Below are 72,089 nucleotides of genomic sequence, written 5' to 3' on the forward strand. Positions count from 1 at the left end.
TGCTCTGCAACGGGACCTGACTTAGCATGTTTAAATAATACATTTTCACGAATTAAAGTATAAAGCGCAGTGATCTTACCTTCAGTTCCTGATCCTCAGTGTGACGAGTAGCACTCACGTGCCTTCACTTTCCCATCCAGGGAAAGCTGGCGCCACGGAGGTGGGGAAGGGGTGAACTCTGCACTCTAATGGGTGGGGGGTAGGGGTGAACTCTGCACTCTGATGGGTAAGGGGTAGGGGTGAACTCTGCACTCTGATGGGCTGGGGGTCAGGGGAAGGGGTGAACTCTGCACTTTGTTGAACTGTCTGCAGGGCTGGCAGCCTTTAAAAAAGGCACCATTACCTGCGTCGCTAATGCCGCCCCCGCCACATGATTGGGGGGAGGGAGGGGGCTGTCCCATGAATATGTAAAGTGGCCGTCTGCCACTGAATCGCATCAATGCGGCGGCACGGGTCCCATGGGGGACGCTGCCATTTCTGCACCCGCCGCTGCTCCTGGCAGCAGGACTACAAAATCCAGCCCACCGTCTCTGTATAAATGGTGAGGGTCCAAAGCCCCTTACAAAATTCCATATGCCCCATAAAATTTTAGTCAATTGGCTGCTTAACAGGTTTAATTACCTTGCTGCCGTTTCGAAGCGGCTGTTCCTCCCAACATGCCAGCTGACCACGGAAAATCTGGAACTGGCATCAAGATATTGGACTTCCATTCTGACATTATTTTACCGGATGTCCTACCCCCTGTGCTGCGTCCCACTCGCTTGGAAAATTCAGCCCAAATGGATAGGGTGAAAATTGATAGGAAGGATGTACTGGAAAGGTTGGCTGTGCTTAGAGTGGATAAGTTGCCTGGTCCAAATGGCTTGCATCCCAGGTTGCTAAAGGAAGTGGGGGTGGAGATAGCAGAAGGGCTTGCCATAATCGTCCATAGATATGGGGAGGTGCCAGGGGATTGGAGAGTGGCAAATGTGACACCCTTATTCAAGAAAGCGTGTAAGCACAATTCTAATTACTACAGGCTGGTCAGTTTAACATCAGTGGGGTTAGGTTATTAAAAACAATAATCATGGAAAAAGATAACAGGCATGTGGAGAGGTTTGAGTTAAGTAAGGATAGCCAGCACCGATTTGTAAAAGGCAGATAATTCTTGACTAATCCAATTGAATTTTTTGATGAAGTAACAGAGAAGGTTGATGGAGGGGATGTAGTGGATGTTGTCTATATGGATTTTAAGAAAGCATTTGACAAAGAACCACATAAAAGGCTGGTTAACAAAATTGTGGCTCATGGAACAGGAGGGTCAGTGTCAGTTTGGATAAAAAATGTGGCTTACCTCAAGTCATGGTAAATGGTTCTTTTTTAAACTGGAGGATGATAGACAATGGTGTTCCACAAGGTTCAGTGCCAAGAGCATTGCTTTTTTGCTATATATAATTGGCTTAGATATTGAAATACAGAGCTAAATTTCAAAATTTGCCAATGATAGCAAACATTGTAGGTGTGGCAAACAGTGAGGACGATATCAATCAACTGCGACTGGACATAAATAGGCTAGCAGAATGGGAAGACAAGTGGCAGATGGAATTTAATACAGAGAAGTGTGAGGTGATGCATTTTGGCAGAAGGGATACAGAGAGGAAATATATACTTAATGGCACAGTTGTAAAGAATGTACAGGGACAGAGGGACCTGAGGGTCCACATGCATAGATCTTTGAAGGTGGCAGGACATATTGAGAGAGTAGTTAGCAAAGCATGTGGGATTTTGAACTTCATAAATAGTGTACAAAAGTAGGGAAGTTTTGCTGAGCCTTTATAAAGCTCTTGTTGGCCACAACCAGAGTATTGTGTCCAGTTCTAGTCACCACACTTTAGGAAGGATGTGAAGATCCTTCAGATGGTGCAGAGGAGATTTACCAGAATGGTTCCAGGGATGAGGGAATTTAACAACAAGGTTAGGTTGGAGAAGCTGGGATTGTTCTCCTTGGAGCAAAGAAGATTGAGGGATATCTGGTAGAAGTGTATAAGATTATGGCAGGTTTACATGGACTTCAGTAAGGCGTTTGATAAGGCTCCCCATGGCAGGCTGATGGAGAAAGTGAAGGCGCTTGGGGTCCAAGGTGTACTAGCTAGATGGATAAAGAACTGGCTGGGCAACAGGAGACAGAGAGTAGCAGTAGAAGGGAGTTTCTCAAAATGGAGACGTGTGACCAGTGGTGTTCCACAGGGATCCGTGCTGGGACCACTGTTGTTTGTGATATACATTAATGATTTGGAGGAAAGTATAGGTGGACTGATTAGCAAGTTTGCAGACGACACTAAGATTGGTGGAGTAGCAGATAGTGAAGGGGACTGTCAGAGAATACAGCAGAATATAGATAGATTGGAGAGTTGGGCAGAGAAATGGCAGATGGAGTTCAATCAGGGCAAATGCGAGGTGATGCATTTTGGAAGATCCAATTCAAGAGTGAACTATACAGTAAATGGAAAAGTCCTGGGGAAAATTGATGTCCAGAGAGATTTGGGTGTTCAGGTCCACTGTTCCCTGAAGGTGGCAACGCAGGTAAATAGAGTGGTCAAGAAGGCATATGGCATGCTTTCCTTCATCGGACGGGGTAGTGAGTACAAGAGTTGGCAGGTCATGTTACAGTTGTATAGGACTTTGGTTCGGCCACATTTGGAATACTGCGTACAGTTCTGGTCGCCACATTATCAAAAGGATGTGGATGCTTTGGAGAGGGTGCAGAGGAGGTTCACCAGGATGTTGCCTGGTATGGAGAGCGCTAGCTATGAAGAGAGGTTGAGTAGATGAGGATTATTTTCATTAGAAAGACGGAGGTTGAGGGGGGACCTGATTGAGGTGTACAAAATCATGACAGGTATAGACAGGGTGGATAGCAAGAGGCTTTTTCCCAGAGTGGGGGATTCAATTACTAGAGGACACGAGTTCAAAGTGAAAGGGGAAAAGTTTAGGGGGGATATGCGTGGAAAGTTCTTTACGCAGAGGGTGGTGGGTGCCTGGAACGCGTTGCCAGCGGAGGTGGTGGATGCGGGCACGATGGAGTCTTTTAAGATGTATCTAGACAGATACATGAATGGGCAGGAAGAAAAGAGATACAGAACCTTAGAAAATAGGCAACATGTTTAGAGAGAGGATCTGGATCGGCGCAGGCTTGGAGGGCCGAAGGGCCTGTTCCTGTGCTGTAATTATCTTTGTTCTTTGTTCTTTTTTCTTGTTTAGATAAGATAGAGAAAAAAAAGTTGTTCCCATTCGCTGATGGTACAAGGACAAGGGGACACAGATTGAAGATTTTGGACAAGAGGTATGGGGGGGATGTGAGGAAAATCTTTTTTACGCAGAGAGTGATAAAGACCTGGAACTCGCTGCTTACGAGGGTGGTGGAAGCGGAGACAATGAATGATTTCAAAAGGAAATTGAAGGAAATAAACTTGCAGGACTACGGGGATAGTGCAGGGGAATGAGACTAACTGGATTGCTTTACAGAGAGCTGGCATGGATTCGATGGGCTGAATGGCTTCCTTCTGTGCCGTAATGACTTTACGGGCAGAATTTTCTTGTTTGCTTCAGGATTCTGATGTCGGGACCAAATGGGGATCCCAAGCCCACACTTGGCGAGAGCCAGCCCGAGGGAGCTATTTTCCTGGAGGTGGCCTCATAGGCTGCCACCATGCTCACCATAGTATTAAGGACGGTGTGCAGGCTCCCGATGCTGCTGGCCCAATCATAGAGCCAGCAGTGCTGAAGCCTGTGTAGCCCAACCGGGAGAGTTGGACGCAGCTGAAGCAGCAAAGAGAACACAAGGGCACGTCAAAATGGAGGTGGCTTTGAAGCCATAAAAATAACGAATTATTTAATCAGGGGAAAATGGTAGGCCCCTTGGATCGGAGGGGTAACCCCTCCTCTTCTATCGTTGGGGCCATGGGGTCAGCCTTTGGTGCCCGCGGTCCCTCATAGGAGATGAAGCCTCTGGCTCTCATGTTCCCAGCCTGCTGCAGGAAGTGCACGTCCATTAGGCTGGTGGTCTCTACACGCGGCCGGATGCCACTCCACCACCAGAAACATGCAATCAGGCCCTCTAACTGCACCTAATTGGGGCCTTAATTAAATAAATTGGTTGCCCACCTTTGTGCTGCGGGCAGCCGATCCAGCACAGGCCATCCCCCTTCCTGAAGCTATCCTCTTGCCCTAGACTCTGATCCACCTCATCCACCTCGCCAGGGCCTAGCCAACTGTTCCTGGTGAGACCCCACACACCTACCTCTATTCTGGGGCCTCCTCCATTGTTGCTCGTACTGTTCCGTTGCAGTCCCACAGGTGGCCACTGTTCCCGATGGCGCTCCTAGGACTGAAGAGCTGTCGGCCCTCTGATTGGCCAGCAGCTCTTGGAGGTAGAACAACCTGCCTCATAGGGCGGAAGCTCCGACTACAGCCAATCAAGGGCCTGAGCCACGCAAAATAGCAGTGTAGCTTTCAGGCATGGCAAAGGTGAACTTGCCCCCGGCTTTCCAGCCGATGGGTGGGGCCACCGCCTCACCGTTAAATTCCAGCCTTAATCACTGTTGCTTCACTGTTGCTAGGTCAAGATCCCTCCCGAACAGCACTGTGGATGTATCCACATCACACAGACTGCAGCAGTTCAAGAAGACAGCTCACCACCATCTTCTCAAGGGCAATTAAGGATGGGCAATAAATGCTGGTCTTGCCAGTGACGCTCACATCCCATGAATGAATAAAAAAAATTGAATAAATATGACTGCTGTTTCAAAAGTACAAACCATCTGGTAGCCATTACGTGATCTTGAAATACCTATAAAGCAATTCTTCAGACATCACCTCCTTTTATACCACATGCTCCAATAGTCTTCTTTAAGTGGAATACCTGTACAATTCTTTTCAGGGTTATTAAGTTTGTACAGGCCAATGAAAGCAAAATTATTCTTAAAGAAAAGTATTTCCATCTCCATCAAGATAAAAATGCTGCCTCAGATAAAGATCTTCTAAATGTTGCAATGCCCAAGCAGACAGGCCTTTAAGAAAATCATCAGTTATCAATCCTTTAGCTATTATGCAACTTTGGCAGCAAGGAAACAAAGTTCTGATTCATTCAACATATGTATGGATGTAGAATTCCTTATCAGAGGGACCTGGAGAATATTTCAATGTTCAGATGTAAAATAGCTTTAATCATTGCAACATTATCTTTCTCAGACTGATGGTATCATTATTTTTGTCATGTATTCATGCTCAGGGCAGAACTCCAATCTAGATAAAAGAATGAAAAAATAAATAAAGTTCATCTACTTTCCAATACATTTCCCCAACACTCCTAATTTCCAGGGTACTCTGAAGGTCACATCTGGACAGATGTGATTAATTAATTTCAGTGTTAGTGTATCATAGTACCTGTCATTTTGCTGTTTCTTTTTGGCTAAAGTAACAGAATTCTAAAATGTGCCAAGTAATCTTTACTTTCCCTTTGCAATAAATATGATGCATTAAGCTTACAATGTTTCTTTTTCTTGGCACTTTACTAATGGAGAAATTTATAAATGTTTCAAGTGCTCCATTTCCACTTGAGTCTGCAATTATGCTATTCTGATCATGCTGTCTATGTGACAAATATTACAGTGGCATGTTGAACAGTGTTGCTTTCTGAGTAGGTAATAAAATGGGACACAATATTATGATAATGGCAATCCAAGCACCTATAACTAAATTTAAAGATTAGAACCACAGTTCTGTCTAAGATTTAACACTAAAAACATGTCCCTTTTTCACACTCTTGATGTAACATATACATTTCTGGCTAAAACACTAACGGAGTTCTCTAGCTTTAAATATTTGATGGCTATTTTACAGAACCACCCTTAACTGAATAAAAGTCATTATGGAAAGTAAGCTTTAAAGTCTAATTTGTACCTATACTTATTATATGTTTTAAGTATAAGGTGAATGATCAGTGACCACTGAAAAGTTGCAATGGGTCTTCTGACATATGTCAGAATATGTGTGTTAATTTTTCATGGGAAGAAAATCATTGTTTAATTATTTGATTGTAGAAATAAACAGGAGATCATAAACAGAGCATATTGTAATATTTGCAAACAAGCCTTTTCTCATTCACTCCATTCTCCAGTTCATTATCATTACCTCCGATTAATTAAAATAATTAAATAAAATCTCTAACAATAGCAACGCATTCACAAGTTATTAATAAATGTATTGATCTCAGGAGAGGTACAAAGGCAGAAATGTACATTAACATCTTCATGATGTTGCATTTGAAAAAAAAACTACAGGAAGAACTGTCTCATTTATAATGTGCTCTAATGTTCCTCACTTGCATCTACTCTGGAGTAGCACAAGCCCTTTGAGTCAGAAAACAAATATTTGATATTTGCACATTTTTTTTTATTCATTCATGAGATGTGGGCATCGGTGGCTAGGCCACTATTTATTGCCCATCCCTAATTGCTCTTGAGAAGGTGGTAGTGAGCTGTCTTCTTAAACCGCTGCAGTCCATGTAAGGTAGATATACCCACAGTGCTGTTAGGAAGGGAGTTCCAGGATTTTGACCCAGTGACAGTGAAGGAACAGCGATATATTTCCAAGTCAGGATGGTGTATGACTTGGAGGTGAACTTACAAGTGGTGGTGGTGTTCCCATGCATTTACTGCCCTTGTCCTTCTAGTTGGTAGAGGTCGCGGATTTGGAAGGTGCTGTCTAAGGAGCCTTGGTGCGTTGCTGCAGTGCATTTTGTAGATGGTACACACTACTGCCACTGTGCGTCCGTAGTGCAGGGAGTGAATGTTTGTGGATGGGGTACCAATCAAGAGGGCTGCTTTATCCTGGATGGTGTCGAGCTTCTTGAGTGTTGTTGGAGCTGCACCCATCCAAGCAAGTGGAGAGTATTCCATCACACTCCTGACTTATGCCTTGTAGATGGTGGACAGGCTTTGGGGAGTCAGGAGATGAGTTACTCGCCACAGGATTCTGAGCCTCTGACCTGCTCTTGTAGCCACTGTATTTATATGGCTACTCCAGTTCAGTTTCTGGTCAATGGTAGCCCCTAGGATATTGATAGTGTGGGAATCAGCGATGGTAATGCCATTGAATTTCAAGGGGAGATGGTTAGATTCTCTCTTGTTGAAGATGGTCATTGCCTGGCACTTGTGTGGCACGAATGTTACTTGCCACTTATTAGCCCAAGCCTGGACATTGTCCAGTTCTTGTTGCATTTCTACACGGACTGCTTCAGTATCTGAGGAGTCGCGAATGGTACTGAACATTGTGCAATCATCAGCGAACACTCCACTTCTGACTTTATGATTGAAGGAAGGTCATTGATGAAATAGCTGAAGATGGTTGGGCCTAAGACACGACCCTGAGGAACTCCTGCAGTGATGTCCTGGAGCTCAGAAGATTGATCTCCAACAACCACAACCATCTTCCTTTGTGCTCGGTATGACTCCAACCAGCAGAGAGTTTTCCCCCTGATTCCCATTGACCTCAGTTTTGCTAGGGCTCCTTGATGCCATACTTGGTCAAATGCTGCCTTGATGTCAAGGGCAGTCACTCTCACCTCACCACTTGAGTTCAGCTCTTTTGTCCATGTTTGAACCAAGGCTGTAATGAGGTCAGGAGCTGAGTGGCCCTGGCGGAACCCAAACTGAACGTCACTGAGCAGGTTAATGCTAAGCAAGTGCTGCTTGATGGCACTGTTGATGACACCTTCCATCACTTTACTGATGATTGAGAGTAGACTGATGGGGTGGTAATTGGCCAGGTTGGACTTGTCTTGCTTTTTGTGTGCAGGACATACCTGGGCAATTTTTCACATTGCCGGGTAGATGCCAGTGTTGTAGTCGTACTGGGACAGCTTGGCTAGGGTTGCGGCAAGTTCTGGAGTACTATTGCCGGAATATTGCCAGGGCCCATAGCCTTTGCAGTATCCAGTGCCTTCAGTTGTTTCTTGATATCACGCGGAGTGAATCGAATTGGCTGAAGTCTGGCATCTGTGATGCTGGGGACTTCAGGACGAGGCCGAGATGAATCATCCAGTTGGCACTTTTGGCTCAAGATTGTTGCAAATGCTTCTGCCTTATCTTTCGTACTGATGTGCTGGGCTCCCCCATCATTGAGGATGGGGATATTTGTGGAGCCACCTCCTCCAGTTAGTTGTTTAATTGTCCACCACCATTCATGGCTGGATGTGACAGGACTACAGAGCTTAGATCCTTCCGTTGGTTATGAGATCACTTAGCTCTGTCTATTGCATGCTGCTTACGCAGTTTGGCACGCAAATAGTCCTCTGTTGTAGCTTCATCAGGTTAACACCTCATTTTGAGGTATGCCTGGTGCTGCTCCTGGCATGGCCGTCCTGCACTCTTCATTGAGCCAGGGTTGGTCTCCTGGCTTGATGGTAATGGTAGAGTGGGGGAACATGCCGAGCCATGAGGTCACAGATTGTGGTTGAGTACAATTCTGCTGCTGCTGATGGCCCACAGCGCCTCATGGATGCCCAGTTTTGCATTGCTAGATCTGCTCGAAATCTATCCCATTTAGCACGGTGATAGTGCCACACAACACGATGGACTGTATCCTCAATGTGAAGGCGATACATCGTCTCTCCTACCAATACTGTCATGGACGGATGCATCTGCGGCAGGCAGATTGGTGAAGACGAGGTCAAGTATGTTTTTCCCTCGTGTTGGTTCCCTCACCAACTGCCGCAGACCCAATATAGCAGCTATGTCCTTTAGGACTTGGCCAGCTTGGTCAGTAGTGGTGCTACCAAGCCACTCTTGGTGATGGATGTTGAAGTCTCCCGCCCAGATCACATTCTGCGCCCTTGCCACCCTCAGTGCCTCCTCCAAGTCGTGTTCAACATGGAGGAGTACTGATTCATCAGCTGAGGGAGGACCGTAGGTGGTAATCATTAGGACGTTTCCTTGCCCATGTTTGACCTGATGCCATGAAACTTCATGGGTTCCAGAGTTGAAGTTGAGGACTCCCAGGGCAACTCCCTCCCTACTGTATACCACCGTGTCGCCACCTCTGCCGGGTCTGTCCTGTCGGTGGGGCAGGACATACCCGGATATAGTAATGGCAATGTCTGAGACATTGTCTGTCAGGTATGATTCCGTGAGCATGACTATGTCAGGCTGTTGCTTGACTAGTCTGTGGAATAGCTCTCCCAACTTTGGCACAAGCCCCCAGTTGTTAGTAGGGAGGACTTTGCAGGGTCAACAGGGCTGGGTTTGCTGTAGTCGTTTCCGATGCCTGGGTCAATGTCGGGTAGTCCGTCTGGATTCATTCCTTTTTATTGACTTTGTAGTGGTTAGATACAACTGAGTGGCTTGCTAGGCCATTTCAGAGGGCATGTAAGAGTCAATCACATTGCTGTGAGTCTGGAGTCACATGTAGGCCAGACCAGGTAAGGACAAATTTCCTTCCCTAAAGGACATTAGTGAACCAGATGGGTTTTTACAACAATCAACAATGGTTTCATGGCCAAAATTAGAATAGCTTTTTCATTCTAGATTTTTGAATTAATTGAATTCTAATTCCACCGTCAGCTGAGGGGGAATTTGAACCCATGCCCCCAGAGTAATACCCTGGGTCTCTGGTTTACTAGTCCAGTGACAATACCATTACGCCACCGCCTCCCCATAGCAAATATTTCAAGCAAAAGTTAGTTGGCTAGTAAACCACTGTTATATACATGGCGTGTACTCTTCCTAGGTATGTTTATTAACATGTAGAAATAAATCTTGAAAAATGCAGATTAAATGTTGCATTTATGTAAAACAAAACACCTTTTGATGATCTCACTGACTTTGTCATGTTTCACTGACTGAGGGACATCTGTTGCATGGAAAAATTATTCTTATCAGCTTTCCAGATGATAAATAAGGTTGCTACCTGTATAACTAGCTGAGATTTGTTGTATCGCAGGGCTACATTGAACCTTTGCTTATCACTTTCAGCAATCATTATGTAGAGTTCTTTATGCTTGCAGAATATAATAAAAAAAGGGTTCAAGTATAGATTACGGAAGAAAGTATAGCATATCGACATTCAAAGAGTAAAGAGAGTAAAAAGTAAAGTTAAGCATAGCCATAAGGTCACATAAAACTATGACCCTGATTTTTACTCTAGGTCAGCTTTGGGCAGGTGAGCTTACATATCAGTTGAAAAAAATATTCACTTCAGCCAAAAACAGATCTGAGGTATTTTAATTCCCAAGCCTCATTATAATCTGGCTGGTTAGTTTCCCATTGAATTTGCTGACCCGATTGGAAATCCATCCAGTTCTGGTGTGTAATTTCCAGTGGGTCAGCCAGATGCAACAAAAGAATGCACCCCATAAAGGGTGGTTGTGTTCCTTTGTGGCTTCTATCATTTCTAAGGTACTGGAAGAAGAAGCTTCTAGGAAATGGGTTGCGGCCACGCTGCCAGAAGCTCAAAGCATCGCTGGAGGTGCTTGTGCAAGGGGTGAGCTAAGGTGAGGAGGGAGCCTGTTTTTCAGTAATCTCAGGAAGGTTGCCAAACACTGTCCACCCCGCCTGGAGAGAAATTTCAGAGGTCACCTATTCCAGGAATATCACGCCTAGGATCTAGATACAGTGCAGGAAGTACTTCAGAGAAAGCAGAATAAAGAAAGTGAAAACACCTATGCAGGGAGTAAGTTAGTTACTCTGAGTGGCATCAATTTTTTTCTGCTGTTTCCTCTAAAAGACATAGGACATCCAGTTAATTGTCCAATTTTTAGCTTTTAGTGAAATAACCCAAACTGGCTTAATTCCCTAAATTGTTCTCAGAAGTCTAAATGGTGATCATCCCTGGTGCATATAGAACTATGTCTGCATTATGTTTCAAGACAACATGCTACTTAATTATCAATGGAAACTCATAGTAAAAAAAAGGCATTATTTCCTCATGTTAACTGGTAAAATAGGTAAAAATAGCTGTTATTTTCATCTCTTTTGGTACAAATTCAAATTCAACTTAATGATACTTTCTTTGCAAACATTATTGTCAGTAATTTCGACTGCTGTAACTTTGGTGGAAACCCTGGGTACGCTGCTTGAAAGGGTTTCTGCCAATCATTCACTAAAATTATAATGGCTGATTAGGATGTGAGGAAATTCCTGGCCTACATCTTTTCTTCATTGGGGAAGTGTGTATAACAGAGAGCAACATTAGGTTATACTGTAGACACTGAAAGCTATGAAGTGTGATGTTCAGGTGGCAGACCAGAGTTATGCAACTGACTGGACCATGCATTGAGCTTAACAAAAAGGGAACCTCTCTGCATCACAGTTTATATGCGTGGGCAGAATTATACTCCTTGGTGACATGTGAAACCTTGGATTTAAAGTTTGCATTGCTTGTTTACTTTGTAATATATATTCTGAGTGGTTGGGCAGTAAAATCTCTGTATTTATATCTGTGTGTACACAAGAAAGAATACAAAAACAATAACTATAGAAAGGAGAGACATCCTTAAAGGGCACTACCACCATTGGAAATGAGGTGTGTATGAAAGGTCTTGAATTTAAACAGGGAGCTCTTTGGCACTGAAATCCCAAATTAGCCTGCTTCTGCTTTCATGTCAGTGCATATTGGAAACTGCTTTAAGTACATGGCTGCAAATGTGTAAAGGAAATTTACATGTTTTGTACTCTAGACCTAAGTTACACTCTGAGACAGATGAACAGTTTTGATGGATAGTAACCATACACTTTTTTTAAAATTACATTTATATCACCAAGTGTAATGTCATGCTACATCACAATTTTTTGATGTGGATGTGGATTTTTGTGGTCATCATAATAAGATAAATTAAGATGTCAATTGTGAGGAATGGGATACATTTTCTTTTTGAGCTGCCTTTTTCCTGCATCAAGCACTGCCAGATTAGGCATGGCTTAGATGCTTGTTAAACTCTCCATACTATGCAACAACATGCCTGAACCTGCCATCACAAGGACACTTGCTGCATTTTTGTCATATTTTTCCACACCAACCAATCTTGTATCTTCTTTGCCAACTTAATGTTAATTATGCATGTCGACTATCAACATTTCACACTGACTTTTGCCTAGCCCTATTAGCACGCCAGCTTTTGCTGAACGAAGCCGACTGTTTTTGTTACCTGAGGCACTTTTTGTTAAAGTTGCCTCAAATGTTTTCTTGCATGCATGTGCAAATCTGCAGACGGGAGGAGGAGACCTGCCTGCCAGACCAAGCAAGCCTGGATGGAAATCGCTGAGGAGGTCAGTAGCCATGGGATCATCCCTTGAACCTGGCTGCAGTGCCGCAAGCTGTTTCATGACGTCATACAATTCAACAAGTTGTGTGTACCACACATTGCTTTCCTTAGATACCTACTTGTAGCTATGCATGAGGGTGATAGTACTAGAAAAGGAATGCCAACCCAGATATGCCAATGGGCCCTGACAGCAGCATTGTCTGTCATAGGCATGGCAACACCTTGGGGAATGGCACTGGTCCATCAGAGCGGACTCCTGCACTGCCACTTGTGAGTGACCACACACAAGAGGCATTCCTGTGACACCATCATGGACAGTCAGAAAGCCAACAGCACAGGCATTGTGCATGTCTTTGTCAGACAACTGATAATGTTCATCTATGTGCTTGCTAGAGAAGATGGCACACAATGTGAAGGAAAGGGTAAAGACCGGCAGTGGCATCCCCTCCCTCATAATCCTGACCCCCATAGAGGAGGAGGTTCTTGAACATGAAGGACTGCATGGGGGTCAGTCTGTCATAGATGGTGAGATAGGAGTGGCGACACAAGAGAGTGAGTAGCCCAATGGATGGGCACAAGGGATCCTTTGGCAAACACAAGGCATAGTGCTCATTAGCCACCACTGGTCACATGGAGCTCCACACTAGGAGTAGTCTGAAGGACGTGATGGAATGCGCATTACTCTCTAATTAATCTTCACGCTCACGCAAGACAAAGACTAGAGCAGACAGTTCCAGAGACCGGGGGACAGGTGTCCACCCCTGAGGAGGATGTGGGAGCCTCAGTGGATGCACCATCAAATCATTCCCCCGCACCCTTCACCACTGCAGACACTCTCACGTTGGTGGATATTTGCTTGCGAGTAGATCTGGGATCACTATCTGGAAAGCACAGCACAGACATGCCCAAGCATCTGACGAAGGCTGTGACAGCCGAGGCCACCAATACTCAGAGGACTGTGAGATTCCAGGGCAATGCTGAGCCCCAGGCTGATGACATGCCTCTGGAGTCATCAGCAAGGCAACAGATGCTAGAGCTGCAGTGTGAGGTGCGGGAACATCTGGAAGAGTTTCCAGAGGCTATGAGCACCCTGGCAAGCACGATGGAGGAGTCCATCCAGGTCATGAGTGCTGCTATGTCTCTGGCATGTGTACACTTGGCTTCCTCCATCGAGAGAATGGTGGCCCTGATGGAGAGCCATATCCAGTAAATCATCCAGTAGATGCCGGAGATGCATACAAACCTGCCAACTCCATGAACTTTGTGCAGCAATGGTCAGAAGGTTGCAGGGGCGAGGCACCTGGACTCACTGCCGGGAATTCAGACATCTCAGGTGAACAGGGTGGTGCAGGTGTGCCTTGAAAGGGAGGAGGAGCGGCTGCCTGATGAAACTGGGGGCTCCTGTCAGGGTGCTCCTGGTGTGGACAGTGGCTCCTTAGCTCCTCACCTAGCTGCACTCAGGGTTCATGGGTTAATACTTTGTTAAAGCATGCTGTCTTGCAATGTTTTTGTTCTCCAATAAATGTGTAATGTGACAAGGCAAAGGGTATCCTTGCATTTCTTTGGGTCGTTGGGACTTCAGGAAGACCCTGGCTCCATCAAAGGGTGCAATGGGTGTGACTACACAGTGTGAGCTTGATGCAGTCCCCATGCCGCAGTCTAATCTCTTACTGGGTGCAGGTAAATGGCAAGATTAATAAAGGAGGCAGCAACAGGGCTGCAGAAAGGTGAAGTTTTATTGAACTGCATGGATCTGTTATTAAGGATCATGTGAAAAATGCCTGTATTAGCATGTCCCAAGCCTCCCTTGCACATATCTCATGGCACCTTGCCTGTGGCCCCTGGGGTTCTTCAGCATCCTGCAATGGTCATCACCTTCCTCCATGTCTTCATCATCATAGGCGCCTCATGCTCCCCAATATCCTCATTGTTCAATGCCTCTCCCCTCTGTAGTGCCAGGTTTTGCAGAGTGCAGCACATCACAACAATATGCGAGACCCTTGCTGGGCATACTGAAGGACTCCACCAGATCTATCTCGGCATCTGAACTGCATCTTCAACTGCATCTTTCCTATGGCCTGCTCAATGGTCACACGAGTTGTCCCATGGCAGGTGTTGCACCTCTCTTCTGCAGCAGGGCTTGGGTTCCTCACAGGCGTCGGTAGCCACATCTTCAGTGGGTATCCCTTATCACCCAGTATCCATCCTTGAAGGCAGAGGGGGTCCTAAAAAGCTCTGGTGCCTGGGACTGGCTTAGTATGTAGGCGTCATGGCTGCTCCCATGGAACCGTGCACACACCTGCAGGAAGCGCTTGTGATGGTCGCAGACCAGTTGTACATTGAGCAAGTGGAGACCCTTTCTGTTGATGAAGGCTGCTGCATGGTGAGTGGGAGCCTTGATGGCCAGATGCTGCAGTCAATTACACCCTGCACTGGGGGGAATCCAGTGATGGCCCCAAACCCTATAGCCCTCTCAGCTTGGCTGTCTGGATCAATGCGAAAATGCACAAACTGGCTGGACATCTTGAAAATAACATCAGTGACCATCTTGATACAGTGATGAGCCGCAGACTGAGCATTCTCATACATATCTCCAGTGGATCCCTGGAATGATCCTGAGGTGCAGAAATTCAGCGCCACGGTGACCTTCAGCATCACTGGCATTTGGTAGCTGCCACTTCCCATGGGGCTCAGCTCGTCCTCCATTATGACTCACAAGTCTGTGATGACCTCTCTGAAGAGACAGAGTCTTCGGCAACACTGCTGTTTCGACATTTGAAAGTTGCTGAACTTTGATTGGTAGACTCTCTGTGTCAGGCAACCCCCCTCCTCCCCACCCCACCCTGAGGCCGGTGCTCCTGCTGCCCCTCTGGTTGCTGCTGCTCTGCTGCTTGTGGCTGCAGATCTCTCTGTCTCTGATGTTCCTCCTCACTGGAGGTCCTGAAGCCAGAGTGAAAAGGTACATGGCAGGTAGATGCACTCATTCTCCAGCGCCTCTTACCCCTCTCCCTGCTTTACGCACATAAGTTTGCACTCTGGTGATATGCCATTGTAGTGCTGGCAACTTTTCCCCTTCTCCAGATTGACAGTGCCAGTGCCCATGCTGTTCCACCTTCCCTGCCAACCATGCTCAGATTCACGAACCAGAACTGACCTCCCACTAGCTCACCGCTTCCGTATACCTGGCGAGGCTCTGAAGACCTGTGGTTCCCACAGCACTGTTTGCAAAATCTGATAATCCTGGTAAAATTGAAGTTAGTTGCCTAACAGGCTTAATGACCTTCCCGCTGTGTGTAAGCATGACGTCCTCCCGCCATGCCAGCCACCCTTCAGAATATTCAGTTGTGACCTGAATGCTTTGGGCTTTCGTCCCCTGACATTCCATCCCTCCCACCTCCCAGCCGGACCCCAAAGGGCCTAGAAATTTCAACCCAGTGTCTCAGCTTATGTGAGCTTTCAAGGTGACAAAGAATCAGAAAAAGAATCACAAAAACAGGCCATTTGTCCCAATCGGTCTATGCAGATGTTTATGCTCCATATGAACCTCCTACCACCTTACGTCATCTCACCTATTAACATATTCATCTATCCCTTTCTCTGTCATGTACTTATCTAGCTTCCTGTTAAATGCATCTATGCTATTTGCCTCAACAATTCATTTGGTAGCGAGTTCTAAATTCTCACCACTTCATCCTGAATTCCTTATTGGATTTATTAGACACTGCCTTATATTTACGCCACCTAATTTTGGACTCTCCTATGAGTGGAAACAACTTCTCATGTCTATAATAAAAGCAAAATACTGCGGATGCTGGAAATCTGAAATAAAAACAAGAAATGCTGGAATCACTCAGCAGGTCTGACAGCATCTGTGGAAAGGGAAGCAGAGTTAACGTTTCGGGTTCCGAAGAAGGGTCACTGACCCGAAACGTTAACTCTGCTTCTCTTTCCACAGATGCTGCCAGACCTGCTGAGTGGTTCCAGCATTTCTTGTTTTTATAACTTCTCATGTCTACCTTATTGAACCCCTTCATAATTTTAAAGACCTCTATTAGCTCACCTCTCATTCTTTTTCCTAGGGAAAATAGCCCCAGTCTGTTCAGTCTTTCCTAGTAGTTGGTATGGATGGCTAATTAAGTGTTACATTGTTGGCTCATGTGCTCTGGCTCAATCTGTTCAACTATATTTTACAAAATGGCACTGGATACAGAGAAAGGAGCTAGAAAACTGCCTTTCCAGGTCAAATTCAAACCCACACTCAAAGGTGAAATGTAGTAATGCAATGCACTTTAGCATTAAACAGTAAAAACTGAAACATCTGCCTGGGCAATCAGAGTGCTAGCCTATCCAGATATGCCCTTTAAAACATCTTTGACCAAGTATTCCAGAGCTAGCGCTTCAAGAAGCAATATAGTTAATTATATGCCCATGGGATGCTATGCCTTTCTGTATGACGTCACCAGAAGGACACATGGTTTGCATCAGCACAAAAATAGTATTGATGTCACCGTTATAAGAGGTGGACAATTCATTAACTTTTAAAAATGAATAAAAGGGCATATGCTAAAGAGAAAAACTAATTTAGTTGAATACCTACACTTAAACTAGTTAGTGTCCTTTTTCAACCAGAACAGCTTAATTTCTCAGCAATTGCAACCATAATTGTAACAATATTGCAATTGCAGGCTGGTTATGTTTATTGAAAACACCATGGAATTTCCTGAGTGTTTACATCCAGAGACACAGGTAATCAGGGCATAAAATAAATACTCAGCATTAAGAATCAAGTAAAGTTGGGCACAAATATGTTATGTACATAATTACAGTACACCTATAATTTCTCGCTTTTATGCTCATCTATCGATCCCTGTCCCCAAATGCATCTCAACTTATTATAATGGTTCTGCCCCAGGTTAAAGAATTTCCTGCAATTACTCAGTTCAAAAAAGGTGTAAAATTAAGCCCAGCATTTTGGACATAGCAGGAAACAAAGTTAATTTTCGGGGCTTTTTTTTGCTATTTTAGCTCTTTTTAAAATGTATCCTCACTGAGAACTGCTCTGTATTTTCTTTTTCTTTCAATACATTTTTATGGCAAGAGTATAGATCACATTAAAAATTGAAAAGCTTCCATGATTGCATGTTTTTGAACATCCTGTGCCTGATAGTTAGATGGCTTGAAGCCTTAGTGTTCATACTTAAATAAAGAATGTATAGTGTGAGTTGGTTGCTTTCTTTGTATCTCAATCGTTTATGCTGATTTCCACTTGTTTGCATTCAATGTTTACATTCTGGCATGTGTGAATTGGCAGGGAATTTGGGTATAATTGGACATTTGCTAAATTGGTGCATGAATGGTGTCATTTCAGGTGTACCTTCCCAAATATGCTTTCACAGGAAATTCCACCTCTATAAGATGTTATCTTGTAAAGAAAGCATTCCCTGATTTTTTAAGGCCAGTATATCAAAAGTAAAAGGCGGAATTACATCTGATTTGCTGAGAGAAACCAAAAAATACAATGGGCTGAATTTTACCGCGCCCCAGTGGGTCGAATAGTGGCGTGGGGGCGGATGGGGGCGGCGTAAAATTGAGTGGGAGGCTCCGGGAGGCCTTCCCTTCCCGCTCCCGCCTCCGGCCAACTTTACAGTGGTCGGGCAGGTGGTGGGGGGGGGGGAAACGACCCGCCCGCCCAAGGTCAATCATGTCCTCGCCAGCCTCCACGGGTATTTTACCCATGGCAAGTGGGCGTGCTGGGCAAGTTAAAGGCTGCCCAGTGATAGCTGCTGGCCTTTCCGCGTGTCGGGGGTGGGGGGGGTTGCCTTGGTAGTCAGGCACAGGGTGCCCGATTGAGGGCTCTCAACCCACCCCCGGGACCCCAAGACACCCCTCCTCTTCCCCCCAAACGACACACCCTTGCCTCACCGGGGTGCGCCCGATTCCCTCGCTGAGGCATCGACAACCTACCTTGGATCCCGGCTGCATGGCATCCTCCTCGGTCGGCTGGGCTGCAGTCCCAGCAGTGGCCACCTCTCCCAATGGCGCTGCTGGGACTAAGAGCTGCCGGTCCGCTGTTTGGCCGGCAGCTCACTGAGGCAGGACCTCCTCCCTCAGGCAGGTTGAAGTCCCACCTTGGGACGATTAAAGTCCAGGGACCCATAAAATGCGGTCAGCTCCCTGGGCTAGGCAGAAGCGGGTTCGCCACTGACTTTTACGTCGCTGGCGAAGTTCCATCCGCCTATGGTACAATCCAGCCCAATATTGCAAAATCACGTGGGAATAAATCACCTGAAGTTAACAAAGCAATTACATATGTTTATTAAATAATAGGGTGCTTATTTGGTAATGTATTGTGCTTAAAGATCATTTGCAGGCAACATGTCAGTAGACATCTGCAAATAGTTTCTAAAAGGTGTGTATTTAAATCAGCCTTGTTAAAAGTAATTTGCAGAGTGTGCAAGTAAATGGCAAAGAAGGTGGCCATGGGTTAAAACTGTTTGCAGATGTATGATACAGAATTTAAACAAATAACTCACAAAGAAAAATCAAGTACTGACAATTTAGTTGTATGACCGGCTAATGGAAAGTTGATTTGCAACAGTTTTCGTAACTATCGCAAACTATTTTAATGTGTCCTTCGGGTACAATGCAAATGGCGGAAATCACATTTTGTATTTGCAGAAACATATCTATTAGTTTTCACAGAATAACTGATAGCCAAAGCAAACTGTAATGGGTGCCTGTAATATTCTTTCTTTCTTCTTTTTTTCTTTTGGGCCTCCTTATCTCGAGAGACAATGGATACGCGCCTGGAGGTGGTCAGTGGTTTGTGAAGCAGCGCCTGGAGTGGCTATAAAGGCCAATTCTGGAGTGACAGGCTCTTCCACAGGTGCTGCAGAGAAATTTGTTTGTTGGGGCTGTTGCACAGTTGGCTCTCCCCTTGCGCCTCTGTCTTTTTTCCTGCCAACTACTAAGTCTCTTCGACTCGCCACAATTTAGCCCTGTCTTTATGGCTGCCCGCCAGCTCTGGCGAATGCTGGCAACTGACTCCCACGACTTGTGATCAATGTCACACGATTTCATGTCGCGTTTGCAGACGTCTTTATAACGGAGACATGGACGGCCGGTGGGTCTGATACCAGTGGCGAGCTCGCTGTACAATGTGTCTTTGGGGATCCTGCCATCTTCCATGCGGCTCACATGGCCAAGCCATCTCAAGCGCCGCTGACTCAGTAGTGTGTATAAGCTGGGGATGTTGGCCGCTTCAAGGACTTCTGTGTTGGAGATATAGTCCTGCCACCTGATGCCAAGTATTCTCCGAAGGCAGCGAAGAGGGAATGAATTGAGACGTCGCTCTTGGCTGGCATACGTTGTCCAGGCCTCGCTGCCGTAGAGCAAGGTACTGAGGACACAGGCCTGATACACTCGGACTTTTGTGTTCCGTGTCAGTGCGCCATTTTCCCACACTCTCTTGGCCAGTCTGAACATAGCAGTGGAAGCCTTACCCATGCGCTTGTTGATTTCTGCATCTAGAGACAGGTTACTGGTGATAGTTGAGCCTAGGTAGGTGAACTCTTGAACCACTTCCAGAGCGTGGTCGCCAATATTGATGGATGGAGCATTTCTGACATCCTGCCCCATGATGTTCGTTTTCTTGAGGCTGATGGTTATGCCAAATTCATTGCAGGCAGAAGCAAACCTGTCGATGAGACTCTGCAGGCATTCTTCAGTGTGAGATGTTAAAGCAGCATCGTCAGCAAAGAGGAGTTCTCTGATGAGGACTTTCCGTACTTTGGACTTCGCTCTTAGACGGGCAAGGTTGAACAACCTGCCCCCTGATCTTGTGTGGAGGAAAATTCCTTCTTCAGAGGATTTGAACGCATGTGAAAGCAGCAGGGAGAAGAAAATCCCAAAAAGTGTGGGTGCGAGAACACAGCCCTGTTTCACACCACTCAGGATAGGAAAGGGCTCTGATGAGGAGCCACCATGTTGAATTGTGCCTTTCATATTGTCATGGAATGAGGTGATGATACTTAGTAGCTTTGGTGGACATCCGATCTTTTCTAGTAGTCTGAAGAGACCACGTCTGCTGACGAGGTCAAAGGCTTTGGTGAGATCAATGAAAGCAATGTAGAGGGGCATCTGTTGTTCACGGCATTTCTCCTGTATCTGACGAAGGGAGAGCAGCATGTCAATAGTCGATCTCTCTGCACGAAAGCCACACTGTGCCTCAGGGTAGACGCGCTCGGCCAGCTTCTGGAGCCTGTTCAGAGCGACTCGAGCAAAGACTTTCCCCACTATGCTGAGCAGGGAGATTCCACGGTAGTTGTTGCAGTCACCGCGGTCACCTTTGTTTTTATAGAGGGTGATGATGTTGGCATCGCGCATGTCCTGGGGTACTGCTCCCTCGTCCCAGCACAGGCATAGCAGTTCATGTAGTGCTGAGAGTATAGCAGGCTTGGCACTCTTGATTATTTCAGGGGTAATGCTGTCCTTCCCAGGGGCTTTTCCGCTGGCTAGGGAATCAATGGCATCACTGAGTTCCGATTTGGTTGGCTGTATGTCCAGCTCATCCATGACTGGTAGAGGCTGGGCTGCGTTGAGGGCAGTCTCAGTGACAGCATTCTCCCTGGAGTACAGTTCTAGGTAGTGCTCAACCCAGCGGTCCATCTGTTTGCGTTGGTCAGTGATTATGTCCCCCGATTTAGATTTGAGGGGGGTGATCTTCTTGATGGTTGGCCCAAGAGCTCTCTTTATGCCATCATACATTCCTCTGATGTTTCCGGTGTCTGAGGCCAGCTGAATATGACTGCATAGGTGTTGCCAGTAGTCGTTTGCGCAACGCCTAGCTGTTCTTTGTGCAGTACTTCTGGCTGCTTTAAGTGCTGCGGATGTTAAATCGCTGGGGGCTTTCTTGTAGTTCAAAAGTGCAATGCGCTTAGCGGCTATGACAGGTTCCAGCTCTTCATTATGAGATTGAAACCAGTCTGCATTTCTCTTCGCACTTTTGCCGTAGGTGGTCAAAGCTGACTCATAGATGGCGTCTCTGATGTGGGCCCACTTGGTCTCAGCATCCCCTGTGGGAGTGTTTTGAAGGGCTGTTACAAGTGAATTTAGAAATTTTTGTAACAGTTGTGGGTGAGAAATTCTGCTCGTGTTGATGCGCGGGTGGCCCTTCTGCTTGGAATGATGCAACTTCTTTGGTCTGAGTCTAACCTTGCTGCACACCAGGGAGTGGTCGGTGTCGCAGTCCGCACTGTGGAAGCTGCGTGTGATTTGAACACTGTTTAAGGCGGCTCGCCTTGTGACAATGAGGTCTAGCTGGTGCCAACGACGTGATCTTGGGTGCCTCCATGAAACCTGGTGACAGGGTTTAGTGTGAAAGAACGAGTTGGTGATGCAGAGGTTATGATAGGTACACAACTCAAGCAGTCTCTGCCCATTCTCATTCATCCTTCCAACGCCATAGCGCCCAAGGCAGGAGGGCCATGAGTCATGGTCGGCCCCAACCCTGGCATTAAAGTCCCCCAGCAGGAATAGGTGTTCGGTGTTGGGGATGCTGCTAATGATGTTATGGAGTTGTTCATAGAACTGGTCTTTAGCTTCAGGTGCGGAACAGAGTGTTGGAGCATAGATGCTGAGTAGGTGTACTGGACCAGAGGTGGTGAGCAGTCGGATGGACAGTATGCGTTCCGAGCCATTTGAGGGAGGCTCTATCATGCTGAGCAAGGAGTTTCTGATGGCGAAGCCCACTCCATGCTGTCTTGGTTCTTCAGGATCCCTGCCCTGCCAGAAGAAGGTGTAGTCTTGCTCTGCTAGAGAGCCACTCGCGGGGAGGCGAGTCTCCTGAAGTGCTGCAATGTCCACATTGAGTCTACTGAGCTCGTTGTTAATGATGGCGGTCTTCCGAGAATCGTTGATTTGTGCAGGGTCTTCCGACAGGCCAGGACACATAGTTCTGACGTTCCAGCTTGCAAAGCGAAGGGCTGGTACCTTCTTTCCTTTTTTCATGTTGTTTGGTGCGGTGTATCAGTCCACCTTTCGGGCAATGACCCTGAGCTCCAAGCACCCATTGAAGCAGGCAGACTGTGGCGGGACAGAACCTTATTGACCGGGGGCTGCCCGGTTTGAGGCGGGCGGTAGCTGTCCAGTGAGGTGCAATGACCTCTCCCACCGACAAAGGCAACCCGTGGCGCCCAGTTTCTACGCCAATTTATCTGGACTTATAACCCGTAACTGCTGCCTTCCGTGTTGTTTCAGTCGCTGTGAGGCAACTATGGAGTGACCTCTCCATGGCGCATGCCTGGGCAAATTTATGGAGGTTGAGAGTTGCCCAGTCGTCAAAACCCCCCTCTCGGCCTTTCTGGTGGGGTCCAAAGGAGTGCAGGACACGACGTTTGGCACCAGTATGGCTGCAGGAACTGCCGGAAACATGCCAAAGGTGACACATGACCGCCTACGGGGTTCCGCTCCGGATTTTCTGTTAGGGTTTACTCCCTTAGCCTTGGTCTCTCCCGAGACGCCCACAAGGCAGTGGGGTTGTTGGGGCCCCTACACAGGTGTAGGATGGTGCCGGTGGGAGGAGGGGATGCAAGGGGGAGGGGTAGAGGGAGGGGGTGGGGGGGGGTGCAGGGGAAGGGGGTGCGGGGTGAAGATGGTGCGGGGGGGTGCGGGCTGGGACGGGGTTGTGAGGGGGTGAGCTGAGAGGGTGGAGCAGGGAAGGGGACGGGGGTGGGGGGGGTGGAAGGGGGGTAAAGGGGGGGGGAGGGGGGGTGGAATCTGGTGCAGGTAATAAGCCATTTCCTCAGTGCCCACCATCGACGTCCGGAAAGCTCATCTACGTCCTTCGGGAGGTGAAGCATCATTTGGCAGACTTAGAGGTGATTACATTTGCTAAGGGTTTTTTTTTTTGCAGTGGTTTAAATAAAGGCATGCAGCATTGCCGACAGTGCGCTGCAGATGCTCTCCGAGCCATCTCCCGCGGGCGCTTTGAAGTTGCGGCCGGGGGGGCCGTTCGTGGATGTTTTGGGTGTTCGGGGCACCTTTTCACAGGACTTCTCTCGGGTCCCGCAGCTCCTTCTTCACCTCAATGGACTTACCGCATGCCGTGGCTGCAGACACTCTGGGCGGTGAAGACAGCAGGATCGGAGATTGAAGTATCGGCAGCTGTGCTCGTCAGTTTCATCCGGATCAATTTCATTGAGAAAACAAAGAGCAGGTGTGGCTGGGGGAGGGCAGTGGGCCCAGGTAACATACACTAAACTAACTGTTAACTTTTAGATAGGGCTAAAATGAACTGATTTAAAGAGCCAGGGGAATTTAAACAGTTTAAGAGGGCAGATTGGGGGAGAAAACGTTAGGGTAATATAAAGCTACAATAAAGAATACAGATTTCAATTCCTTCAACAACCTCAATTAAAATTAAACATTTTTCTCACAGCATTGAAAAGAGTGGGTATGTACAGTACAAGATTATAAGATCACGTGATAATTACAGATGAGGAAGACCATTCTGTCCATATTCATCCATCCATCCAGAAACACACTATTGTCCCCCAATTCCAATAACTAATTGTTTCTTACCTGATTGCAGGGTTTTCACTGCCACCACTGTGCAGATAGTTTACTCAAAATGTTGATCATTCTCTAGTTCCCTTGTTCTACACCCACAATTTAACTTTAAATAATATTCCAGTTTTACATTTTCCATTTAACATTTTATACCTCTCAGATGTCTCCCTCCCAGACTGAGAATCACAAGTCTCTTCAGTATTTCGCCATAATTCAGACTCCTGATCCTGGGCTTCAACCTCATGGATCTTCTCAACACAGTCTCCAGGTCTTGAATGTTTCCCTTATGTCTCAGTGACAAGAACCAGACACAGTACTCAAGGTGCAATCTGATGAGAGCACTGTATATTTTGATCATAACTTCCTCTAACATATATTCTGCTGCTTTGTTTATGCAGTTCAACATTTTATTGCCATCTTTCATTGCTACTCTACATTGGTCACACTTGTTTTGCATCAAGTGTGCTAAGAGTCCTAGGTCTCCTTCCATTTCAACCTTCGCTATTTCAACGGGGTTCATGGAGTACATGTGTTGCCCATTTTTCCTTTCTATGTGCAATACTTTGCATTGACCGGCATTAAATTTCACCAGTCATTGATCTATGCACATACTTATCATAAATCACTCTGTAATTTCTGATCAGCTTCCTCCAATTTCATTGCCTCCCACCCCCCACCCCACCTTTCCCCCAGATTGATATCATCAGCAAATCTGACCACTTTGCATTCAGTTTATAGGTCATAGATTCAATCTGGTCTCCAGTTAGACTGGAATTCCACGCGCCATTCTTCAGGGAAAGTATAGTTCAGCCTATTAGCTGTTTTACTTAGTTGGAATAATCTGTTGCTTTATTCATACACTTAGCACAGTAACCTGATGCCACATGTATTAACTTCTCTGTTCAGACTGTTGATGCAGCCAGTACATCCCACCAACCTGAGGGAATGCTGCTGGCTACAAACTCCTTAGGGTGTCTAGAAGCAGAAAATATTCAACTTAGCTTAAAATGCTCATAAATACAAAGAATATTTTAAGACATGAATTACATAAATTGACAGCACTTGCCGCTTGTGCTAAAAAATAGCCTCAGAAATTGCATGAGTAGCTGCCAATGTGCTATGCCAAATCTTCATACTGCAAATAATTTTTGCACATTAATAGTAGTTTTCAAATCTGAAGGAAAAAGATAAGATTGTACAAAGTTTAGAGATTATACAGCACTGAAACAGGCCCTTTGGCCCACCGAGTCTGTGCTGACCATCAACCACCCATTTATACTAATCTTACACTAATCCCATATTCCTACCACATCCCCACCTGTCCCTATATTTCCCTACCACCTACCTACACTAGGGGCAATTTATAATGGCCAATTTACCTACCAACCTGCAAGTCTTTTGGCTGTGGGAGGAAACCGGAGCACCCGGAGAAAACCCACGCAGACACAGGGAGAACTTGCAAACTCCACTCAGGCAGTACCCAGAATTGAACCCAGGTCGCTGGAGCTGTGAGGCTGCGGTGCTAACCACTGCGCCACTGTACCGCCCACATTTTCAAGTCATGGTATGCTGTTATTAGATGAATTTGCTTTTGTAAATGTCTAACACTAAATAAGAAATTAACAATAGGAATGCACAGAAACCCAAGGGCTTCTGAACCCCACCATCAGTCACAAATGTGGGTCAGAAGCCCGCACCTTTCTTTTCTTCATTTCATGGAATGTGGGCATCGCTGGCAAGGCCAGCATTTGTTGTCCATCTCTAATTGCCCTTGAGAAGGTTGTGGTGAGCTGCTTTCTTGAACTGCTGCAGTCCATCAGTGGCGGGTACACCCACAGTGCTGTTAGGAAGGGAGTTCCAGGATTTTGATCCAGCGACAGTGAAGGAATGGCGATTTAGTTCCAAGTCAGGATGATGTGTGGTTTGGAGCTGCTGTCCTTATCCTAGGTGGAAAAGGTCGCGGGTTTGGAAGGTACTGTCGAAGGAGGTGTGGTGAGTTACTGCATTGCATATTATATATGGCACACACTGCAGCCACTGTGCGCCGGTGATGGAGGGAGTGATTCCTTAAGGTGGTGGATGGGGTGACGATCAAGCGGACTGCTTTGTCTTGGATGATGTCATGCTTCCTGAGTGTTGTTGGAGCTGCACTCATCCAGGCAAGTGATAGTATTCCATCACAGTCCTAACTTGTGCCTTGTAGATAGTGGACAAGCTTTGGAGAGTCAGGAGGCAAGTTACTCGCTACAGAATTCCCAGCCTCTGACCTGCTCTTGTAGTCACTCCAACTGCTGCTCCAATTCAGTTTCTAGTCAATGGTAACCCCAGGATGTTGATAGTGGGTGGGGAGGGGGGGAGATTCAGTGATGGTAATGTCGTTGAATGTCAAGGGGAGATGGTTAGATTCTCTCTTGTTGGAGATGGTCATTGCCTGGCACTTGTGTGGCACAAATGCTACTTGCCACTTATCAACCCAATCCTGAATGTTGTCCAGGTCTTGCTGCATATGGACACAGACTGCTTCAGTATTTGAGGAGAAATGTGAGGTAATGCATTTTGGGAGGGCAAATAAAGCAAGGGAATACACAATAAACAGGAGGATATTGAGAGGGGTAGAGGAAGTGAGAGACCTTGGAGTGCATGTCCACAGGTCCCTGAAGATGGCAGGACAGGTAGATAAAGTGATGATGAAGGGATATGGAATGGTTTCCTTTAGTGGCTGAGGAGTAGAATACAAAAGCAGGGATGTAACGCTGGAACTGTATGAAATGCTGGTTAGGCCACAGCTGGAGATTTGCATACAGTTCTGGTCACCACATTACAGGAAGGACATAATTGTTCTAGAAAGAGTAGAGAGGAGATTTACAAGAATGTTGCTGGGCTTGAAAATTGCAGCTATGAGGAAAGATTGAATAGACTAGGGTTGCTTTCCTTAGGAAAGAGGAGACTGAGGGGTGACTTAATTGGGGCCTAGATAGAGTAGACAAGAATGACCTGTTTCCCCTTGTGGAGATTTAAGATGATTGGTAGAAGAATTAGAGGGGACATGAGGAAAAACTTTTTCACCCAGAGGGTGGTGGGCATCTAGAATTCGTTGTCTGGATCGGTGGTGGAGGCAGAAACCCTCAACTCATTTAAAAGGCACCTGGACCAACACCTGAAGTGCTGTAACCTGCAAGGCTACGGACCAGCTGCGGGGAGGTGGGATTAGATTGGGCAGATAGTTTTTTTGGCCGATGTAGACATGATGGGCTGAATGGCCTTTTCCTGTGCCGTAACCTTTCTGTGGTTCTCTGGACTTGCTTTAATCGACTGCAACACTCATGTATGGTCAATCATTATGTGTTACTATAATATGACACCATTCAATTTTCTTTTCGAACTAGACAACTTCCCTTTGCTCAGTACTATTCTCCATAGCATAGTCATACTCAAAATTGTTTATCAAATATGAGATGGGTCCAGGTATCATGCTCAGTTTGCTGACGCAGCAATTTTTAAATCTATCTAAAATATAACATCTATCCATTAAAATTTGTACGTTGCCTTCAAATTCATGTGTCGCTTTAAAAATGGTGAAAGCAAATCAAGTACTTATTTCAATTAAACAAAGAACCATTTCAGGCAAAGAAAATACTGGATTCACAAAAGACAAAAAAGGCCATTTTAATCTAACATGCATACAAGAAGCTGGCAGGATTGGATTGGACGTCCGATTTTACTTTCTTTTTATTATTATTTACTTTGTTGTTGTTTATTAGCTTATAGAAAGCAACAAAAGATCTTAAACAGAGCATACTATAATCCATACTTTGGTTATGTAACTTTTGTGTTGTACCTCAGCACACATTGGACACAAGGATCCCTGTGCTCAGTATTCAGAACCGGTGTTCCAATCTCCACTCACTGACAGTGTTTGGATTAGGGTCCGAACCCCATCCTTCTGATCCACTGTTGTATCTAACAACAAATTGACTAAAAATCCTTTCCCATTCACTTTTTTGTCTCATTATCCCTAACCCTAAAGTTATCATCACCCTGGACTAGCTGAAAGAAGGATCATTGAATAAAATGTACAACATTAGCAAACATTTCACAAGTTTTCAATAATTGTATTGATCTTAGGAGAGATACAAAGGAAGAAGTGTATGTTAACATTTTGATGCATTCTGTATTTGAAAAAAATATAGAAAGTATTGGCTTATTTCTATTGTATTCTAATTTTCCTCACTTGAGAAACAAATATTTGATGTTTGTGTGTAACAAGTACCTCAAACAAAAGATAGCCAGCCAGTTAAACCATTGGTAAGTTTGTGGTGTTAATCTTCTTTAGAACCTTTATTAACATGCAAAAACAAATCTTGAGATAAATATAAATTATATTTTGCTATTATGTAAAAAAGACACCTTTTGATTAATGCTCAGACTTTGTTTTGAGATTACTGACTGAGGCACATCTGTTGCAAGGGAAGTTTATTCTTATCAGCTTTCCAGAAGGTAGATAAAGTTGCTACCCCTATAACTAGCTGAGATTTGTTATATCACAGGACAACATTCAATCTTTGCTATCTCTTTCATAAATCATTGTGAAGAATGCTTTATGTTTGTAGATAATATAAAACAAGGGTTCAAGTATAGATTACTAAAGAAGGTACAGCAAAATCTTTTCCAGTTGTTTATGGATTCACGAATACATATACTGCACAGTTATGAAGGTCACATAGAACTACGTTATTTGATGGCTTTATTAGTAACTGGCAAAGTGAGATTAATCTTAAGCTAACACAGAGACGGGATCAGATCACCCAGTCATTTTACACAGTCCAATTTTAATTCAATTGCAGTCAATAGATAGTAAATGCCAGTGCAGGAAATGTTAATAGGATTCCTGAAGGTTATCATGATTTTGTATTTAAAGGGAAAGTAATCCCATATCCCTCGAGTGGGGCAAGCAAGCCCATAGTAATTCTCAGGGACACAGGGGCCACCAGATCCCTTTTATTGGAAAAATGCTTGACCTCTCCCCCAGAGAGTGCAGTGAACACCAAAATGGTGGTGAATGGTATTGGAGGGCAGTGTATGCCTGTACTTGTGCACTGGGTGCACCTGGAGTTTAACCTGGTTTTGGGACCAATGACTGTAGGGATTGTCCCTAGTTTGCCTGTGGACAGGGTTGACCTGCTCCTAGGTAATGATCTGGCAAGGTTAAAGGTGGTAGGCCCCCCAGTCATGAAAGAAAGACCGCAGGAGGCCAGAGAGACAGGGCGGTGGCAGGAGATGGTCTCCTGCAGAGTCCCTGAATGTGTAATGGGTCAGGCCCTGATCAAACCAGCTCCCCGAAAGGAGACTGTATTGGCACTGCAGGCAACTGACCATGAGGTCTGCCTGTCTGAGACTTCCTTTGGAAAGAATGAATTAGATGGATTTTCGTAGCTGAGGCACAGCGAGCTGACCCAATATTGCGAGAGTTAGCACAGGCTGCCCAGGCTGAAAATGAAGCAGAGGGAGTCCCTGATTGCTACTATTTAAAGAATGAGGTTTTGATGAGGAAATGCAGTTCACCTCACAAACCTAAGGACAAGGAGTGGACAGTAGTTCACCAGTTAGTGGTGCCACAGAGGTACCAGGGAGAAATATAAAGAAGGCGTTCAAGAGCCTACAGTGGCTGCACATGCCGGTATACAAAAGACCAAAGCTCGTATAAGACAGCACTATGACTGGCCAAAATGACACAAAGATGTGGTGGAGTACTGTAGGAGTTGCCACATGTGCCAGGTTGAGGGGAAATTCCAACCTACATTGAAACCTGCACCCCTAAGTCCTGTACCGATGTTCGGAGAACCCTCCAGCAGAGGGCTGGTGAACTGTAAGGGACCCCCGCTGAGGACAAAGGGGGATAGGCAGGCACATAGCTGGCAAAGGTTTAGAAAGAGAAGGGGAAAAAGTGACCAAGAGGGCAGGTTAAAGGAAGTCCGGGAAGAATCCCAGATGCAAACCTCTACCATCTGGTCAACCAACCCAGAAAAATGTGAAAAGTTAGACCCCACATCCTCCTATGTGAATGCAGACCAGAGTTGCCAACAGCATTTACAGGAACCTGCAGAGACAAAGAGAGACCTCTAGGGGGCAGAGAAACCATGCGGGTGATGCCTCACCTAGTCGAAGTGTCACAGGAGAATGCAGTTAAGTCTGCACAAATACCTGCAGATAGGAGTGTCCCAGAGAACAAAGGGGAGATTAACAAAGACTTCTCCCCACAGTCAGAGGTAAAGCGAACCACCCATCCCCTGAAGTCAAATGTCTTTGCATGACTCAAAGAGTTCAGGATAGACCTGCCCACTAAAAGCTCCCCTTAGAAAGAAAAGGGGGAAATTAAAGCAGCCCTGGCACCCAAATCAAACCATTTTTAATCAGCTTTAAGATTGGAGAATGAATGGAAATGAATGAGAGAAATGCATGGTTTTTCTTTCTGTATCTTATATTTCTCTCAAATTCTGTAATAAAATGCACCATTTTTTTTCCAAATCACATTTGATTCCCCTGGGTGTGGAGGTGTCAGGCAAACCTCCCCCCCCCCACCTGCCAAGACTGAAGCACACATGATTTCGCCACATGAACATTAAAACATAAAAATTGCAAGCCCCTGACTGGAAGGACATTTGCATAGTACCAGACGGTGTTGGAACAAAAGGGACGCAGTCGTTGCTTCCCCAATACACAGAAGAAGTGGTCAGACCAGTTTTAGTCACATGACTAGCTGGCTGTTAAAATTTGAACTTCCAACACAGGATTCGAACTCAGAAAGCTCCTGGCTCCTGGTTTGATAAGACCTCTCTCCTGTGTGCCCTCATCTTGCTTTCACCAGCTTCGGAAACCATTGAAGACACGTAAACTCAAAGAGAGAAAATGTCTCCTATGTGAACAAGGTTTAAAAGGAACCCTGGACCCCAACGAAACGCAAGACCATATCTTCAATCAAGGACTACAGCGAGCTCAAAGCACAGTAACAAGAGATTGGCTCAAACTGTTCCACTTTCTTTTCTTCTGCTCTTTTCTGTCCCTATTTGCATGTGTGTATCACATGTGCATGCTAGCGTGGGTGCGTCGTATATCCGTAGGCACTAACCGTATTAGAGTTTAAGTTTAAGGTTTAATAAATTTCATCTTTCTTCTTTAAACCAAAGAAAGCCTGTTTGTGCTCATTTCTTTGCCTTATAATTGGAAAGTTGTGAACAATGATTCACAAAGGGGGAGCTCAAAACACAGTGTGTTTAAAATTAAACCCTGTTACAATAAGACCAGTAAAGACAGCAAAAGACCCCTAGACACATTTCTCACCTGGCCGTAACAAAGGTTAGGACAGCTTTGGGGAAAATGTAAATACCTTTTCAGCACTGTTTCTGGGAGAAAGGGAGCAGGAGTGCTCCCCATGGCCCGCCTGGCTCCCCAGCATTTAACGCTAAGCCCCATCCAAAGACCCCAGATTTGGGCATCAAAACCTCCACCCCCACCCCCAAACCCGGAATCGGAGCCCCCGAATTAGCACCCTCCATGGAGTTGTGCATTGGACTCACTTGATCCTGCGTCCTGTCCGGAGTCTTCCCCAGCTGACAGGAAATCAAACCTGTCAATCATGTTCCCTGCCCGGAAGTCAACCTATCAAGTACAAAAGACGCATGGAGAAAACTCAGACCTCCAGGTTTCCTTTTCCAAACTCCACCCCTCCCCCCTGCATAATCAGCCCCTGTTAATATCCAGGCCATTAAGTCAGGTTTATGCTGTAACAACTATATAAGGGGCATCGCACGGGCTCAGTACCAACACTGTCATAAATCTGCTCACACAGGAACATAGGAACAGGAGTAGGTCATTCAGTATCTCAAGCCTTCAGTTAGATCATGGCTGATCTGTATCCTATCTCCATCTACCCACTTTGGTTCTGTAACCTTAATACCCTTGACTAACAAAAATCTATCAACATGCGTTTTGAAATTGTCAATGACCCTTTCTCAACAGCTTTTTGGGGGAGAGAGTTCCACATTTTCACTACTGTTTTTGTATGAAGAAATGCTTTCTGACATCATCCCTGAATGTCCTAGCTCAATCTTGAAGCTCATGTTGGACTCTTCCACCACAGGAAATAGTTTCACTCTATGTTGACTCTGAAACTTTAATCATTTTAAACAACTCAATTAGAGCATCCCTTATATAAAAGCAAGAGATTGCAGATGCTGGAAATCTGAAATAAAAACAAGAAATGCTGAAATACTCAGCAGGTCGGGCTGCATCTGTGGAGAGAGAAGCAGAGTTAACATTTCAGGTCAGTGACCCTTCTTCAGAAGGATCACCCCTTAATCTTCTATACTCAAAGGAATACAAACCTAGTCTATGCAACCTGCACTCATAATTTAACCCTTTCAGCATCTATGTGCACTTGCTTGAGGTTAAATTGGATAAACCCCATCAAGTTACATTTGTGCTGGCGGCTCTTTTAAATGGTCGCTGTTCACTGGCTTGCACACATCAATAAGGGGCCTGATATCATGAGTGGCTCGTGCTATTAAAGACAGCTTGCACTTCTTAAAAGGGAGGTGCATTGTGGCTGCAAAATGTGTGGGGAGTTTGTTGACAAGTGAATCTGTGCTGTGATACGTTTAGAAATGGCTGAACATGCGGGAGAATGAGCTCCAAGATTTCTTCACAATGCAAAAGGTGAAGAGAAGGAGAGACATCCTGCGTCCAAAGGATAGCGCAAGGTGCCAGCTTCCATTGCAGCACAAAGAGCTGCCATCAAAGGTCTGAGTGCTGTCAAACTGTTGCCTTCCAAGCTCCGAATGCTGCCATCTTACTCTGGATGCCACTGTTCAAAGGGGATTCCCAGACCTCATAGCAGTCTATCAATCTGTTTTCCAATAGGATTACTGAGGTGTAGCCCCAGAAAGTGGCAGTGCCTCCATGGAACACAAACTTATTGTCCTTTCTGAAGATGACATAATTTCTGCTCCCACCCCACCACTCCACCACTCCACCAGTGCCCTTGATGTTGCCTGTCAGCCAGCCCAGACTGCCGCAGCTCATGCTGAAAAGGTGCAGTCTGAATCCGGGCCTTCTAGAACCAGAGTTGCTCAAGGTCACCCTCCAAGGTCATCTGGAGTCTTCTCAATTGAAGGTCAGCAACCTTCCATCACCCACATTGCATCCGCTAAGAAGCACTTCATAGGAGCACTAGGATAGGAAAAGGCACATGAATAACAGACAATAAGGGAATACACAAGAGTGATTAGTTTATTTTTGTATGCAGTATGTAATGATTGAATTTAAAGAATTGGATTGGAAATGTGCATTTTTTTGGTGATTTTTATTTTTGAGTTGTGGGAAAGAGGCCGATGTGATGGTTCGTGGAAGAATGATAAGGCGAGTGGGACTGTTGGTGAATGGGGAGGTGTGGTTCAAGTTACAGGGATCACTCATCAATTACTTAATTGCATAGAGCCCAAGCAGAATGAAGATGTCTATGTTGTAGCCTCCTTCCCTTTTCCTGTTCCTCCACTTCCTTTCCACTTTCTCCTCCTCCACTTCCTCCTCCTTCTCCTGCTCCTGCTTCTCAGCTTCTCGCATGATAGGCTGTGACAGGGGCTGTTCCCTCATAATGACTAGATTGTGCATCATGCAGCATAGTACCACAAATTTTGGTACTTGCTCGGCTGAGTGTTGCAGGGCTCCTCCAGAGCAATCCAGGCAGCAGAAGAACCCAGGGACATATACCGAGATAAACATCAACTGCTGCTGGAGGACCATCAGTTTGGTGAACGACGTTGTTTGGTCTGCCTGAAACTTGCTGGTCTTCCAGTACAAAGAGTTACCTATGACCGAGTGTTGCAGACTGGCACATTCCAAGGTCCAGGACTACGTGCTGAGGGACGCAGTAAAGCTTGGGACAGCTGCTGCAAAGGCTCAACAGGGAAAGGCCACTGTGTAAGGTCCTTCCCGCCATAGTGAACCGAGGGGCTGGAACCTGTGTAAAACCCCTTGGGCTGTATGCACCAAAATATGGTTTTGCTGTGTAATGCAAATGTACATTGCATGTAAAATGGAATGGAAGGGTTGTGAGGCAACTCACGTTCTGTATTGAAGAAAACTGAAATGTCAAATTGGAACTGTTTTGAACTGTTTTGTAATGTACCTTTTACAGATTTTTATGAATAAAGTATATTTTTGGGAAAAAAAGGGGAAGCATTTCTTGAGGATGCTAATGGTGTGCTCTATAACGCTCCTTGTGGCAGCAAAGCTTTCATTGGAGGCCTGCTGTGCAGCTGTGCATGAGTTCTGGACTGAAGTCATGAGCCATGTCATGAGTGAATAACTCTTGTCACCCAATAGCCAGCCTTTCACTGGCCATGGTTGTTCAAATACATATAGCACAGAAGACTGACTCAGAATGAAGGAATTGTGGCAACTGTCAGGATAACGGCTACTCACCTGCTTGATGTGCTACCTATAGTCACACACAAGCTGCAAATTGAAGGAATGAAATCCTTTTCAGTTAATGTGCCTTCAGTGTTAATGGTTTCCTGCTGAGAGCCCTCCTCCTCTACCTCCTTCTCCTTCTCCTTTCTCTTTTTCTTTTTCTTCTTCTTCTACTAGTTGCTTGTCCTGCCCTGCATGGTCTCTCTTCATTCTCTGTCATGTTGAATTCCTCAAGGAAGCCATGCCATATCACTTGTTTTCGCATAAGATTCAAAATGACCTAAAAGCTACTTCAGCACCAGCTAGAACACTCTGTGGAGACTATTTAAACTTTAACCATATATAGGAAAGCTCCAAACATATGCATAATTGCACTAGAAGAAAGGATCCAGCTACTAGCCTGTAAATAGCTCATGATCCCTTTAAGTAGTGCTATTTGTCGGGGTGGGTGGAGTCCTTCATTCTGTTTAATGTCATGTTTAGCTACAAAGTTAAGACAGGGGATTGACTGAAGTGGGGACTTTGCAAACAGCAGCACTGGGGTTGTCTTTTTTTCCCAAAAACATACTTTATTCATAAAAATTTGTCAAAAAATACATTACAAAACAGTTAAAAGCAGTTCAAATTTGACATTTCAGGAAGTACAATAACGATCAGATTCCTTTGATACAGAACATAAGTTGCCTCACAACTCTTTTTATTCCATTTTATATGCAATGTACATTTGCATTACACAGCACATACATATTTGGTGGATACAGCCCGAGGGGTTTTACACAGGTTCCAGCCCCTCAGTTCACTATGGCTGGAGGACCTTACACAGTGGCCTTCCCCCATTGAGCCTTTGCCGCGGCTGCCCCAAGCTTTAGTGCGTCCCTCAGCATGTAGTCCTGGACCTTGGAATGTGCCAATCTGCAACATTCGGTCATGGACAACTCTTTGCACTGGAAGACCAGCAAGTTTCGGGCTGACCAAAGAGCATCTTTCACCGAGTTGATGGTCCTCCAGCAGCAGTTGATGTTTATCTCCGCTTGTGCCCCTGGGAACAGCCCGTAGAGCACAGACTCCTGTGTTACAGAGCTGCTTGGGATGAACCTCGACAAAAACCACTGCATCTCTTTCCAGACATGCTTTGCAAAGGTACATTCCAGAAGGAGATGGACGATGGTCTCTTCCCCACCACAGCCACCTCGAAGGCAATGTGCGGAGGCAGTGAGACTCTGGACGTGCAGGAAGGATCTGACAGAGAGGACCCTTCTCACCGCCAGCCAATCTATGCCTTGGTGCTTGTTTGAAAGTTTTGGCAATGAGGCATTCTGCCAAATGACTTTGGCAGTCTGCTCGGGGAATCTTCCAACAGGATCCACTAGCTCCTTTTCCCGTAGGGCATTGAGGACATTATGTGCAGACCACTGCCTGATGGATTTGTGGTCAAAGGTGTTTCTCCGCACAAACTTTTCCACAAGGGATAAGTGGTCCAACTGAATGAAGCGTTCCACAGCAATGTGACCAGACACACCCTTCGCAACACCGGGGACAGATAAAACCTCAGCATGTAGTGACACTTGCTGTTTGTGTACTGGGGTTCTATGCACAGCTTGATGCAGTTGCAGACAAAGTTGACCATCAGGATGAGGACGACATTGGATACGTTACTCCCACCCCGTCTTTATCCAGACGTTTGAACATCGTGTCCCTGCACTGGGGTTAAGTCACCATTGCACACCCATTGACATTATAATCTGCCTGTTCTGCAGGTGCTGGCGGTCATTAGACACGTGCACGCAAAGCCCTTTACCACAATGGTGTCCTGTGCACGTCCTGTTGAAAGTCAATTTAGGCCTCACTATATTTCACTATGTTTATATGCAATTCGGCCACAAGATGAAGTTAGTAATTAACTACTTTGATATTCAGTTTTGCTATTTGGCTGCAGAAATTAGTGCGGAGGGATGCATTAGAGCAAGCAGAAAAATGTGTAAATAGTGTTTTCTCCACTCCAGTTTTATTTGCTTAAAATTATTGGCATTTCAATCATTCTAAAATAGCCATTTAAGGACTTCAAAAAAAATGAGGTTAATCTTTGAATCTTCAATCTACCTATTCCTTAGCCTGACATGAAGGAACAGGAGGAACTATAATTGTACATCCACATCACTGACATTTTACATGGAGAGGTTTTTTTCTCAACTCAGTAGCATGGATCATAGGGACAGTGAAGAATTATGGAAATATCCATAATCCTCCAGTAGCTGGCTCTTACTTCGGTACAGGGGAAGAAGCTGATTGGCGAGTAACTGGTAAGTCATTCAACTTATTCTACTTGTAATAAATAGTTTTTAAAGTTACGGTATGGTAGGTTGGCTCGGCCAAGTGGAATGTATATCCTGTGGTATATGGGAAGTCATGGACGCACCATGTGTCCTGGACGAACACATCTGCAGGAACTGTCACCGGCTGCAGAAGCTTAGGCTCCGAGTTTCGGAACTGGAGCGGCAGCTGGAGTCACTGTTGTGCATCTTCGAGGTGCAGGACTATGTGAATAGAATGGTTAGGGAGGTGGTCACACTGCAGGTTAGGAGCAGACAGGCAGCGAGGGAATGGGTGACCGCCAGGCAGTCTAAGAGAACCAGGCAGGCAGTGCAGGAGCCCCCTGAGTCTATCTTGCTTGATAATTGGTTTTCCATTTTGGTTACTGGTGAGGGCGATGGTTCCTCAGGGGCGTGCAGCCAGAGCAAAGTCTGTGGCACCACAGGTGGTTCAGCTGCACAGGAGGGGAGGAAGAAGAGTGGAAAAGCAATAGTGGGTGATAGGGGATTCGATAGTCAGGGGATCAGACAGGCATTTCTGCAGCAGTAAACCTGACTCCAGGATGGTGTCTTGCCTCCCTGGTGCCAGGGTCAAAGATGTCATGGACATTCTTCTGGGGGAGGGTGAACAGCCAAAGGTCGTGGTCCACATTGGTACCAATGACATAGGTAGGAAGAGGGATGAGGTCCTTAAAGCAGATTTTAAGGTGTTAGGAAGGAAATTAAAAAGCAGGACCTCAAGAGCAGTCATCTCAGGATTACTCCCAGTGCCACGTGCTAGTGAGCATAGGAATAGGAGGATTGATTGATTGAATACATGGCTGGAGAATTGGTGTAGGAGGCAGAGCATCAGATTCCTAAGGCATTGGGACCAGTTTTGGGGCAAGTGGGACCTGTGCAAGATGGACGGGCTATGCCTTAACAGGACCGGAACTAATATCCTCACAGGGAGATTTGCTAGTGCTGTTGGGGAGGGTTTAAACTAGCTTGTCAGGGGGATGGGAACCTGAGGGGTAGCTCAAATGGAAGGAAGTAAAGCTGGTAATAGGAGGTAGAAAAGTAACAAGTGGCATTAGAAGGCAGGTGAAACAAAGGTGAGCATCAGCTAGGCTTAGAATGCAGAATATTATCAAGAAGACAAGGTTCAGGGCACTCTACCTGAAAGTACGAAGCATTCGCAACAAGGTAGTTGATTTAAAGGCACAAATGGAGGTAAATGGGTATGATCTAATTGCCATTATGGAAATGTGGCTACAGGGTGACCAAGACTGAGAACTGAATATTCAAGGATATTTGAGATTTACGAAGGACAGACAAAAATGAAAAGGAGGTGGTGTTGCGCTGAGAATAAGGCATGGGATCAGTACATCAGTAAGGGAGGATCTCAGATCGGAAGAAGAAAATGTGGTATCTGTTTGGGTGGAGTTAAGCAAGGGGCAGCAAACATTGGTAAGAGTTGCTTATAGGCCGCCAAATAGTAGTGGTAGTGTGGGGCATGGTATTAATCAGGAGATTAGAGAAGCATGTAGCATGGGTAATACAGTAATCATGGGTGACTTCAATCTGCATATAGACTGGTTAAACCTAATGAATGCTAATACTGTGAGGATGAGTTTCTGGAGTGTGTTAGGAATGGTTTTCTAGAGCAGTATGTTGAGGAATCAATTAGAGAACAGGCTATTTTAGATCTATTATTATGTAATGAGAAAAGGTTAATTAATAATCATGTTGTAAAAGAACTTTTAGGGATGAGTGACCATAATATGATAGAATTTTACATTCTGTTTGAAAGTGAGGTTTTCAATCTGAAGCCAGGGTGTTAAATTTGAAGAAAGGAAATTATGAAGGTATGAGGGGGAAATTGGCTGAGGTGGATTGGGAAAATACATTAAAAGATATGAAAGTGTATAGGCAATGGATAGTTCTTAAAGAATTATTACAGCATTTACAACAACTATACATTCCTTCAAGGTACAAAAACCCCAAAAATACAACTATGGCTAATAAAACAAGTTAAGGATTGTATAAGATTAAAAGAAAAGGCCTATCAAGTTGCCAGAAATAGTAGTAAACCTGAGGATTGGGAGGATTTTAGAATACAGCAAAGGAGGACGAAGAAACTGATAAAAAAAAAGGAGGATAGAATATGAAGGTAAACTAGCAAAAAACATAAAAATGGACTGTAAAAGCTACTACAGATACATGAAAAGGAAACGTTTGGCTAAGACAAACGAGGATCCATTACAGGCAGAGTCAGGAGAATTTATAATGGGGAATAGAGAAATGACAAATAAGCTAAATGATTACTTTGTGTCTGTCTTCACTGAGGAAGATACAAGAAATCTCCCAAGGGACTAGGGAGAATGAGGAATTGAAGGAAATTAGTATGAGTAAGAAGGTTGCATTGGAGAAATTAATGGGGCTGAAGGTTGATAGGTCTCCAGGGCCTGATATTCTACTTCCCAAAGTGTTGAAAGAGAATAGTGGATGCATTGGTGATCATCTTCCAAAATTCTATAGATTCTGGAATGGTTCTTGCAGATTGGAAGGTAGCAAATGTCACCCCACTATTTAAGAAGGGAAGAAGAGAGAAAACAGGGAATTACAGACCTGTTAGCCTTACATCAGTAGTAGGGAAAATGCTAGAATCTATTCTAAAGGATGTGATAAATGGACACTTGGATAATAATGATCTAATTGGGCAGAGTCAACATGGTTTTATGAATGGGAAATCATGTTTGATGAATCTGTTGGAGTTTTTTGAAGATGTTACTAAGAGAATTGATAAAGGGAAGTCGATGGACGTAGTATACTTGAATATTCAGAAGGCTTTTGATAAAGTCCCCCATGGGAGGATGGTTAGCAAAATTAAAGCACATGGGATAGGAGGAAATATACTGTCATGGATTAAAGATTGGTTACTGGGCAGAAAACAGAAAGTAGGAATAAACGGGTCATTCTTGCATTGGCAGGCTGTGACTAGTTGGGTACCGCAATGATCAGTACTTGAGTCCCAGCTGTTCACAATATATATCTATGATTGGCACGTGGAGACCAAATGTCATATTTGCAAGTTCACGGAGGACACAAAACCAGGTGGGAATATGTGTTGTGAGGAAGATGCAAAGCGGCTTCAAGGGGGTTTGGACAGATTAAGTGGGACGAATATTATCGGGCCCCTGATGTCAGGAGTCATGGCAGGGAGGCCTGGAAAATACCTCTGGGAGAGGCCCGCCACGGACCTTGATGTCGGGAAGGCCCCGCCCCATATTACCAGCGGCGACGAGGCCTCATGACGGCAACCCCGCTGCTCAGCGATGGGAACATAATTAAAATATGTTAATGAATGCTAATTAAAGAATAAATACTTACCACATCACGTCGGCCATCCAGTTCTCATATTAAAGTCAGTGGTCAGCACTCCTGCACCGTCCGATCCCTGACCACTGTAGAATGTCGGAACACCTTGAGGGAGAGGGAGCAGATAAGTTTTTGGGCGAGGTGGGGGCAGCGGAAATAAACAATATCAATTGGTCGGGGGGCTGATGGGAAGGGGTAAAAAAGGTAAGTATTTTGTGGGGGAGAGGGCAGGAATGACATGTACGGGGTGATGAGAGAGGGGCTGGAAAGATTTTTAAAATTAGTTTTACTAATTTGACTGTATCCTCATTGGCTACAGGTGAGGTCCCAGAGGACTGGAGAATAGCCAATGTTGTCCCTTTGTTTAAGAAGGGTATCAAGGATAATCCAGGAAATTATAGGCTGGTGAGCCCTACGTCAGTGGTAGGGAAATTATTAGAGAGGATTCTTCAGGACAGGATTTACTCCCATTTGGAAACAAATGAACTTATTAGTGAGAGGCAGCATGGTTTTGTGAAGGGGAGGTCGTGTCACACTAACTTGATTGAGTTTTTTGAGGAAGTGACGAAGATGATTGATGAAGGAAGGGCAGTGGATGTTGTCTATATGGACTTCAGTAAAGCCTTTGACAAGGTCCCTCATGGCAGACTGGTACAAAAGGTGAAGTCACACGGGATCAGAGGTGAACTGGCAAGATGGATACAGAACTAGCTCGGTCATAGAAGACAGAGGGTAGCAGTGGAAGGGTGCTTTTCTGAATGGAGGGATGTGCCTAGTGGTGTTCCGCAAGGATCAGTGATGGGACCTTTGCTGTTTGTAGTATATATAAATGATTTGGAGGAAAATGTAGCTGGTCTGATTAGTAAGTTTGCGGACGACACAAAGGTTGGTGAAGTTGCGGACAGTGATGAGGATTGTCAGAGGGTACAGCAAGATATAGATCGGTTGGAGACTTGGGCGGAGAAATGGCAGATGGAGTTTAATCCAGACAAATGTGAGGTAATGCATTTTGGAAGATCTAATACAGATGGGAAGTATACAGTAAATGGCAGAACCCTTCGGAGTATTGACAGGCAGAGAGATCTGGGCGTACAGGTCCACAGGTCACTGAAAGTGGCAACGCAGGTGGATAACGTAGTCAAGAAGGCATACGGCATGCTTGCCTTCATCGGTCGGGGCATAGAGTATAAAAATTGGCAAGTCATGCTGCAGCTGTACAGAACCTTAATTAGGCCACACTTAGAATATTGCATGCAATTCTGGTCGCCACACTACCAGAAGGACGTGGAGGCTTTGGAGAGGGTACAGAGGAGGTTTACCAGGATGTTGCCTGGTCTGGAGGGCATTAGCTATGAGGAGAGGTTGGAAAAACACGGATTGTTTTCACTGGAACGACGGAGGTGGAGGGGCGACATGATAGAGGTTTACAAAGTTATGAGTAGCATGGGCAGAGTGGATAGTCAGAAGCTTTTTCCCAGGGTGGAAGAGTCAGTTACTAGGGGACATAGGTTTAAGGTGCGTGGGTCAAAGTTTAGAGAGGTTGTGTGAGGCAAGTTCTTTACACAGAGGGTGGTGAGTGCCTGGAACTTGCTGCCGGGGGAGGTGGTGGAAGCAGGTACGATAGCGACGTTTAAGAGGAATCTTGACAAATACATGAATAGGATGGGAATAAAGGGATACGGTCCCCAGAAGTGCAGAAGGCTTTAGTTTAGACAGGCATCAAGATCGGTGCAGGCTTGGAGGGCCAAATGGCCTGTTCCTGTGCTGTACTATTCTTTGTTCTTTGTTAAACCAACTATATTTTTTTAAATGTAATTTGTCATTTAGGGCTCTGAGCGGTTTAAAAATGGCACTGGCGCCTGCTCAGTGGCGCTGGACGCCGTTGCTGGGGATGGAGCGGCCGCCTCCTTCATGTCATCGGGCGGGGTGGGGGGTGCCGTCTGCTCCAGCCATTTAAATGAGCCGCCGCAGCGGCTTCGCGACGGGCGGTCCGCACCGACAGACAGCCATTTTGGAAGCTCGCTGCTGATTAAAATGCAGCCCAGTGAGTGGGTAAGAACGTGACGGATGGAATATAATGTGGAAAAATGTGAAGTTATCTACTTTGGTAGGAGGAGTAGATGTGCAGAGTATTTCTTAAATGGTAAGAGATTAGAAAATGTAGGTGTACAAAGTGGCCTGGATGTCCTCATCAATAAGTCACTGAAAGCTAACATGCAGATGCGGCAAGGAATTAGGAAGCTGATGGTCGCAAGAGGATTTGAGTACAGGCGTAGTGAAATCTTGCTTCAATTGTATAGAACCTTGGTTAGGCCGCAGCTGGAGTACTGAGTGCATTTTTGATTCCCTTACCTTAGGAAGGATATTATTGCCATAGAGGGAGTGCAACGAAGATTCACCAGACTTGTTCCCAGGATGGCGGGACTGTCCTATGAAGAGAGATTGGGGAAACTGGGCCTGCATGCTCTAGAGTTTCGAAGAGTGAGAGCTGATCTCATTGAAAACTGCAAAATACTTAAAAGGATAGACAGGGTAGATGCAGGTAAGATGTTTCCCCTGGTTGGGGAGTCTCGAACCAGGGGTCACAATTTCAAAATAAGGGGGAAGCCATTTAGGACAGAGATGAGGAGAAATTTCTTTACTCAGAGGGTTGTGAATATTTGGAATTCTCTAACCCCAGATGGCTGTGGAAGCTCAGTCATTGAGCAGGTTTAAAGCAGAGATTGACAGATTTCTAAATACCAATGACATAAAGGGATATGGGGATAATGTGGGAAAGGGGCATTGAAGTGGATGATCAGCGATGTTTGTAATGAATGGTGGAGCAGGCTCAGCAGGCTAAATGGCCTACTCCTGTTCCTATGTTCCTATCTGTTCATGACAAGAATGTTTAAGGTCTGCTAACTACGCTAACTAAATGTGAACCTAGTTATAAGTCATGCAAAGTGTCATATTGGTTAAATAAGAAAAGCAATATTTAGAAATTACATTGGATCTGGTCAACAGAAGCTACAGAAGTAATAGGGAGGGCATAGGTTTAAACTCTATTGACCGACCGGCAAATGGGGACTAGGTCAGCACATTTACAAGGGCATGCAAACAGAAGATTGATGTAATTGATCACTGAAATCCCAATTTAACTTAATTGCAAAATGATAAAGAGACCTCTCAGGAGAAGATGTAAATGAATGTGAATACTGGTCTGGTGTAATCTTATAGCTGTAGCAATTTTTTTTTCCCCAGTTGCTTATTTTGATCATTGTTAGTCCAAATAAGGCTTTTCAAAGTGGCTATTTGAAGCGATAGAACGTTAGCTATTTACCTACTCAAGATGTCTCATTTAACTTATCTCTTCACTGCAAATATCTCGTGTCAATTAAATATACAAGAATATTCATAGAAGATTAAAAATATTCAGCTAGATGATGTAGTTTCCATATTGGCAATGCTAATAAAGCATTCTGAATGTTCCTTTTGTTAATACTGTGCTAAAGAATGACGTTTTTCCATTTCCCACTGTATAAAGTACGTATGTTGTGTTTGCAACTTGGAAGCTATTAAAGGTGGAGTGCATATTGCAACAGCAAACAACTGAATGTCCACAAACTTCTCCATTTGTAGTTAACTGAAAGTAATGATTCACTGGGGAATATCCATGTAGGTAACTGATCAGGAAAACGATACAACTAAACTGCACAGGCTTATTGAACTTTTGTCCTGTACGTGGAGAAAAGAGTAGCAGTCAGCTACGGCCATGGATATAGCTGTGGCCTGGATTTTGCAGTAGTAATGATGGCAAAACCATTCGTGTTTACTGTCATTACGCCTCCGAAACTGACAGCAACTTCTGGAGTCTGCACAGGTACAGTTAAAGAAGTTGCTGTCAGTAATTCTGCACTTCTCCAGAGGTTGCGCTATTGAAGTACCACGAGACTGCACTCAAATAGAAATCACTGAACTGATGAGAACTTGCCCTTTAACACTATTAGTCTTGCTGTAAAAACCCTTGAAAAAGATATATTTTATTAAATGAGGTATAACTGGGTTTTTCATTTTTAACTGTGTACTAAGTTCATAATTACTGCTGATAAACCTTTCTGGTCCTGAGAAAACTAATTTTGTATTTGTAGAGTGACTAATTTCTCCATTATGATAAAAATTCCACACATTTTTTTCAGCTTGCTTATGATATTTCAGCTTCTCCTTTAATCCCATGTGTATGTGCCAATCGTTTATTTTGTTCTCTGTAAAATCTAATTAAAAGTGAGGGATGATCAGCGTGTTTTACCTTAGTTTGCTACCTGTGAAAATACTTCAATGTGATTGGTTGCTTAACCTGTTTGAGGACATCGCTGGTGCTTGACATGGCATGAAATTCAAATTAATGTCAGGAAAGGGAAAATCCACCCCACGGAGATTCGCAACTGGCACCAAAATCTGGACCATTGTTTACATTAGTTTTCAAGTACTGTTAACCCCAATGGAATTCACTGTGATGGTGCTGTTGGTGAAAAACATCATAAATTACAGCACCACACTCCCTGATCCTCCAATGGTGAATTCATGCCACAATTTGCTGGGAAAATAACTAGAATACACCGCAGCGAGTATAGCGATGGATCAGGAGCAGTGCGGCTAATGTCAGATGCACCTCCAAGCCACAGGGGCTTGACACAAAACAGGACAACAGGCTATTGAACAGAGACCCACAGGAGCAATGACTCTGATCTGATAACATGACGATGGCTTGTAGTTTGTGTGGACAGAATATCTAATTCAGTTTTAATATGATGAAGAATGTGTACTGAAACAATATAAAAATATAAATCAGCTTCATAAAGTGTCCCATGCACATTGTGTTGTTTGGTATAGTTCATAAAAAGGAAGAGAATAACTAAAGTAAATGTTGGTCCCTTAGAGAATGAGACTGGGGAATTAATAAAATTAATAAACAAGAAAATGGCAGAGATTTTGAACAAATATTTTGCATCTGTCTTCACGGTAGAAGACACGAAAAGCATCCCAATAGTAGTGGAACATAAAGAGGCAAAAGGGAGGGAGGAACTTAAAACAATCTTTATCACTAGAGAAAAAGTACAAGGCAAATGAATGGGACTAAAGGCTGATAAGTCCCCTCGGCCTGATGGCCTGTATCCCAGGATCTCAAAAGAAGTGGTTGCAGAGATAGTGGATGTATTGGTTGTATTCTTCCAAAGTTCCCAGTAGATTGGAAAACTGCAAATGGAACACCTTTATTCAAGAAAGTGAGGTGGGGTGGGGGGTGGAGTGGGGGGGGGGGAGGGGGGGTGTTGTGCAGGGAGTGCAATGGAAAGCAGGAAACTATAGACCAGTTAGCCGAACATCTGTCATTGGGAAAATGCTGGAATCCATTATTAAGGAAGTTGTGGTTGGACATTTAAAAATCATATCACATTCAAGCAGAGTGAACATGGTTTTATGAAAGGAAAATTGTCTTTGAGAAATTTACTAGAGTTCTAAGGAGGAGGTGTTGGGTGTCTTGCAAAGCATTAAAGTAGATAAGTCCCCAGGGCCTCATGGGATCTACCCCAGAATACTGAGGGAGGCAAGGAAAGAAATTGCTGGGGCCTTGACAGAAATCTTTGCATCCTCATTGGCTACAGGTGAGGTCCCAGAGGACTGGAGAATAGCCAATGTTGTGCCTTTGTTTAAGAAGGGTGGTAAGGATAATCCAGGAAATTATAGGCCGGTGAGCCTTACGTCAGTGGTAGGGAAACTATTAGAGAGGATTCTTCGGGACAGGATTTCCTCGCATTTGGAAACAAACAAACTTATTAGCGAGAGGCAGCATGGTTTTGTGAAGGGGAGGTCGTGCCCTACAAATTTGATCGAGTTTTTTGAGGAAGTGACGAAGATGATTGATGAGGGAAGGGCGGTGGATGTTGTCTATATGGACTTTAGTAAAGCCTTTGACAAGGTCCCGCATGGCAGACTGATGCAAAAGGTGAAGTCACATGGGATCAGAGGTGCGCTGGGAAGATGGATACAGAACTGGCTCAGTCATAGAAGACAGACGGTATCAGTGGATGAGTGTTTTTCTGAATGGAGGGATGTGACTAGTGGTGTTCCGCAAGGATCAGTGATGGGACCTTTGCTGTTTGTAGTATATATAAATGATTGGGAGGAAAATGTAGCTGGTCTGATTAGTAAGTTTGCGGATGACACAAAGGTTGGTGGAGTTACGGATAATGATGAGGATTGTCAGAGGATACAGCAGGATACAGATCGGTTGGAGACTTGGGCGGAGAAATGGCAGATGGAGTTTAATCCAGACAAATGTGAGGTAATGCATTTTGGAAGGTCTAATGCAGGTGGGAGGTATACAGTAAATGGCAGAACCCTTCGGAGTATTGACAGGCAGAGAGATCTGGGCGTACAGGTCCACAGGTCACTGAAAGTGGCAACGCAGGTGGATAAGGTAGTCAAGAAGGCATACGGCATGCTTGCCTTCATCGGTTTGGGCATAGAGTATAAAAATTGGCAAATCATGTTGCAGCTGTACAGAACCTTAGTTAGGTCACACTTAGAATATTGCGTGCAATTCTGGTTGCCACACTACCAGAAGGACGTGGAGGCTTTGGAGAGGGTACAGAGGAGGTTTACCAGGATGCTGCCTGGTCTGGAGGGCATTAGCTATGAGGTGAGGTTGTAAAAACTCGGATTGTTTTCACTGGAACGACGGAGGTGGAGGGGCGACATGATAGAGGTTTACAAAGTCATGAGCGGCATGGACAGAGTGGATAGTCAGAAGCTTTTTCCCAGGGTGGAAGAGTCAGTTACTAGGGGACATAGGTTTAAGGTGCGAGGGGCAAAGTTTAGAGGGGATGTGCGAGGCAGGTTTTTTACACAGAGGGTGGTGAGTGCCTGGAACTTGCTGCCAGGGGAGGTGGTGGAAGCAGATACTATAGCGACATTTAAGAGACATCTTGACAAATATATGAATAGGAATGGAGTAGAGGGATATGGGCCCCGGAAGTGCAGAAGGTGTTAGTTTAGGCAGGCCTCAAAATCGGCGCAGGCTTGGAGGGCCGAATGGTCTGTTCCTGTGCTGCACTGTTCTTTGTTGTTCTTTGAGGATGTAATGAGCAGGGTGAATAAAGAGGAACTAGTAGATGTAGTGTATTTGGATTTCCAAAAGGCATTCGATAAGGTGCCACATAAAAGTTTACTACACAAAAGCTCATGATATTAGGACTAATATATTAGCATGGATTGAGGATTGGCTAACTAACAGGAAACAGAGATGGAATAAATGGGTCATTTTCAGGTTGGCAAACTATAAGTAGTGGGCTGCCACAGGGATCCATGCTGGGGCCTCCAATATTTATAAACTGTATTAATAACTTGGATGAAGGGACCCAGTGTATTGTAGCCCAATTTGCTGATGATACAAAGAAGGTGGGAAAACAAATTATGAGGTGGACACTAAGAGCTGAAATTTTCCATGGGCTTCAGGAACAAATGGGGGTCCTGAGCCCACACTTGACAGCAGTGGAACCAGCACAGGGATATTTCCGGAAGGGGCCTCCTAATAAGCCGCCTCTGAGCTCACCGTCCAATTAAGGACAGCAGGTGGGCTCCCGATGCTGCCAGCCAATCAGAGGGTGCTGATTACATTGTTGGTCCTGTATTGTTAGAGATGATATAGAGAGATACAGCACTGAAACAGGCCTTTCGGCCCACCGAGTCTGTGCCGACCAACAACCACTCAATGTTGATTTTTTTTTCGCCCAGACCTGTTAGAGACGACTGTTGGGGTAAAGACACTGCCCACAAAACTTCTAGAATAAAGTTGCTTCCTCGATATATTGCCAGACAATAGATGCACTTACTCAATAACATTTAAAAATATAAACCTGCTCTTTTTAGAGGTGGAAGGAACACCTGCTAGAAGGCAGCTAGCATCTTACTTACATATGTAGATTGGGGTCTTTTTTATTATTTATTCACAGAATGTGGGCATCGCTGGCTAGCCCTGCATTTATTGCCTATCCTAATTGCCCTTTAGAACGTGGTGTTGAGCCGCCTTCTTGAACCGCCGCACTCCATGTGATGAAGGTACACCCACAATGCTATTAGATAGGGAGCTCCAGGATTTTGACCCAGCAATGATGAATGAACAGCAATATATTTCCAAATTAGAGTGGTGTGTGACTTGGAGGAGAACTTAAAGGCAGTGGGGTTCGCATTTGCTTGCGACCCTTGTCCTTCTAGATCTTACGGGCTGCGGCGTTAGGAGGTGCTGTCGATGAAACCTGGGACGCTGCTGCAGTGAATCTTGTAAATGTGCAGCGATGGTGAAGGGAGTGAATGTTTAAGTTGGTGGATGGGGTGCCAGTCAAGCAGGCTGCTTTGTCATGGATGTTGTTGAGCTTCTTGTATGTTGTTGGAGCTGTACTCATCTGCACATGTGGAGAGTATTCCATCATACTCCTAACTTATGCCTTATAGATGGAGGAAAGGCTTTGAGAAGTCAAGAGTTGAGTCACTTACTGCAGAATACCCAATCTTTGACCTGCTCTTAGAATCACAGAATCACAGAACCATAGAATTATAGAATTATAGGATGGTTACAGCACAGAAGAAGGTCATTTGGTCCTTTGTGTCAGTGCCTGGCTTCCTGCAAGAGCAACTCAGCCAGTCCTAGCCCACTCCCCCTGCGTTTTCTCCTCAGCCTTTCAATTTTTTTTCTTTCCAGATAATTATCCAATTCCCTTTTGAAAACCACGATTGAAGCTGCCTCCAACACACTCTCAGGCAGTGCATTCCAGATCCTAACGACTCACTGCGTAAACAGTTTTCCTCATGTCGCCTTTGCCAATCACCTTAAAAAGGTGTCCTCTGGTTGCCAACCCTTCAACGAATGGGAATAGTTTCTCCCTATCTACTATGTCCAGACCCCTCATGATTTTGAACACCTCTATCAAATCGCCTCTAACCTTCTCTAAGGGGAACAGCCCCAGCTTCTCCAATTTATCCACGCAACTGAAGTCCCTCATCACTGGCATCATTCTTGTAAATCTTTTCTGCACCCTCTGTAATGCCTTCACATCCTTCCTAAGGTGTGAGACCCAGAATTGGAAACAATAATCCAGCTGAGACCAAACTAATGTTTCTTACTTTTGTACTCTATGGGCTGGATTTTATGCTGCTTTTGGAGGCGGGGGACAAACAAAATGGCCAGGGATGCTGTTCCCAATCTTATCCTGGCCCCCTGTCATTTTCTCTGAGGCAGGGAAGGCTGAGGACAGCCTTCCTGCCTCAGGCCAGTTGAAGCCCTGAAGGGCCGCTTCCTGCTTCCACTCCATTTTTGTGGAGGAGGAAGGGCCTGCCACCATGTGGAGACTCTGCCGGCGTCCTAATGGCCTCAGTGGGGTCAGCTCCTTAAGGGGCAATCTATGGCCCCCGAGAGGCCCCGCTGTGGCGATGGCCACCCTCCCACCAAGCTTCCCACTACCACCCTCTGGCCGGGGCCTGTCTGACTAGCTCCGGTGACCCTGACCCCACTCACCTGTCCTGGGGTCTCTCAACTCTTCTCTTCTGAATTTCTCCTGCAATACTGGCAGTGGCCACTGCTCTTGGTGGCGATGCTACTCCTGCAGAGCTGCTGGACCTCCGATTGGCCACCAGCTCCGGAGGCAGGTGCTCGTCCCTTACAGGGGAAATGATTGCATAGTGGTAATGTCACTGAACTTGTAATCAAGAGTTCTGAAGAAGGGTCACTGACCTGAACCGTTAACTCTGCTTCTCTCTCCACAGATGCTGCCAGACCTGCTGAGTATTTCCAGCCTTTCTTGTTTTTATTTCAGATTTCCAGCATCCGCAGTATTTTGCTTTTATTATAGTAATCAAGAGGTCCAGGCTAATGCCCTGATGATACAGGTTCAACTCGTACCACAGCAGCTGGTGGAATTTAAATTCAATTAATTAACAAAAAACAATTAATAAATAAAATTTGAAATTGAAAGCTTGTCTCAGTAATGGTGGCACGAAACTATCAATGATTGTTGTAAAAACACATCTGGTTCACTAATGTCCTTTAGGGAAGGAAATCTGCTGTTCTGATTTGATCAAACCTACATGTGACTCCAGATTCGCAGCAATGTGGTTGACTCTTAACTTCCCTCTAAATGGCCGAGCAAGCCAGTTATCAAGGGCAATTAGGGATGGGCAACAAATGCTGGCCTTGCCCATGATGCCCACATCTCATGAAAGAATTTTAAAAAAGGGATGGCACCCCCGATGGCAGGCAGTTAATTGGCTGCACTCTGTTAGTTTGCAACAGTGGTCCAACGGAGGGCCAAGGAAGATTCTTCTGACCTACTGCCGGGACCCCTGTCGCCAGAATAAAATCCAGCCCTATCCCTCTATTTATAAAGCAACAGTGTTTATGTGGCTGGTCTAAGTTAAGTTTCTGGTCAATCGTGGCCCTCAGTATGTTAATGGTGGGGACTTTGCCAATGGTAATGCCATTAAATGTCAAGGGGAAATGTTATATGCTCTTTGTTGGCGATGTTCATTGCCTGCCACTTGTGTGGTACAAATGCTCTATGTCACTTATCAGCCCAAGCCTGAATGTTGTTCAGGTCTTTCTGCATGCAGGCATAGAATGCGTCATTATCTGAGGAGTTGTGAATGGAACCGAACAATGTGTAATCATCAGTGAACATCCCCACTTCTCACCTTTATTTTATTCTTTCATGCAATGTGAGCATCGCTGGCTAAGCCAGCATTTGTTGCCCATCCTAAGTGCCCTTGAGAGGGTGGTGGTGAGCCGCCTTCTTGAACCACTGCAGTCCATCTGGTGTAAGTAAACCCACAGTGCTGTTAGGAAGTGAGTTCCAGGTTTTTGACCCAGCAACAGTGAAGGAACAAAGATACAGGCCTGAGTCAGAATGATGAGTGACTTGGAGAGGAACTTGCAGATGGTGGTGTTCCCATGAGCCCGCTGCCCTTGTTCTTCTAGGTGGTAGAGGTTGCGGGTTTGGAAGGTGCTGTTGAAGGAGCCTTAGCGAGTTGCTGCAGTACATCTTGTAGATGGTACACACTGCTGTCACTGTGCACTGATGGTGGAAGGAGTGAATGTTTAAGTTGGTGGATGGGGTGCCAATCAAGTGGGATGATGTCAAACCTCTTTGGTGTTGTTGAATCTGCACTCATCCAGGCAAATGGGGAGTACTCCATCACATTCCTGACTTGTGCCTTGTAGATGGTGGACAGGCTTTGTGGAGTCAGGAGGTGAGTTACTCACCTGAGAATTCCCAGCTTCTGACCTGCTCATGTAGCCACAGTATAGATAAACATGGCTAGTCCAATTCAGTTTCTGGTCAATGTTAACCCCCAGGATGTTGATAGTGGGGAATTCAGTGGTGGTAATGCTGTTGAATGTCAAGGGGAGATGGTTAGATTCTCCCTTGTTAGAAATGATCATTGTCTGGCACTTGTGTGGTGCAAATGTTACTTGCCACTTATCAGCCCAAGCCTGAATGTTGTCCAGGTCTTGCTGCATGTGGACATGGACTGCTTCAGTATCTGAGGAGTTGTTCCTCAGATGTTGCAATCAGCAGTGAACATCCCCACTTCTGACCTTATGATGGAGAGAAGGTCATTGATGAAGCAGCTGAAGATGGTTGGGCTTAGGGCACTACCCTAAGGAACTCCTGCAGTGATGTCTTGGGTCTGAGATGATTGATCTTCAACAATCACAACCATCTTCCTTTGTACTAGGTATGACTCCAACCAGTGGAGAGTTTTCCCCCTCATTCCCATTAACTTTAATTTGGCTCAGGCTCCTTGATGCCACATTCAGTCAAATACTGCCTTGATGTCAAGGGCAATCACTCTCACCTCAAATCTTAAATTCAGCTCTTTTGTCCATGTTTGGATCAAGGCTATAATGAGATCAGGAGCCGAGTGACCCTGGCGTAACCCAAACTGAGCATCGCTGAGCAGGTTATTGTTGTGTAAGTGCCGCTTGATAGCACTGTCGATGACACCTTCCATCACAATGCTGATGATCGCATGGAGGTTGATGGGACGGTAATTGGCTTAATTACGTTTGTCCTGCTTTTTGTGGACAGGGTATACCTGAGCAATTTTCCACATTGTTGGGTGGATGCCAGTGTTGTAGCGACATTGGAACAGCTTGGCTAGTGGTACAGTTAGAATGGATCATCCATTTGGCACTTCTGGCTGAAGATGGTTGCAAATGCTTCAGTCTTGTCTTTTGCACTGATGTGCTGGGCTCTCTCATCATTGAGAATGGGGATGTTTGTGGAGTCTCCTCCTCTTTATACTGGAGGGAGCAGTTGGGTCCAGGACACTACCCGGAGGAGCCCTGCAGCGATATCCTAGGGCTGGGATGATTGGTCTCCAACAACCACAACCACGAATTCCTTAGCAGCGGCAGTCTGAAATTTTAACCTGAGACCTGTGCAGGAAAGCTGTTGTGGTTTCTCCATTAGGTTAACCTGGTGACAAGAGGAGCCAGGGCCAGAAGAGGTCCAAAAATGTAAGTTAGTTTTATTTTAGTTTTCTTATAGCTCCACAAGGTTATAAACGACCTGGATGAGGGTGTAGAAGGGTGGGTTAGTAAATTTGCGGATGACACGAAGGTCGGTGGAGTTGTGGATAGTGTCGAAGGGTGTTGTAGGGTACAGAGGGACATAGATAGGCTGCAGAGCTGGGCTGAGAGATGGCAAATGGAGTTTAATGCGGAGAAGTGTGAGGTGATTCACTTTGGAAGGAGTAACAGCAATGCAGAGTACTGGGCTAATGGGAAGATTCTTGGTAGTGTAGATGAGCAGAGAGATCTTGGTATCCAGGTACATAAATCCCTGAAAGTTGCTACCCAGGTTAATAGGGCTGTTAAGAAGGCATATGGTGTGTTAGCCTTTATTAGTAGGGGGATCGAGTCTCGGAGCCACGAGGTCATGATGCAGCTGTACAAAACTCTGGTGAGGCCGCACCTTGAGTATTGCATGCAGTTCTGGTCACCGCATTATAGGAAGGATGTGGAAGCTTTGGAAAGGGTGCAGAGGAGATTTACTAGGATGTTGCCTGGTATGGAAGGAAGGTCTTACGAGGAAAGGCTGAGGGACTTGGGGTTGTTTTCGTTAGAGAGAAGGAGGAGGAGAGGTGACTTAATAGAGACATACAAGATAATCAGAGGGTTAGATAGGGTGGATAGTGAGAGTCTTTTTCCTCGGATGAGGATGGCAAACACGAGGGGACATGGCTTTAAGTTGAGGGGTGAAAGATATAGGACAGATGTCAGAGGTAGTTTCTTTACGCAGAGAGTAGTAGGGGCGTGGAACGCCCTGCCTGCAACAGCAGTAGACTCGCCAACTTTAAGGGCATTTAAGTGGTCATTGGATAGACATATGGATGTAAATGGAATAGTGTAGGTCAGATGATCGGCGCAACATCGAGGGCCGAAGGGCCTGTACTGCGCTGTAATATTCTAATTCTAATTCTAATTCTAATAATAATCGCATAATGGCCCACGACATGGCTGCTTCATACCTCCTTTGTTTCAGATGAAGACATTCAATTCTGGAATGTTTTTAGGATTGGTGTAGAATGGATTCCATTGACACCTTTTAACTTTGAAGATTTGTCTTTTGTCTTTGTCAGGCAGTTTGAATATGCAAAAGGCCAATCCGTTTTTTCCTTCGGTGGTTATTTTGGACCATTGTTCACTTTTTATAATAAAGGGTTTTTTTAAAAGGGAAAGTCTGTTTTTCATAACTCTTCATAGTTTATTCATGATTGTTGTATCATCACACTTCTGGTGTGCATGACAATAAGGATAGATATAGAATTCTACAGCAAAGTGCATCCCTTGTGCAGACTCGGAGGGTGGAGTTCCAGAGCAGTAAGTATAAAAAATTTACCTTGGGGATTCTCGGAGAAGACTCGGAGGGCGGAGTTCCAGAGAGGTAAGTTTAAAAAACTTACCTCGGGGATTCTCGGAGCAGACTCGGAGGGCGGAGTTCCAGAGCGGTAAGTATAAAAAACTTACCTCGGGGATTCTCGGAGCAGACTCGGAGGGCGGAGTTCCAGAGCGGTAAGTATAAAAAACTTACCTCGGGGATTCTCGGAGCAGACTCGGAGGGCGGTGTTCCAGAGCGGTAAGTATAAAAAAACTTACCTTGGGGATTCTCGGAGCAGATTCGGAGGGCGCAGTTCCTCGGGTGGGAAAAATAAATTGAAAAAGTGACGTCACAAGAAAGCTATGACCTGATTGGCTGGTAGGGAATTTGAACTGAATTTGAAAATAAAACATTGATAAAAATTGATTAAAACACTAATTAACTAATTAATAAGTATAGTAACTAAACCAGAGGGAGGAGATTATTGTACTTAGTTAACATTTAATATTTATAGTTGAAATCTAGCACGAGGGACCATATAGTTAATTATAATAATTTAATAAGGATTTAATAAGTATTTATTTATTTCATATTAATTAACTAATTAGTGCTAGAAATGTCAGTTAGAGGGGTGAAGTGCTTCATCTGTGAGATGTGGGAAGTCCATAACGCTTCCAGTGTTCCGGGCGACTACATCTGCAGGAAGTGTACCCAGTTGCAGCTCCTCACAGACTGCATGGATCAGTTGGAGCGGCAACTGGATGCACTTAGGAGCATGCAAGTGGCAGAGAGTGTCATAGACAGGAGTTTGAGAGACGTGGTTACACCCAAGGTGCAGGCAGACAGATGGGTGACCACTGGAAGGGGCAGGTAGTCAGTGCAGGAATCCCCTGTGGTTATCCCCCTCTAACAAGTATACCGTTTTGGATACTGTTGGGGGGAATGGCCTATCAGGGGAAAACAGCAGCAGCCAGAGCAGTGGCACCACAGCTGGCACTTTTGTTCAGCAGGGAGGGACAAAGCGCAGAAGAGCAATAGTTATAGGGGACTCTATAGTCAGGGGCACAGATAGGCGCTTCTGTGGACGTGAAAGAGACTCCAGGATGGTATGTTGCCTCCCTGGTGCCAGGGTCAAGGATGTCTCTGAACGGACAGAGGACATTCTGAAGGGGGAGGGTGAACAGCCAGAGGTTGTGGTACACATCGGTACCAACGACATAGGCAGGAAGAGTGATGAGGTCCTGCAGGGGGAGTTTAGGGAGTTAGGTAGAAAGTTAAAAAACAGGACCTCCAGGGTTGTAATCTCGGGATTACTCCCTGTGCCACGTGCCAGTGAGGCTAGAAATAGGAAGATAGTGCAGCTAAACACGTGGCTGAGCAGCTGGTGTAAAAGGGAGGGTTTCAGATATCTGGACCATTGGGATCTCTTCAGGGACAGATGGGACCTGTACAAGAAGGACGGGTTGCATCTAAACTGGAAGGGCACAAATATCCTGGCTGCAAGGTTTGCTAGCGTCACTCGGGAGGGTTTAAACTAGTGTGGCAGGGGGGTGGGAACCAGAGCAGTAGGACAGCAAGTGAAATAAATGAAGGGGAACTAGTAAATAAGGCCAGTAAGACTAAGAGGAAGAGCAGGCAGGGAGATGTTGCGGAGAACAGCGGGACTGGTGGTCTGAAGTGCATTTGTTTTAATGCAAGAAGTATAACAGGTAAGGCAGATGAACTTAGAGCTTGGATTAGTACTTGGAACTATGATGTTGTTGCTATTACAGAGACTTGGTTGAGGGAAGGACAGGATTGGCAGCTAAAGGTTCCAGGATTTAGAAGCTTCAGGCTGGATAGAGGGGGATGTAAAAGGGGTGGGGGAGTTGCATTACTGGTTAAGGAGAATATCACAGCTGTACTGCAGGAGGACACCTCGGAGGGGTCATGCAGCGAGGCAATATGGGTGGAGCTCAGGAATAGGAAGGGTGCAGTCACGATGTTGGGGGTTTACTACAGGCCTCCCAACAGCCAGCGGGAGGTAGAGGAGCAGATATGTAGACAGATTTTGGAAAGATGTAAAGGTAACAGGGTTGTAGTGGTGGGTGATTTTAACTTCCCCTATCTTGACTGGGACTCACTTAGTGCTAGGGACTTGGATGGGGCAGAATTTGTAAGGAGCATCCAGGAGGGCTTCTTGAAACAATACGTTGATAGGCCAACTAGGGATGGGGCCGTACTGGACCTGGTATTGGGGAATGAGCCCGGCCAGGTGGTCGAAGTTTCAGTAGGGGAGCATTTAGGGAACAGTGACCATAATTCCATAAGTTTTAAGGTACTTGTGGATAAGGATAAGAGTAGTCCTCGGGTGAAGGTGCTAAATTGGGGGAAGGCTAATTATAACAATATTAGGCAGGTACTGAAGAATTTAGATTGGGGGAGGCTGTTTGAGGGTAAATCAACATCTGACATGTGGGAGTCTTTCAAATGTCAGTTGATTAGCATCCAGGACCAGCATGTTCCTGTGAGGAAGATGGATATGTTTGGCAAGTTTCAGGAACCTTGGATAACGCGGGATATTGTGAGCCTTGTCAAAAATAAAAAGGAAGCATTCGTAAGGGCTGGAAGGCTAGGAACAGACGAATCCCTTGAGGAATATAAAGACAGTAGGAAGGAACAAAAGCAAGGAGTCAGGAGGTCTAAAAGGGGTTATGAGAAGTCATTGACAAACAGGATTAAGGAAAATCCCAAGGCATTTTATACATATATAAAGAGCAAGAGGGTAACCAGGGAAAGGGTTGGCCCACTCAAGGACACAGAAGGGAATCTATGTGTGGAGCCAGAGGAAATGGACAAGGTACTAAATGAGTACTTTGCATCAGTATTCACCAAGGAGAAGGACTTGGTGGATGATGAGCATAGGGAAGGGAGTATAGATAGTCTCAGTCATCTCATTATCAAAAAGGAGGAGGTGTTGGGTGTCTTGCAAAGCATTAATGTAGATAAGTCCCCAGGGCCTGATGGGATCTACCCCAGAATACTGAGGGAGGCAAGGAAGAAATTGCTGGGACAAAAACAAGAAATGCTGGATTCACTCAGCAGGTCTGGCAGCATCTGTGGAAAGAGAAGCAGAGTTAACGTTTTGGGTCAGTGACCCTTCTTCGGAACTGACAAATATTAGAAAAGTTACAGATTATAATCAAGTGAGGTGGGGGTTGGGCAAGAGTTAACAAAGGAGAAGGTGCAGATTGGACCAGGCCACATAGCTGACCAAAAGGTCACGGAGCAAAGGCAAACAATATGTTAATGGTGTGTTGAAAGACAAAGCATTAGTACAGAATAGGTGTGAATATACTGAATATTGAACATCAGCAAGTGCAAACCTGAAGAAAAACAACCTGAAAAAAACAGTGGGTAAGCAAACTGAACAAACTAAGATGAAATGAAATAAATGCAAAAAAAGATTGTAAAAAATGTAAAAAGGAATGCAAAAAAAAGGGAAGAAAAAATAACTAAAAATGACTAAAAATGAAAGTAAAGTGGGGGGCTGTCATGCTCTGAAATTATTGAACTCAATGTTCAGTCCGGCAGGCTGTAGTGTGCCTGGGGCCTTGACAGAAATCTTTGCATCCTCATTGGCTACAGGTGAGGTCCCAGAGGACTGGAGAATAGCCAATGTTGTTCCTTTGTTTAAGAAGGGTAGCAAGGATAATCCAGGAAATTATAGGCCGGTGAGCCTTACGTCAGTGGGAGGGAAATTATTAGAGAGGACTATTCGGGACAGGATTTACTCCCATTTGGAAACAAATGGACTTATTCGCGAGAGGCAGCATGGTTTTGTGAAGGGGAGGTCGTGTCTCACTAACTTGATTGAGTTTTTTGAGGAAGTGACAAAGATGATTGATGAAGGAAGGGCAGTGGATGTTATCTATATGGACTTTAGTAAAGCCTTTGACAAGGTTCCTCATGGCAGACTGATACAAAAGGTGAAGTCACATGAGATCAGAGGGGAGCTGGCAAGATGGATACAGAACTGGCTCGGTTATAGAAGACAGAGGGTAGTAATGGAAGGGTGCTTTTCTGAATGGAGGGATGTGACTAGTGGTGTTCCGCAGGGATCAGTGCTGGGACCTTTGCTCTTTGTAGTATATATAAATGATTTGGAGGAAAATGTAGCTGGTCTGATTAGTAAGTTTGCGGACGACACAAAGGTTGGTGGAGTTGCGGACAGTGATGAGGATTGTCAGAGGATACAGCAAAATATAGATCTTTTGGAGACTTGGGCGGAGAAATGGCAGATGGAGTTTAATTCGGACAAATGTGAGGTAATGCATTTTGGAAGGGGTAATGCATTTTGGAAGGTCTAATGCAGGTGGGAGGTATGCAGTAAATGGCAGAACCCTTAGGAGTATTGACAGGCAGAGAGATCTGGGCGTACAGGTCCACAGGTCACTGAAAGTGGCAACGCAGGTGGATAAGGTAGTCAAGAAGGCATACGGCATGCTTGCCTTCATCGGTCGGGGCATAGAGTATAAAAATAGGCAAGTCATGCTGCAGCTGTACAGAACTTTAGTTAGGCCACACTTAGAATATTGCATGCAATTCTGGTCGCCACACTACCAGAAGGACGTGGAGGCTTTGGAGAGGGTACAGAGGAGGTTTACCAGGATGTTGCCTAGTCTGGAGGGCATTAGCTATGAGGAGAGGTTGGAAAAACTCGGATTGTTTTCACTGGAACGACGGAGGTGGAGGGGCGACATGATAGAGGTTTACAAAGTCATGAGCGGCATGGACAGAGTGGATAGTCAGTAGCTTTTTCCCAGGGTGGAAGAGTCAGTTACTAAGGGACATAGGCTTAAGGTGAGAGGGGCAAAGATTAGAGGGGATGTGCGAGGCAAGTTCTTTACACAGAGGGTGGTGAGTGCCTGGAACTTGTTGACGGGGGAGGCGGTGGAAGCAGGTACCATCGAGACGTTTAAGAGGCATCTTGACAAATACATGAATAGGATGGGAATAGAGGGATATGGACCCGGAAGTGCAGAAGGTTTTAGTTTAGGCAGGCTTCAAGATCGGCGCAGGCTTGGAGGGCCGAATGGCCTGTTCCTGTGCTGTACTGTTCTTTGTTCTTTGTTCTTCTGGCTTGCTGGATTTTTCCCAGCCCCTTAGCTGGAAAAGTTGTTTGGTGATGCTTCTTTCTGAGTGTCTCTCTCTCTGTCTCTGGGGATGCCTTTTAAGGTAAAAGTTTGTTACATCTCATCTCTGCTGGGAGACGGGGATTTCCCTCCTTGGTGACCCACAATGGCCCAGGACATGGCTACTTCACATCTTCTTTGTTTCAGAAGAACACATTCAATTTGGGAATATTTCAGGATGGGTGTAGGATTGGTGCAATTGACACTTCTTAGCTTTAAATGTATTTCTTTGTCCTTGTCAGACAGTTTGAATATAAAAAGGCCAGGTCTTTCATCTTCATTGGCCATTTTGGTACATATTGTTCACCTTTTAAAAGAAAGGTCAATTTTTTAAAAAGACAAAGTCAATTTTTATAACTCTTCAGTTTTCATCCGTAATTTTTCATCTTTACACTTCTTGTATGCGTGACAAGATGCATTCACAAAAAGTTGAGCTTGGTTTCCTATTTTTCACAATTTAAGCTTACCCCCCAGCCTGTCCTGGGCTGTTGAAATTCCCCTGTACATTTCCCAAAGATGTTAATGGATTAACTGATCTTGAGCAGTTTACATTCAACATTACCAATATTGAAGGAGTGTATCAATCTCTGGTACTTTAATGCTGTCTGTTTACCTTTTGCTGTAGAAAACCTTAAATTTATTATCACTATTGCCACAAGATTAATCTTTCAATTCATAACAGGCCTAGGGCAATTATTTGAAATATTTTGCTGCACCTACTTTGCTTAAAATAAAAAAGTTTTTACTTTGCATCAGCTTTGTAGTGGGTTCAATTTTTTCACATGACAAGCAATAGTCACTATAGCTTACTCGACAGTGAGTAGTAGGCTGCAAAATTCAGCTCCGTGGCACTACTGGAGCCAGCACTATGGAAGACAGGGGCTCTCAAAATGGCAGGCTTCACTTCCAGTGCTGACCATGCAGTACCCCATGCTGGGAAGGGCACTAGCACAGGTGTGCCATGTGTGTGCCAGAAGCATTTGCAGTGGGCAAATCATAATGTCAAACAACTTCTCAGGTCAGTTTGATGCATTCTCAGCAAACTTGCACCATGCAGGTCCAGTAATGCCTTGTGCTAACTACTCACAGGTGAACATGAACTTCAGAAACTGACCTCGCTGGTCACCTGCTCCTATTCCCTTCTGAGGGTATTCCTTCAGGGCGTCCTTGTGGTCCCCTACGGAAACATGGTTGCCCTCCTCGTGTTCACCTCCTGGACTAAGGCCTTCAGCGCAGTATCCGAGAATCTGTTAGCCCTCTCTCTTGGCAGTTGCTCTGTTTGGTCATCTTCTCCTTCCAGCCACTTGCACACTGGCAGTCAGCAGTAGCTTTCTTATAATTGGTGCAGTTCCCCTTTAGAAGGGGCAGGCTGCCTTTAAGAGGTGCAGACCAGCTGGAACATATGTTAGCCACACATGCTGCTTGGCCCCTCAGCCAGTGTCCATCTAGCCAACATGCTCATATAAACACTACAATCATGCAAATGAGGACGCAGCATGGTTAGTCTTCTATCTGCTTCAATGGGACCAGTCGCAGGCTTACTGCAAATAACAATCCCGTGCTCAAAAACAGGAACAAACAAATTTTTAGTCATAGACTTACTTAGATTACTATTGCATCTCAATATCGAACAGTTATTGTCTGTCTTACAGCAAATAGAAGTTGAAACTCAGTAGAGAGCTGAAGGGTAGAATTTTCGCAATTATATTGTAATTATGTTTAGAGATACAGCACTGAAACAGGCCCTTCGGCCCACCGAGTCCGTGCCGACCATCAACCACCCATTTATACTAATCCTACACTAATTCCATATTCCTACCACATCCCCACCTGTCCCTATATTGCCCTACCACCTACCTATACTAGGGGCAATTGCTAATGGCCAATTTACCTATCAACCTGCAAGTCTTTGGCATGTGGGAGGAAACCGGAGCACCCGGAGAAAACCCACGCAGACACAGGGAGAACTTGCAAACTCCACACAGACTGTACCCAGAATTGAACCCGGGTCGCTGGAGCTGTGAGGCTGCGGTGCTAACCACTGCGCAACATAAAGATATATTACAATGTATCTCTGAGTAACTAATGCAGACATCCGAAGAAGAACAGGTTCCAATGTAATAAATAATGAGTGTTCCTTGCATTAATGTGGGTGATAAAAGAAAACATAAAGGTAATCACAAGCTTAAGGTATGTGACAGAATTCATGTACAAAATATTTCAACTCGTGTTAGCATTTCTACAGGTTGAACTTTGACCTTATTATTTCTTGAGACTTTGTTTTGTTCAAACCTTTGCTCAATTTACCCTACTACATGCTGCATCCTGTTAAAATGATGAAGTCATCATTGTTTTCAAAGGCTTAAATACATTAAAAATATTGATAGTATCTTCCTTAATGTTTTTAGGAAAATAGGGGTAGATTTTTAACTTGCCGCTCGGCTGTAACACCAACAATGCAGGTTGGCTGCCTGTTGCAGGAACCTCACAATTTTTATTTCCATTGATATCAATGGATATGAAAATTGGGCAGTTACTATAGTGGGCGGCTTATCTGCAGTACCAGTTTTACGTCTGAGTGGCCAGTTGAAAATCTACTCCAAGTATCACCGTCCTTCACCAGAGATAGTTTTGCACACATATGTGTTGCTGCGTTTGTGTCAAAGTGCTGCTGCCAATTGAGATCCTTCTCCAGTGCACTGCTCATCAAAGCAGCTAGCAAAGGCATGAGGTGTCGCATGCTACCATTTTGTTCTGCACACAGTTGATCTGAGCTCCTTCCCTGCCTGCAGAGGCCTGCAGTGCACCTTTTGCATGACTGGCCTGTGTCCACTTTTGCTGACATTGAGAAGCGCCTTCAGGCTGAAAGTTCAAGTGGCTTTTGGATAATTATGCATATTCAGTATGGCTGCCATGCTCAGAAATCTGCCCCCAAAATAGAAACAGAATGAATTTCAGACTGCATCATTGATTTAGTTGATCAAATTTGTATAAAGTAAATGTAACTCTCTTTCCCAAATTATTTCCAGTAAATTATTTGGCACTTCTATCTCAACAAAACACACAATGTGATAATTTTTTAAACATATTACTAATTTCAGTAATAATCCAATTCTTCTGGACATTTATAGAGCAGAAACCCTACCTGTACAAGCTCCAGCTGGTGAACCTATCCTAAATTCTGAGGTGGACCATTGATGCAAGACTGTTTGAGCAGTACCTGCTCCAGCCTGAGCTTGTATGACAGCGTGGTCCTCCAACGCCTATTGCAGCATAACAATTTTTTTCCCTGTCTTTTCATTTGCCAATGAATTTGGAATTGATCATTATGATCTAGTAGAGGTTTGGGGTCTTTCAGAATCTCTCAAAGGAACTCAGACCAGCTCTCAGCATGAGTCCTCCACATCCCCATGAATTTTGGGACCTAGGTGCTTTGCGTGGTGGAGCAGAAGAGGAACAGTCAGCAGAAGTCCAAATATCACCACTTGCATTGAGCAGCAAACATAAGTAGGATGAAATTTATACACAATGACAAAAAGGCTTGAGCAGGTGCAGGACAGAGACCCATTTTGCTTCCTAGCTGTCCGGAGTTGTCTTAGGATTCAGATCTTGGTGAACCACTTTTCCAATGGTAAACAAAAATACAAAATATATTGAGCAGTCACTTACCTACATAAGATGTTATGGATTGATTCAGCCAAGCATTCATATCTGGCTTGATCTCAATTGGTGAACACCTAAAGGAAACTTTTAGGGAGGGTTTCAAAGAACTCAGTTGCTTTTGATTTATTCAGGAAGAGATAAGGAGGCATGGTGATGGTATGTATGCTTGTCTACTGCTGGTGACTGCAGCTCACCATTGATCTGTTGTCTTCCAAGACTTACTGATATTGCTATTCATTCAGTTCTGTGGTCATGCCTCTGACATGACAACAGTGTGCAATATGTAACAGAATGTACTAATTTTGCAGATCTCTGGCCATATTGCAAAGACTCTTGGCTACTCCATGCATTGGAAGCATTGTTTTCATCTGCCCAGTACATATTTAATTAGTTTGCCTATGCATTTCATTGTATCTCTGCTCAGTTCGAATGCAGTGGTTGTGCACAGGTGTCATCAGCCATGGTTATCCAACAAAGGCTTTTCTCCAAGATCCAGACATTCAACCTTTTGATAAAATGAGCATACAAAAGGAAAATATCCCCCGGATTGTAATTTAAATGTAAGAATTCACATATATTTGACCAAGTTTGGACATAATGGAGAAAAATATTGTCGACAGTTGATACACTTGTGTAAAATCATGTAATTGGTAAAATGTTGTGAGCATTTTATTATATATTTTATATTTTAGCTTGGTGGCTGGAAATAGGTCAGTATTGGGTCTGAATTCAAAGCTACATAATAGATTTATACTAAAAATTGGAAAAGTAAAAATCTGCACCAGTTAATTACTGCATAATTATAACTCCTACTCACAGTTTAAAAAAAATCAGCTTCTCTAACATTGTTAGGCAAAAGCAGGGTCAAGATTGTTCATTTGAAAAGATAGAATGTTTTATCTATGCTATAAATGACTATGATTGACAAAGCTGGGATCCTGGTTTGTAATTTACTTTGAATGTTCTCTGCAAACTATATAATTTTCTAAAATTCTTGTAACACTTCACCCTGCAGGGCCAAGCTACCCCTGGCTGTTGATAAAGACCGGTTGTGCTGTTACACAATCCTTTCCAAAGTCATTTGGTGCCTGTTTACTGTAACCTTTCTGGCAGTTAATGATGTTAAGTAGGATTTCTTCTGCTATAAATACTTTTATTCCACATTCAGTAGTCAGACCTATTTTAACCACTGATGACTCAGCAGGAGTTCAGTTTGGCCGAATATAAAAGAGCTTTAATTCAAACAAAGCAGCTGCTTTTTAGTGGGATTTAGATAAGCTCTTTAGTATTCATTGCTTTCATGTACGATTTCTACTTCCACTTTTAACCTTGCCACTATCTTCCGTAGATACAGATTACAAATAACTTTTTTTTCCAGACCTATTGAACTTTTAAAGTAGGTGTGCTCAGTTATATGATGAATGTTGGCTGCACTCCTAGACCAGTAAAGGTAAGTGTACCTTTAAATATGAATTAGTGACCTTGCAATGTGAAGCAGAAGTGAACAAGTCATTTGAGAAAGAAGAATGATAACAAATGTAGATTGTGCAACTCAGGCATCTCTGAAATCTAGAAGTATACTTCAGTCCTTAAATAAATGTTTGATAAAAAGGTGCAGCAATTCCTTGGTTGTGTTAACCAACCCTAACTAAACAGACAAACAAATAGAAAGCCCTAACTTTCAAACCTAGCTTAGAGCACCTCCTGCTGCTACTTAGAAGGTGCTGTTGGCCTTTTAATGTAATGTCACTGCCAAAGTACATTTCAAAGACAAAGACAGCCAGATTTGCTGCTTTCATTCAATTCACGCCAGTTACAAACAAATTTTATCACACACTGGGTTGATTTTGCCAACTTTGAGCAGCGATGAGGCAGCCAGCAATGGAGTGCGGCTGGCATCTGCCCAGTAGTCCCAAAAGTAAATTACAAGGGGATGAAGACAGAGTTGGCTAAAGAGGACTGTGAAAATAAGTTAAAAGGTTAGACAGTAGAGAAGCAGTGGCAGACATTTCAGGAGATATTTCATAACTCTCAACAAAGAAATATTCTATTGAGGAAGAAAGACTGTATGAGAAGGATGTACCATCTGTGGCTAACTAAGGAAGTTAAGAATGGTTTCAAATTGAAAGAAAAGACATACAATGCTGCAAAGATTAGTATTAGGCCAGAAGATTGGGAAAATTTTAGAATCTTGCAGGGGATGACTAAAAAATAATAAAGAGGGAGAATTTAACATATGAGAGTAAACTAGCAAGAAATTAAAAACAGAGAGTAAAAGCATCTAAAATATATATGAAAAGGAACAAAGTAGCTAAAGTATGTGTTTATCCCTTAGAGGATCAGACTAGGGTATTAATAATGAGAAACAAGGAAATGGCAGAGACTTTGAACAAGTATTTTGTATCTGTCTTCACAGTAGAAGACAAATAGCATCCCAAGAATAGCAGAAAATCAAGAGGCAAAAGGGAGGGAGGAACTTAAACAATCACTATCACTAGAGAAAAAGTACTAGGAAAACTAATGGGACGAAAGGCTGACAAGTCCCCTGGACCTGATGGCCTGCACCACAGGTCTTAAAAGAAGTGTCTGCAGAGATAATGGATGCTTTGGTTGTAATCTTCCAAAATTCCCTGGATTCTGAAAAGGTCCCAGCGGAATTGAAAACTGCAAATGTAGCACCTTTATTCAAGAGAGGTGGGGTGTGGGGGCGGGCGGGGATATCAACAAAAAGTAGGAAACTATAGGCCAGTTAGCCTAACATCTGTCATTGGGGAAATGCTATAATCCATTTTTAAGAATGTAGTAGCAGGACATTTAGAAAATCATACTCCAATCATGCCGAGTCAACATGGTTTTATGAAAAGGAAAAAGGGAAATCATTTTGACAAATTTATTAGAGCTCTTTGAGGGTGTAACAAGCAGGGTAGATAAAGGGAACCAGTAGATGTAATGTATTTGGATTTCCAAAAGACATTCAATAAGGTGACACATAAAAGATTACTGCACAAGATAAGAGCTCATGCTGTTGGGGGTAATATATTAGCATGGATAGAGAATTGGCTAATAGGAAACAGAGAGTTGGGATAATGGGGCATTGTCAGATTGGCAAACTGTAACTAGTGGGGTGCCACAGGAACAGTGCTCGGCCTTAACTATTTATGATCTATATTAATGACTTGGATGAAGGGACTGACTATTATAGCCAAATTTGCTGATGATACAAAGATAGGTAGGAAAGCAAGTTGTGAGGAGGACACAAAATGTTTGCAAAGAGATATAGATAGGCTAAGTGAGTGGGCAAAAAGTTAGCAGATTGAGTATAATGTGGGAAAATGTGAGGTTGTCCACTTTGGCAGGAAGAATAGAAAAGCAGAATATTATTTACATGGAGAGAGACTGCAGAATGCTCCGGTACAGCGGGACCTGGGTGTCCTTGTACATGAATCACGAAAGTTAGCATGCAGGTACAGTAAGTAATTAGGAAAGCAAGTGGAATGTTGGCATTTATTGCAAGGGGGATAGAGTAGAAAAGTAGGGAAGTCTTACAACAACTGTACAGGGCTTTGGTGAGACCGTACCTCGAGTTCTGCGTGCAGTTTTGGTCTCCTTATTTAAGGAGGGATATACTAGTATTGGAGGCAGTTCAGAGAATGTTAACTAGGCTGATTCCTGGAATTAAAGGGTTGTCTTATGAGGAAAAGTCAAGCAGTTTGGGCCTATACTCATTGGACTTTAGAAGAATGGCAGGTAATCTTATTGAAACGTATAAAATTCAGAGGGGGCTTGACAGGATAGATGCTGAGGAATGTTTCCCCTCATGGGGGAATCTGGAACTAGGGGGCACAGTTTCAAAATAAGGGGTCAGTCTTTTGAGACAGAGTTCAGGAGGAATTTATTCTCATTAATCTTTGGAATTCTATCCAGGGAGCAGTGGAGGCTGAGTGAAATGAGGTAACGGAAAGGGTTGATGAGGGTAATATGGTTGATGTGCTGTACATGGACTTCCACAAGGTATTTGATAAAGTGCCACCTAATAAAGTTAAGGCCCATGAAATAAAAGGGGCAGTGGTAGCATGGATACATAGTTGGTTGAGTTACAGGAAACAGACAGTAGTAGTAAACGGTTGTTTTTTTGGACTGGAGGAAGGTATATAAAGTGGGGTTCCCCAAAGGGTCAATATTAAGATCCACTGCTTTTCTTGAACTATATTAATGACCTAGACTTGGGGCGTGGGGCACAATTCCAAAATTTGCAGCTGACACAAAATTTGGAAGTATTGTGAAATATGAGAAGGATAGTGATAGACTTCACGAGGGCATAGACAGACTGGTGGAATGGGCAGATAAGTGGCAGATGAAATTTAATGCAGAGAAGTGTGAAGTGAATAATTTTGGTAGGAAGAAGGAGAAGAGGCAATATAAAATGAAGGGTAAAATTCTAAAGGGTGTGCAGGGGCAGACGGACCTGGGGGTATATCTGCAAAAATTGTTGAGTTTGAGAAAGTGGTTAATAGGCATATGGGATACTGGGCTTTGTAAATAGAGGCATGGAGCACAAAAGCAAGGAAGTTGTAGGTAACCTTTATAAACCACTGGCTTGGCCTCATCTGGAATATTGTGCCCAATTCTGGGCACCACACTTCCGGAAGGATGTAAAGGCATCAGAGAGGGTGTAGAAGAGATTTACGAGAATCATTCCAAGGTTAAGAGACCTCAGTTACATGGAAAGATTGGAGAAGCTAGGGCTGTTCTCCCTAGAGAAGAGAAGGTTGAGAGGAGATTTGATAGAGGTGTTAAAAATTTTGATAGAGGTGTCTGGACAGAGTAGATAGAGAGAAAGTGTTTCCATTGGCTGAAGGGTTGAGAACAAGACAACACTATTTTAAGATGAATCGCAAAAGAACCAAAGGTTACATGAGGAAAAACTTTTTTACACAGCAAATGGATAGGATCTGGAATGCATTGCCTGAGAGTGTGGTGGAGGCAGATTCAATTGTGGCTTTTAAAAACAGAATTGGATAATTATCTGAAGAGACAAAATTTTCAAGGCTACAGGGAAAAGCCAAGCTGAGTTACTCCTGCAGAGAACTGGCATGGACATGATGAGCTGAATGGCTTCCTTCTGTGCTGAAACCGACCATTCAATGATTCTAAAAGGGCCTACCGCCTGACTCAAGCTGGTGCTCTGTCTGCCCAGCGGCAGGCTCTGAGGAAATATAGTGATAAGCACACTGTCAGTGGGAACAGGTCGATAATCATTCCCCACAATTTTCCGGATACTATCACTGCATTTCTGCTGGGCAGGAGGACTCAAAGCCACCCTGTTATCTTTAGCCTCAGGCAATTAGAACAGCATTTCAAAATGTATTTTTTTTAACTTGACTATAATGTTTACAGTCCTCTTTATTGAAACATTGCTAGACAGAAACACAGAAATTACATTTCAGAATATCTCGCTTCAAGACATACAATCACTAAAGGCAACGGAAACAGCTGGGGAATTTTCGTAATTAATGGCACTTTATCAGATTATTGAAACCGAATATACTGTCCTGCAGGCCCCCACCTGCCAAGCATGAGACATATTAATATTGCCACACGGATATTAAATTTCAAACTGTTGTTGAAGTGAAGAAAGGATTTGCTTTGAAAAATTGCCAGTTCTTGGCTGGAAAGATATTTGCATATTAACAGACAGTGCTTGGAAGAACAAAGTAGCTATTCCCTGACACATTTAACCCACAATGGGCTTTTGATCACCAGACGTTAAAGGTGGGGGAGCTCGCATTCCAGGTTGACTGCTAAGATGGCCGAATACACAAACGGACATGGTTAAAGCAGCTAGTCACCTGACTAAACTGCTGGGCATCCTGAGTTTTGAATTTGTACAAACAGTTTGGGCAGGAAGCAGAATGTTCCTGGACTGAGAAGATATCTCCTGGCTGGCTCGCCACAGCCTCTCCTATCTGCCTGCTCCCATCTTTTTCTCACAAGCCTCTAAATCCACTGAAGACACATGAACCCCAAGAGAGAAATGTCTGCAACAGCGAACAAGGTTTAAGAAGAATACTAGGCCCCAACGAAAAGCAACATCTACCTACAATCAAGGACTCTACAGTGAGCTCAAAGAACTATAACAAAAACTCTATAGATATTGCCTCAAGCTTTCCCACTTTATTTTTCTTCTGCTCCTTTCCATCTCTATTTGCATGTGTGTATCGCAAATGCATCATTTATCCGTAGGCGTTAACCGAATTAGTGTTTAAGCTTAATAAATTTCAACTTTTCTACTTGAAACCTATGAAAGCCTGCTTGTGCTGTTTTTTTTGTCTTATAATTGGAAAGTGCTGAACAAGGATTCACTGAGAGGAAGCTAAAAACGCAGTGTGTTCAAAATTAAACCCTGTTACAGTAAGACCAGGTGAAGGCTGAAAGGGAACCCGAGACCTCTTTCGCACCTGGTCGTAACAATGCAGACAGTCACAATCAGTAGGACCCGAACAGTTAGCAAAAGACCTATGGTCTGCATCCCGATGATTCAGCAGTCTCTCTCCAAACATTATTTAAGAGAGGTTAATTTACCTTCTGATTACAAGTGGAGTCCACAAAACAAAACTCATGATTGTCAAAGCAAAGCAAGTAATAAGGGAACTAAAATGTAATAGTGGTTCAATTAACACAAGTTGTACTATAAATCTGTATTAGATGTTATGTTGAATTTGAAAAATTATTTAATAATTTATTTTATAATCAACAATTTTGAAACATTTTGGTCATTGCATTTTGCCGACAATATCAAATATTCTATCAGTCTAATAACATAACATATATTAAGGTTACAACTTTAAACAGGTTGAAGTTTAAGCTCCTGCTGAAAATAATTATTGCACGTCTAAGGCAATACTTTGAAGTTGCCTTACTGCATTCAGAACCATAAATTATAATATAAATAATTGTATTCCATTATATTATTTCTTGAGTAACACTCAAAGTAAATTTGAAATGAAATGGAAAATAAAAGGCCGAGCAATCTTGTTCACTTAAAAGTTTCATTACATACATTTATTTTTGTTTAGAGATACAGCACTGAAACAGGCCCTTCGACCCACCGAGTCTGTGCCAACCATCCAGCACCCATTTATACTAATCCTACATTAATCCCATATTCCTACCACATCCCCACCTTCCCTCAATTCCCCTACCACCTACCTATACTAGGGGCAATTTATAATGGCCAATTTACCTATCAACCTGCAAGTCTTTGGCTATGGGAGGAAACCGGAGCACCTGGCAAAAACCCACGTAGTCACAGGGAGAACTTGAAAACTCCGCACAGGCAGTACCCAGAATCGAACCCGGGTCGCTGGAGCTGTGAGGCTGCGGTGCTAACCACTGAACATGGGAGACATATTTCATAAGCTTTATGGACCAGAATCAACAGCATCTGAATATAATTCCTGTGTAATGACTGCCCCATTTGTACTTAAAATCCAGTGGTGGGTAGTTGTTCCCTATCCCCATTTTCAGGTGATGGTCATTATGGTGGTTGGAGCTGCAATTGGAAATAGGCAAGAGGCCCATTCATTTATGAAAATCAGGGTCAAATGATCCCAACATCATTTTGTCTCAGTTCGCTCAACTACCACCAGTTCCTATTTCATCCACGAACCAATGATGGTACAAGTCGGGAGATGGCCATTTCTAGCGATAATTAAAGAGATCTTCAGTTGCAGTCAGGGTGAGCTAGATATAGTTTTGGGAGACATTTTTATGGCAGTTACACGCCAGTTTTGCATCTTAAAAGCTTTCAAATATAATGTATTTGCTTGTGTAGCTTTTGTACTTATATTGCCTGGTACTCCAAAGCTCTGCTTCTTTTTATTCCCAATACTTAAACCCACCCTACCGAGATGCTCCCAAAGGCCCTTCAAAATTGGCTGTCCTTCCCCACCCTAACTGCCTTCCCAGCTCCTGATTGGCAAGCTGCCTATTTGAGAAGAGTGTTTTTTGCTGACAGCTCGCCGACTGCATTATAATTAGGATTCAAGCCCAAAATTGATTGAATTGCACACTGACTCTTTCAGGTGGTTGCTGAGTACATCTCATCCACCACTCGCCCAAATAACAGACAAGTAATTTTAGACAGTAGTTGCCGTTCACAAATTCAAGCAGGAATTTCTGTCTATCAATATGGTTGTCCCAACATATTAATCCCAACATGGCATGACAGGTTTTTAAACAGTTGGAGGGTGATAAATCAATCATCAATAAAAATCCCTGAGGCTACTTAAAAGTTTACTGCACAATAATTAATTGTTTAAAATCAATTGCATCTTATGAATGTTGGAAATAACTATTAAAACTGAATTTGAGATATCGTTTTGCCAAAGGCACTTCAGGGCATTATAATATTTCATTTTGTTCTCCTAAATCTTGCTGACATATCTTAAAATTCAAATGCTTGTTCATTAAATATAAAGCCAAAATAATTCTGGTCAATTGTGAGCCAAAAATGCGAAACTGTCTACCATTTTATTGCATGTCATGTTCAAACAGTCATAGAATATTACAATGAGTTTTTGTTTGCAAGGTGCTGGAATTTAGAAACTGGAGGAATTTAAATGTCATTAGTTTCTCACTACCATTGAGTCCCATGTGCTACTATGATCAAGCAGAAATAAAGGAATAAGGTTATAATCCTTGGCAGTTTTCAGCTTTGAGATAAAAGATTCAGACCCATACAACATCTGGTACAATTCTACAGAAAGCCCAATATTACAATAGTAGTAACACAGCAGATAGTGCTCACTGATATGATGCGTCTGTGACTGTGCCTGTGAAATCCAGTGCTCCCAACCATATATTAATATCTCTGATATTTTGTGTTGTGATGAAAGGTCATCGACCTGAAACATTAACTGTGTGAAACATTAACTGTGTTTCTCTCTCCAAGATGCTGCCAGACCTGTTGAGTATTTACAGTACTTTCTGTTTTTAATATCTCTGATGTTCTTGATCATTTTCAATTGGGCTAAAGTTTTCAAGAATAAAGTCTGACATCTCCTAAATTGAACTGAAAAAAGATTAAGTTGGTTTGCTTTGCATTATATTTGTAAGTTTTTTTTAAAAGAGAGGCATCATCTTGTATCTATCAAACTTGGATTTCTTGCACTATGACATTGATGAAGCAAATGAGTTCTGGGAGGAGTTAGTTTACCCAATTTAGATAGGACCTGGACCATTCTCTTACCACCCTTTCCCTTTATTCACATACACACACAGATCTGCTGAAACAGTAAACATAGTCATCAAGTGTCAAGTGCGACAAGATTCTTTG

The sequence above is a fragment of the Heterodontus francisci genome, chromosome 11 (assembly GCF_036365525.1).
Source record: "Heterodontus francisci isolate sHetFra1 chromosome 11, sHetFra1.hap1, whole genome shotgun sequence".
Taxonomy (NCBI): domain Eukaryota; kingdom Metazoa; phylum Chordata; class Chondrichthyes; order Heterodontiformes; family Heterodontidae; genus Heterodontus; species Heterodontus francisci.